Source organism: Amborella trichopoda, chromosome 13, assembly GCF_054954075.1.
Source record: "Amborella trichopoda isolate Santa Cruz 75 chromosome 13, AtrichopodaSantaCruz75HAP2 v2.0, whole genome shotgun sequence".
Lineage (NCBI taxonomy): Eukaryota > Viridiplantae > Streptophyta > Magnoliopsida > Amborellales > Amborellaceae > Amborella > Amborella trichopoda.
Window position 1 is genome coordinate 51,810,786 of NC_142348.1, and position 72,089 is coordinate 51,882,874.

The 72,089-nt window shown below is 32.5% G+C and overlaps 2 protein-coding genes and 1 long non-coding RNA gene across 3 annotated transcripts; 1 reads left to right on the forward strand and 2 right to left on the reverse strand.

The window, feature by feature from the left end:
* Positions 1 to 7,579: 7,579 nt before the first annotated feature.
* Positions 7,580 to 11,493, reverse strand: LOC110008244 (uncharacterized). The gene is made up of 3 exons (XR_002282941.2): positions 11,354 to 11,493; positions 9,519 to 9,732; positions 7,580 to 8,001 (listed from the first exon to the last, which is right to left on the reverse strand). It is a non-coding gene; the product is annotated as an uncharacterized LOC110008244 (long non-coding RNA).
* Positions 11,494 to 31,482: 19,989 nt separating this feature from the next.
* On the reverse strand, positions 31,483 to 36,242 carry LOC18445860 (BURP domain-containing protein 6). Its single transcript, XM_006855986.4, has 2 exons — positions 36,167 to 36,242; positions 31,483 to 32,754 (listed from the first exon to the last, which is right to left on the reverse strand). Exons 1-2 carry the CDS (start codon positions 36,212 to 36,214, stop codon positions 31,753 to 31,755), a joined length of 1,050 nt encoding a protein of 349 aa, XP_006856048.4. The 5' UTR covers positions 36,215 to 36,242; the 3' UTR covers positions 31,483 to 31,752.
* Positions 36,243 to 56,070: 19,828 nt separating this feature from the next.
* LOC110008253 (BURP domain-containing protein 6) lies at positions 56,071 to 65,663 on the forward strand. The gene is made up of 3 exons (XM_088856635.1): positions 56,071 to 56,139; positions 58,519 to 58,839; positions 65,121 to 65,663. The coding sequence occupies exons 1-3, from the start codon at positions 56,071 to 56,073 to the stop codon at positions 65,661 to 65,663; spliced, it is 933 nt and encodes a 310-aa protein (XP_088712761.1).
* Positions 65,664 to 72,089: the final 6,426 nt, after the last annotated feature.

Below are 72,089 nucleotides of genomic sequence, written 5' to 3' on the forward strand. Positions count from 1 at the left end.
AAAAATGAGAAAGTGGGACATACCCCTTTGGGCTTTCATGAGAGAGATATAAACTTTCTTAGGAGAGAGATATAAAAATAAGGTGTAGAGATTTTTGGTACAGACAATATATTTTTATAGGCTTTAAATAATATTAGAGTTTCTTAAGGTTTTTCTTGACTTACCTCTTTTTATGAGATTGAATATGAACCATTAATCTTGAGTAACTTATGGGATGAGCGATTTAAGCCCTCTATCCCATAGATGAGCCATTAACATTATAAAATGTGCTAAAACTTTTATCTCCTTTTTCTAAACCATTTTTCCATCAATATAAATTAAATAAAATAATTCTAACTATAATATTGTGCATACCAAAATAATGCACAAGCTTTTTCATACTTTTCAAAAATTTATTCAAAGTTTCCTCAAGCCAATACCTTTCCAAAACACATAGCAACCTAGCCGACAAACAAAAGTCACTTGTCACAAAAATAGAAAGCTTCTAAATGGGTGGGGTATGCCACCCATGAGACTATCTCATGGGGCCTACCATCTAGGCCATTGTGGGCCCATGTGCACAATGGGCCCCCATGCAATTTTAAATATTTTTAAAACTCAATAAAATAATTTTAGAATTTATTTGAATATTTAAATCAATGCAAAATCAATATATCTGATTTTATAAATTCAAATTTGATAAATAAAATATCCAAAGATCTAGAAAAATTCAAATAATAATTCTAAAATCATATATATATCATAAAACAAACATAATTAAATTCATTAGATTGGAAAATGATCCATATGGTTTAAGAATTAAATCAATAAAACATTGGGGCACTTCACTTTCAACTGTGGACGACATACCACACTTGCTTTATCAAATCGACACAGTGTTTTTCATGACCCACAATCCAAAAAGGGGCTCATTAGTGGGTCACCAAAGTCTGGCCGATGAGCCAAGGGGTCGCAATCCCTGTCTGTAGATTTCAGTTCTCCCTTAGAGACGTGCTAAAATCGACTAGACCTGATGTGACCAAACCTCCTTTGACGAATATGGGTATCTCTTGTACATGCATAAGCTTCACCTGAAAGGTGGTTTGTTTTCCCAAAATAGTCTATCATTATGCATGCCATGTGATGGTACATAGATGAGGCTTTAACCCCCGTTTCTGAAGGCCACCATCACACACAAGGGTCTCACAATCCCTCGGCTTACTGATCCGAGCATACTCCGACCTCATCAAAGGATGACCCATTAAAATCCTCATCGGTTAATTTTCTATCCCAAGGTAACATAGGTTTTTCTCAATCGACTGGCATCGACCGTCAAACACAGTTCAGTATCAACAAATATCGTTTGCTTAGTATGGACCACGAGGAACCACACTCCCACTGAATTCATGTTTCATTATATCATTTCATTTTACAAGCACTCATAGGACGCCACATTCACCCAACATCTCCTACTTGGACTTTGTAGGCCTTACATTATGTCTTCGTCACTTTCTTTCATCCCCAATTACAATCTCACTCTCACCTCATTCTTCAAGTGATAGAAATATGATTTTATATGCTTGGAGATCTTATGGAATCATGACTCCTTTGACACACAAATCACCATCATATTGTCACAGAAAATCCTTATTGCCTCACAATGCACGGGGTGAAAGTCAAGTCGATTAAAAAATTTCTTAATCCATACAACCTCCTTGCCCATCAAACAGCACGCGACATAGTTTACCGCCATGGTGGATAATGCCACCACATCCTGTTTCTTTCATTTCCAATAAACTTTACCCCTTTCAAGCATGAACACATATCTAGATGTAGATTTTACATCATCTGGATCCGTGAGATAGCTTGCACTTGTATATCTGAATATCCAAGCAACTAAAAAAAAACTATGAGACTGTAGTAGCTCTCACTCAATTATTACACATACAACATATACATTCTTAGCATTCTTATATAATAAGTAATTCAATGCCCATTGGTTTCACAATATGCAAAACTTTCATGAACCATAAAGGTCCAACCACACTAATCATCTTAGTAGTAAATCCATACAAACCAAGTTATCTTAATCAACACAACATGTGTCAAGGAAACCTTGCAAGATAACATTCCTACAATATTCCCTATAGTTCAAGGTCTTAGGTAATCGAGTATTCTAAATAACTAGAAACATGAGTCAAGGCATATGGGTATTTAAAAACCAGTGCATAATAGTTTTTCTCTTATTTTTATAAATACCTCCAAAACACAATGCTTTTCTCTTTAATAAAAAAAAAACTGTTGACTTGGTACATATATATGCATTCACAAGCAATAATTAGATAATAATATGATGGTTTAAAATTATTTTCATAAATAATTAGTGGACCTTGTAAGACTATGTGGTTTTCTCAAAACCATATTCATAGACTTAGGTTTTTCTCAAATCATCCAATTTTAAAATATATGCTTAGCCTGCTTAAATCATTTTTCCGTATTCACTTTTAATTTCCTACCAAGTCAAGTTCATAGTCACAAAAACAAATTATATATACCATCTTATAATTTTATCTAAAATAAAGCATTACTAAAGAATGATTATTAAAGCCTTGACAAAATACTTCATTTTTGGCAAATATGGTGGAGAATTTATCAAGAGATCAACATCACAAGCAGCACATCATATTATAGACATTATTGGAAGGATAGTCACTAATATTGAGTTCCATCAGAGCACTCCCTTCATGCTTACATATTTGAATGAGCCACACCCACCTCTCGTGTTTCATTCTTATTGCCCCTAATCAAATCACATCTCCATGTGTATTACTACCTCAAGTAGTTCATACTTAAGCACAAGGAGACATTAAAACAAAGGGTATTTATAAATCAGCTCTTTCAAATTTGTTAGCACCCATCACTTTATTTCCATACACTCCATACAGATTCATAAAACAATTAGCTAAAATATAACCAAAGCATATTAAACATAAAATAAAAAGTTATTAAGTCCTCTTTCCTTATATGACCTTACCATGTAATGTGGGATAAATTTCATGTTTCAAAATCATGTAGTGTGGTACATGGGCTTTATTGATTCATTGCTTTTATTTGTTTGACAAGCTTTTGTGATCTTGAAATAACGCACAACTTATGGAGAATATGTTGGTTAATGGTTTTACATGTCACGAAGTGTCTATCTCTTTGGCACTTAGATTTTCTCTATCTTACACCGTGAAGAAATTCTCTTCTTCATCCCATCATTTTAAATATCACAAATTTGATTCTCCCACTGATCTTTAGCGTTTTTTTGCTACCACAAAGTCTATCCATGTATCGCTTGATCTTGAAGAAACCAAGATGCTTTTATATGTATTCTGTTTTTTTTTCTTTCAGCTATTCCCTGATAAAATACTCTTCATATAGAGTATCATATGTCGCCAACTCTATATTACATCTCTATTAAGTTTTACTATAATAAATCATACTCATGGAACACTATAAAACATTTTTAAATGAGCCCTAAAAAAGTCTTCATTATGAAGAATCCAAAGATGGGCATTAACATGCCACATCTTTTAATTTACTAAAGAATCGAACATGAGCATCCCATGATAAAAATATGATATCTCTCAACTCATATAGAGTTTTTCTCTGAATCCTTTTGAGTATTGAAATAGATTAAAAAATATAAAATAGTGCTTAGTTTCATCCCTAAATCATATAATTTAATGAGTCTTCATTTTAGTGACATTTACGTCACAATACAATTTTCTCAACAGAAAATCAGGTTAAGCACCTCTCAATAAAAAAATGTTTCTCTCAATCCTCAAAGAATTTCTTCTTGAAATCTTTTATGTTGAAAATCTAGATTCAAACCAAATCGTAACATCATAGTGTGAATCCCAAATAATACTTTTATTCAGAGAAATAAATAAGTGACATTCATATCACAAAATAAATCATACTGTAGAATTACAGGATGAACAATATATAGTAAAATTATCTTTTCTCTCTACTCTCAAAGAGTTTCTCTTTCAAACCAATTTTTTTTGAAAGTGGACATATAATAGTAATATATATATTTTCACAAGCCTCATATCACTATGTTATATAGGCTTGATAAATATAGATATTTATGTCTTAATTAAAAACATACCAAATTGCAAAAATTTAGGATGACATCTCTTAAATCCAAAATTTTTATTCTCCCCTTTCCATAGATATTTCACTTTCAAGTAAATTTTATTAGAAAACAGACTCAAAATGAAAGTTAAAAACTTAGTTTAGACCATAAAACATTATATTAAGAATGAAAATAAACTTCTAACTTCCAAGTCATTGAAATAGTTTTCGTTACAGAAAATAACACGTGCCCACCCTTCAATAAATAGATGATATCTTTCAAACCACAAGAAATTTCTTGATTAAACTATTTTTGTTTGAAAGTGGACTCAATTTTATGAGTTACAGTCCAATTTTAGCTAGAAATAAAATCATATAGTTGGTGGGAAAAATTATGTAACTCAATGGACAATTCCTAGATTTTGCAGGTTCAGAAATGACACCATTCATTGATGAGTCAATAACTCTCAATTCCCTTAGGATCTTCGACTGAAATTTTGCAGATAGATCCTACTCCAAAAAACACACAATATCACTGAAGTATGAAATAAAAAAATACATCATTATCTTCTTCATATCACTGCTCCAAAATAACTCAGAATACCCATTATGCAGAGTGCATTTTTTGGTGTTTGAATATTCTAGTAATTCTTAACCGAAGGTGTATTACTTGACCACAAAGGTTATTACCTTTCTTATTCAGTATATGCAATCATTTCAATGGGACGCACTTGAAAAAAAATATCAAATAAATATTTTTCATATAAGAAATGATTAAAATATATTTGAAATTTTTAGGAGTATTTTTGTCATTTTATTTTATTGAGAATATTATTTTTATATTTTTTAAAGGTACGAGTTTAAGAGAGGTGTTGATGCCCAAATTTTGGTGTGCAAATATTTTTTAGAAAAAAAATAAAAAATAAAATAGTGCAGAGGAGTGACATTATGATTGAAGTCATCTCAGCCATCCTTTCAGAATGGATGGTTGGATAGGGATATATAGGTAATATACATAAGGAGAAGTATAAAAAGCTTGCAACAAGGGCCTAACTTCTATACAGTAGGAGAAGTATAGAAACCTTTTCGCTACGGGCAAGCTTTCTATATTCCCCTAATGTATAGTAGTTATATACTTCTATATATCTAGCCGTCAGATTTGAATGAGCAGCTGAGATGGATCTAATGCCAATGTCACACCTCTACACTATTTTATTTTCAAAAATTTTTCAAAACATTTTTACACCAATTTTGAGCTTCCACTCTTCTCTTAAATTCACACCTAAAAAAACTATAAAAACAATATTCTCGATAAAATAAAATAACCAAAATACCACTGAAAGTTTCAAAGGTATTTTGGTCATTTATTTTATTAGAAATATTTGTTTTATTTTTTTTAGGTTCTTCCCTTTGAGATGATAGCACATATTAAATCTTATATTTATATAATTTGTAGAATAAAAACTAAAATTAAAAATAAAATACTATGAGGCATCAGATCTAGATCAAACGGTCAATGACTTATTTGATCTAAATTGGATAGCTGGATTGGGGAGAAGTATAGAATTTCTATACAGTAGAAGTATAGAAGCCTTTCGCCCGACACAAACCATAGTTATCAAGACTGGACCGAACAGGTGGTCTGCCCGATTAGACTGCTGATTGGTACCTTGGTCAGGGTGACTCACGGTAAAAATAATATTTGGTTGAAAACTAGCTAAAGTCAATGTCTGACTAATTTTGGTTGAGAGGACCAGCAGGTTTGACAAGTTTCGATCAAATAAAGTTAAACTTTTAATACATTTTATATTTCTAAACTATTATATCAAACATTTTTTTCTTTTTTCTAAAGCTCTCAATTGTTTGGTGGCCGGCCCGATCCTGATAAAACTGACACAAACCTTTTTCTCATAGTCTTTTGAAAGAGAAATGTTCAACTTTCTATCTCTTCTCCTATGGCTTTTACACATTCTCTCTTCAAAATCTTAGATTTTTCTCTCTCCCCTTATAAACTAAGATTATCTCCCTACATAGGAGAGTTTTATTAAATAAATTCCCTTGAATACATGTGACAAAAAACAAAAATAAATATATATTTATTCATATAATATTTAATTAAACATAAAGATGATATATTTTAAAATTTTACTACCTATATTTATTTTTAAAAACGATTATATGTTTATATATGCATGAAGTGATTACAAAAGGCAATTTATCTTTGCAAAATGAAAAAGATTTACATGAGTTAGCTTACAAACGTCCAACTTTAAGATACACATTGCAAGGGCACCTACTAAAATTATATAAAAAATAATGACCTAAAAAAAGTAGATTTTAAATTTTAAGCTTTTTTATTTATTTGTTTTTAGTATTCATGATCACCTTGGCCAATCCCTGAAAATTTTGATAAAAAAATTCCATTTGAGGTATTTTATCTCAATAAAATAACAAAGAAAAACTTCTAAAGAAATAGGATTAAATAAAAAGCTACCAGAGTGAGGTGACATCAATGAAAACGGTTCCAGAATAACTTTAGTATTAGAATATGAAAGGTTTCTATACTTCTCTTATAACATAGAAGTTCTATCCTCCCCCGACCATCCAGCCGTCCAATTTTGATCAAGAGAGTCACTCACTATTTGATCTTAGATCTGACGTTTCAAAATATTTATTTTTAATTTTTTTATATAATTTGTATGAATCTAAAATTTGGTACGTACCATCTTCTTATTGGGGAGCACTTATAAAAAATATTAAAATAATATTTCAATAAAATATAATGACCAAAATACCCTGAAACTTTTAAGGGTATTTTGTTCATTTTATTTTATTTAAAATATTTTTTTATATATTTTTCGCTAGTGCGAGTTTAATAGAGGAATCGACATCCAAAATTTGGTGTCAAAATAGTTTATAGAAAAAAATTAAAAATAAAATAGAGTAGAGTCGTAACATTGTGATTGGGGCAATCTTAACCCTCGATACAGAATGGATAGTTGGATAAGGGGGAGTATATAAGTTTTATGTTGTAGGGGAAGCATAGAAAGCTTGCCCCTTAAAATATCCTCTCGTAACAATAAAAAAAAGCCTTCTTACAAAAATGAGGAACATTCGGCCTGACCATAGTTAGCAAGTCGGGGACTTTCAATAAATCGGCTTACCTTAAAATCGGGAAAAAATCGTTTTTATTTTAAAAAGTCAGATGGAAAATTCGAATAAAAAATATGGATCGGAAAAAATACTTCATGTAAAGATATCGCCAATATATCAGACTGGGCTCAAAAAATCGGAGTCAAAAAATCAGATAAGTTAAAATGTTAGAAATTTTGAAATTCTGAAAAATAAAAATTATGTCAAAGCCATCAATAACTAATCCATTCATAAAAACTTTACTAGACTGATATAATTAAGTCTATTAATTTAGATGACTCATGACTCTCATCCAGTTATCCCATATTCAAAACATAATTAACTAGAAATATTCAAAATTAAGCATAAGGTAGGGTAGAGTCAAAAGAAAAGTTAGGAGTTTGGGAATGTGTAATGCCCAAGTCATGTAGCCATGCATCATCACCATCATTATCCGGAGAGGTATCCTCATGTTCCACCTCTTCGGAAACCTCTTCCGACAATGAACCAAGTTGTTCTAGATTAATTGCATTACAATCTCGAATTTCATTTTCACGTGATGCAGCCATCATCTTCGAGTTCACTCGTTTGTAAACCAAGTCGGTTAACATAGTTAGTGCCAATCTGTTCTCTTTTTTGGTTTGAGTCGCCTCAAAAGCACTCCAATTTCTTTCGCACGCTGATGAGCTACATGGTTAGCTCAAAATCTTAATGGCAACCATTCGAACCAGTGGAATGCTTTCTTCGCATGCTTCGCACCAACTCCTGCATAATAATAATAATAATAATAATACAAGAAGATACAAAAATTTGATAATCAAGAGGATACTTACGAGGATGAGCTGTTGACAAGAAGATACAAAAATTTGATAATCAAGAGGATACTTACGAGGATGAGCTGTTGACAATAATCCCAATGCAACACTATCAAATATATTTGAATCCCGCGTATGGTACTTCAACAACTCTGAAAAGAATACAGTTTCTTGTTTTGTCTGGATAATTGAATTTGATATCAAGGTAAAATCAGCCTTCACTTCAGGATTATCAAGTTTAAGAAACCCACTGTACATTAAAGTTGGATTAAGAAATGAGGCAGCGGCATGAATGGGCTGAATTAGATTTTCCTTTCACCTCTTTTCGAATATCTTCACTAATTCAATATACCTAGATTCATTTCCATTACAATTTATCTTTAGTGCTCCCTTTGCCCTTTCCATTGCTTCATATAAATATTCCATGGTTGACCACTCACTATCACCCAAACGAAGCACCTTGATAAGATGCACTAATGTAGTGATTGTATCATTCTAAAATTTGGAGCTTTGAATTATTTCTGTGATTTTTGTATCATTTTTACTCTTGCTATAATTCATAGCTCTCCACTCAGAGGATGCAACCATCACTCTCAAACCCTCTTCTACATGCAATACAGATTGAGCCATCAAAAAGTTAGTGGCAAATCTAGTTTTACCATACTTTTTCAATTCCCTTCCATTAATGTTATTTCTCATTAAATCTAAAGCAATGGTATGGAGATACATTAAATCCACTATTAGCTTAGCATCCTTAGTGACATTTTGTACCCAAATAACCTTTTTATCAATGTCGTCTAGAAGCAAATTCAACCCCTGGGGTAGCACACTGTGTTTTATGAATATGAGAGAATCTCGATTATATTAGATCACCAGCAAGTATATAATTTGATTCATTGTCAGTCATAAGATGAACAGTATTTTGTAGTCCTAACTCCTCAATGACTTGAACAAGAATCTTTTTAAGAAATAATCCAGTTATGCTATGCTCAGATACCTCAAATGCATTTATAAAAACTGATCCCTTTGGACAAGATGCAACAACATTGAGGAATGACCGGTTTTTCATATTCAACCAAAGATCTGATATCAAAGTACATCCTGATTGAACCCATGACTCTTTTATTGAAGCTACATATGCATCGACATCTGTCTTAAGTTCTTATACCAATTTAGTGCGAACAGAAGAATAACTTGCCAATGTGTAGCTAGGACCAAAATTGATACATGCATTTATGATATTGACAAATGATCGTGCATTAATAACATTAAATGCAATATTATTCATAATAAACGCACGAGCAACTTCTTTGTCAACAAAACTTTATTTTTCTTATTCAACAATGAAGGTAAAGAACTTTTTTGCAAACGGGAACTGACAGTAGATGTACCTAAGTTTATCGAACATTGATAAACATTTTGAACATATGATATAATTTTGTTCTTCTTTGGAGGCTTAGAAGATACCTCGTGTGTCACAGAAACAGCTATAGCTTGTACATCATCTGGTACTTGAGGACCAACTTTTATATCATTCTCTTGTTCTCTTGACAAGTGATATTTAAATCTTGTTATCCCGACGGAAAATCCTTCACCGCAAAAATTGCAATACAATTTATGTCTTCTTTCTTCACAATAATCCCAAAATGGATCTTTTGACCTAACCATTGTATCTTCTTTCCTGTTTTTTAACAAATAAAAAATAATAATATATAAGTGTACACACGTTAGACGTTCATGCTCTTTATAAAAAAATAAAATAATAAGTTCATGATAAATACACCATATGAATATCTTCATTAGATGTTTTAACCAACATCACACCTACTTAGTACATACCAAAAAAAAAAAATGCACGATATAAATTTTCACATTAAATAATTTAACAAAGATCACACCTACTTAAAAAAAACCCAAAAAAAGTACACCATATAAAGTTTTACATTAAATACTTCAACAAATATCAAATCTTCTTAAATATCAACATACCCAAAAAAAAACACAATTTTTTTTTTACAAATATCAAATCTACTTTAATATCAACATACCCAACATACACCATATAATTTTCACTTTGAATACTTCAACAAATATCAAATATACTTAAATATCAACATACCCAACATACACCATATAAATTTTCACTTTGAATACTTTAACAAATATCAAATATACTTAAATATCAACATACCAAAAAAAAAGAAGATACAATTAAATATCAAATCTACTTAAATATCAACGTACCCAAAATCTACTTAATATCAACATACCCAAATCTACTTAAATGCTTCAGCAAGTATCAACATACCCAAAAAAAGGTACAATTTTTTTTTCATTAAATGCTTTAACCAAGGTTTAGTCATTTTGTAACTATGGTTAAAAATAAGGTTTTATACTTTATATTCTTGTTTTCATTGAAAACAAATATCGTTGAAAATAGGGATATGCCTGAAGACTATGGGTAATTTCTGTTTCCTTCAAAATAGCGAGAGGGCTGGAGCTGAAAGGGGAGGATAGGCTGGAGCTGAAAGGGAGAGTATGGGTAATCGTTGCTTCATTGAGAACAGAGAGAGGCCTGGAGCTGAATAGCTGCTCCATTGAAAGCAAGGAGATGCCTGGAGCTGAAAGGGGAGGATGGGCTGGAACTGAAAGGATTAGAAAATGAAAGGGGATTTCTATGTTAGAGAGAGATGGGGTTTCTATGTTAGAGAGAGAAATTGAAAGGGGGTTTTATCTGCGAGAGAAATTGAAAGGGGGTTTTCTATTAGAGAGAGAAAATGAAATAGAAATTGAAAGGGGGTTTTCTATTAGAGAGAAAAAAAGAAAAAGAAATTGAAAGGGGGTTTTTCTGTTAGAGAGAGAAAATGAAATGGGGTTTTTCTCTGTAATTGCAGGAGCAAGAAGACGGAGTTCTTTTTCTGAAATTTGCAGGAGCATGAAGATTATGAAATTTGCAAGAGCATAAAATTAGGTTTGCTGATTTTAAGATTTTTTTTTTCTTTTTAGTTATTTGTATGTATTTAGCGATGCCCTAAATATCGAAGGTTTAATCTGATTATATATATTTTTAATGTATATTTCTTTAATTTGCAGGAGTAAAAAAGTTTAATGCATGCATATATTATTCATCACAAAAATTTGGATTTTGGATCGATATGGTTTTCTTTACTCTGCATCTATATTATTTCTATACACAATAATTTCCTCTATAAATTTACAAGCAAACAATATTTCATTTGCAAAATAACTACTGAGCATTGACATGTTTAAGTTAAAAAGAAAAAAAAAAAAAAAAATCATACCTTCAATCTGTAAATGAGGTTTTGAAGAAGAGGAACGTGATTTTAGCATAACCCTAAGACAATAAACCCTAACACTACATAAATCAATTGGGGATAAAAATTTTCATTTTAGGATTTTTTTTTTTTTGGAAATAATATTGTTTTTTTTTTTTAAATTACACATAGCAAGAAAAAATTTGTTTCTCTTTTAAAAAAAAACACAAGCAAAAATATGTTTTTTTAGGCCCGTTTAATTCGTTCTCCAAAAAAACGTGTTTTAACGTTATTAGGAAAAAACAAGTTTTTTTAATGAAATTTTTTTAAAAAAAGCTCTTTTTAACGTTTTTTAAAAAATTCCGATTTTTAAAAAAAATCGACGATTAATAGCCAATTTCCTAACTATGGGCCTGACACCCTTATATCAATGATAAGATGGCTTGAAACTTTGCTCAAAACTATTTCCAAACCCTCCTTAGATATTACCCTCCTATCCCAGTAGGATTCTTTAGTGACCATGCTTTATTATCTTCATTATGACTTCCATACACCACGGCTTATAGACATGACTCCTCTAACATTGTCCTTTGTCACGTCATGTTTGACTAAGGTTGGCGACTGGGTTTGTTTGTTAGGCTGGCCGGATCAGATGGGCCAAAGGGCCCCTAACTGAATAGATATTTTAAATAAAAAAAAAAAAAAAGAAAAAAAAAAAAGAAAATACAAGGTTGGGCTAACATGGTTGTGGCCCTAGGCCGAGTGGCCGTTCATCCGGGCCCCAAGCCCAGGCACCGGTGTGCAACCCATAGGCCCTTGGCCCATGACCCAACTGGTTTTTCAGCCAAACCGAGCCTTGCGAATCATTGTCAACGCTAAGTTTACATTAGGCTCGCTTTCTTATTTTCGTGGCTATTACGTGATGCTTAACCAATGCCTGCTTCCCTCGGCCTCACGGCACTGACATGTGGCCAACTTACGAGTGACATGTGGCTACACGTGTAAACTCACATCAGGTTTGCTTCCCTCTCTTTTTCTATACGCGCAATGGAGTGTCTTCGCTACATGAATCTATAGGAAAACAAGCAACACTTATCCTTAGATGTGGGATAATTCCTACAAAAAATCATTAAAACAAGATGATTGATTATATATTATTATAGACGTTATAAATATCACATGTGGCGACGTAGCCGTGTTGGTGGACAACAGTGATTTTCAAGTGTATGTCTTGAGTTCAAACACCAAAAAATATTTTGACTTCGAACCCCTTAGCACATAACATTTTCTTTTTTTTTTTGAGTTCGAACCCCTTAGCGCACAACAAAAAACTACAAAAAAAATTTTGTTGTAAAAAAAAATAAACAAAGGCAGAAAATACTGTTGTAAGAAAATAGAAAAAATATAAAATAAAAAAATTTTCAAGATAAAGATAAAAAAGATAATACAACATTTTTTTACTTTTCTTGTAAAAAATACAATTTGTTGTCAAAAAATAAACAAAAGCAAAAAATACTGTTGTAAAAAATAGAAAAAATATAAAATAAAAGTCTTTTCAAGATAAAGATAAAAAAGATAATACAACATTTTTTTTTATTTTTCTTGTACAAAAAATACAAGGTAATATAACAAGGATTTCTTGCAAAAAAAATAAAACAAAAGGCATAAAAAAATAAAATGTACTTTGGCAGCATCATTTTTTATTTTTCTTGTAAATAAAAATAAAAAGTAATACAACAAGTAAAAAAAAATGTAGTATAACATCTCCTTCTTTTGTCAAAAAAAAAAGAAAAGATAATCAACAAGTATCATATTTTTCTTGTAAAAAAAAAAAGAAGATAACACAATAAGTATTTCTTGTTAAAAAATAAAAGGTATTTCTTCATACAACGTCGCAATAAAATGGTCTAATTATATTTTTTATTTTTATAACATAATGGTCTTTAACATAAATTTAGTAATATTAATTTAAAGATAGGATTCATACAATGAGGCCATTTGAAATCTCTCTCTTTCTACTAACAATCTCTTCCATTAATTTATTATAGAAACCTAAAAAATTAAAGAAAATTGGTACGCATTTTAATAATTTCTACATTAATAACCAAATCTTTTATTTTATTTATTAATTTTTTTTATTATAAATCATGTAGGTATTATTTTTCTTACAGCTGTCAATAATACATTTTATATTAGATGATATTATAAAATATTTTGGATTTGTTATTATTTATATGATAAAATAATTATACAATATTGTTGGCATGTAATATTATAGTTAGTTAGGTTGTAATAATTTAGGTTTTTTTAGCGGATTAGGGTTTTCCGCCAATTCGATATTTTAGTGACCAATTTTTCATCAATTTAGGTAACTCTTTATTGTAGTCCATATGTGATTATATAGTTAATCCACGATAATTCTATGATTTTTTTTGTGTGATGTAAATTTGATGGTCAACATAAGTTCATACAGGGAAAGAACATCTCAATATTCATAAACTGAAAAAAACAATGAAAGTTAATAATGTAGGACCCTCATTTCTTATTGGATTCATAAAAAACAACATTTATAATGAACTTTAATAATTTTTTTGAATTTTTTTAAGGCTTAATCAGAGCGATTTAGCCCGACTCCCGATCCGGATCACCAATTCGCCGATCCTGATCGGTTTTTGGGATTCCCGATCCAAATCACCGATCCGTTTTTTAAACCACTGCTCTATCTATATTCTAACCTAATTGGGTCGGTTAGGAAAAAGGATGGCCCAACCAAACATATATACATATAGAGACAAGGGAAAAATATATAATGGGACCATTTACCAATGGTACAAAGTAGTCACAATAAATCTTGACCATCGAATGTGAAATTGAGTGGTTGCATTTATTTCAATTAAATTTTTTTTTTCTATAAATCTAAATCACTTGAAATTTTGAGTGTGTGTTCATAAAAAATAGGAGAATATTTGAAAAATATCAAAAAAATATTTTACATGAAAAATATTGATTAATATACTCCCAAAATATTTCAGGGGGTATTTTAGTCATTTTATTTATGGATAATTTGTTTTATATTTTTATTAGGTGCGCCTGAGAAGAATACACACCTAAAATTTCAAATGATTTGGATTTGTAGAAAAATAAATAAAATTCAAGTACTACTGGACATCCGTGATCGTCAGATCGGTCCAGATTCAATGTAGGCTGTTGGATTCATATGTTCATATGAGCTAGAAGGCTAATATCATCTTTTCCTATATATATATATATATATATATATATATATATATATATATATATATATATATATATATATATGGTTTATCTAGAGTTATCAGCCCCACAAAGGTTCAAGTTAGAACAGGTTGTGATGGGTGTATTTATCAAAACAATCAATATTTTTTATTTAAATAGGTAACTTTATCATTAAGTAAGGACAAATTTGAAATTATTATAAAAGTATATTGCTATTTTGGAAGTTAGTGTCTTCTCCTTTAGTTAAAATATCAATTTTACCCCTTATGGGGATGACAAAAATACCCTTTGTCTTATAGAAATATATACAAAGTTGCTATACAAAAGTAACTTTTTTTAAAAAATAGACAACAAAATTAATAAACCCACTCTTCCCACATCTCTGTCTATGAACCTTTGTAATTTGAATATCCCATATATATATATATATATATATAAGAAAACAATATGCAATGCCCATCGGCAAAAATAGATAGTGATTCCGCCTATCCCCATCACCGTCCAAAATTCATCGCGTTTTCATGATTTTTTTGTAGTGTTTCATTTTTCAATTTTTTTTTACAAATCGAAATAACCTAAAATTTGGAATGTGTATTCATCAAAAATAGGGGAATTTTTGAAAAATATAAAAAAAAAATATTTTACATGAAAAAATTAGCGTTATTTTGGTCAATTTTTTTTGCGGATAATTTTTTTTTTAATATATTTTTATTAGATACACTCATTAAGATGTATATATCCTCCAAATTTCAGGTCATTTCGATTTATTAAAAAAAAAAAAAACAGTGCCGAAAAATCGTGACCGTACGATGAACTTTGGACGGTGATAAGAGTAGACGAAATCACTGTTCATATATATATATATATAATAATTATACTATGAGACCCTTTCACACCCATGTGAGTAGGACACCAAATTGCCACCATTAAATGTTGACACAGATCTCTAGAAAAGTTATCAATAAACCCATTCACCAAAGTCTAGCACCCATGTGATAACTTTCTAGAGATCTGCATCAAAATTTAATGGTGATCCTTTGGGGTCCTACTAACATGGGTGTGGGAGGGTCTCATAGTGTCAATACTTATATATATATATATATATATTAGGGATTTGATAATATAGAGAAAATTATGTACAAACACTATTTCTACCCCTTTCTTACCATATAGGACTATTTTTTGAGAAAGATGTCGCACATAGAATTAGAGTTAGGTGGTGAAGTGCAGATGTACAACTAAACTTTTATGTAATTGTCTCATACTAATGAAGCTGAAGGGCAAGTTCTATAGGATAATTATGAGATTAGTTTTATGCTATGAGACAAAATGTTGGCTGGTCAAAAAACAATATACCAATAGAATGAGTGTAGTATAGATGATGATGTTAAGATGGATGAATGATAAAATAAGAAAGGATAAAATTCGAAATGAATACATTTGAAAAATTTTAGGTGTGACAACAATTGGCGATAAGACTTAGATGAGCTAACAATGTATGGCGCCGACCCAGTACGACACCTATTACGAAGTATGAGTTAGTTCAAGTGGAAGGATACAAAAAGACAAGGGTAGACCCGAAAGGATATGGTTGGAAGTAGTGAGAAAAAATATAAGGGATTATGGCTTCATTGAGGGTATGACCCTTAATATGATAAAATGGTAGACCATACTTCATATGACCCCAACTAATTTGAAAAAAAAGCTTTGACGATGATGATGATCATGACTTGGTTGTGGAGGTTCCATTCCAAAATTTGAAATCCTAAAAAAATTACTAGTATATAGAGTTTTATTCTAGGAAGTAAATGTAGGATATACTCCCCCAATACAGAAATCCTGGGGTTTTTCTCAATACTTATTTCAGTTGATTCTAATATATATAAAAACTGGTTTTGAGCACAATGTTGGTTGAGTGGCTGCTAGAACCCAGTTTCTATAAAGTCTAGTATTTTACATTGTTTGGCACCATAAATATGAAAACTAGGTTTTGGTTGTTTACTATTAATGCAGTTTAGTCGTTGATCCTATAAGTTGATCATTTTGTACTAATACATGGCAAATAGAAAATGTTTTTTGAGAATAAGTTATCAATAATATAAGAAATAAATTACATGGTTCGGATCATATTTTCGGTATTTTATAGGTTAAATTATGATTATTTCTTTCGGTCTCAGTTTCTCTCTACGTACACATCGTGTATCACATCATATCCGTAAAATTGCATCTCATTACATAACAAAAATGTTTACGAAGTTAGATAACAAAAAGTAAAATAAAAATTCCCATAGAAGTCACAAAATACACTTCGCATATGTTCTTATCACTAGAACACAAATGATATTAGTAAAATAATTATTCCAATGTCTACGTTATGCCAATGCCCTCTGCGAAAGCTTGATCCATAAACTGCTGAGGAGGCAAAATAACGCTGAACGAGTTCCCATTAGCTTTGTTAGCCGATGTACATACAATTTGTAAATGTTAGTTGTCCCAGCATTGGGTTTTTTAAAATAAAAATTGCACCTATATTTAAAATTTACCTAAACATACTCATCCCAACCTGGCCCAGTTATTCTCCTAGTACCTTCATCAAAATGGAAACCAAATTTTTGAAGGAGCTCTTTAACATTCCTATACTTATACTTCAAACATTTGACTCTGTTTTTTAGCATATCTATGCAAAATACAGATCTATACTCCTCACACATGAAGCTGCATATTAATTTCCAATCCTTCTCCGCAAATTTGTTGCACCCATTTATACTATGCTCTCGAACAAAGTTTAGTCATGTTTGGGATTCTATATGACATACTTTATTTCTTCACCATTTAGAAGAGTAACATAAACGATAGCCATCGTGGTTTTTAAAACGATATACATGAAACTTGATGAGAGTACGGAAATTTATTAGCATTCGGTATAATGAAAGCATTAATATAGGGAACACACAACTATTTGAAGTAAAAGTTTTCTTGAGAAAAGTATTATAATAGATCAAAGTGCATACACATAGATGCAAAAGTTCATGTAACAATACAATTTATATTATCTCCACATTGCCTTAAGAAGAAAGAAGTGTTGGGTTTATGTAGCCTTTAAAGGCCTTATGAGTGCTTGTAAAATGAAATAATATAGTGGAACATGAATTCAGTGGGAGTGTGATCCCTCGTGGGCCATACTAAGCATACGATGTTTGCAGATACTGGACTGTGGTTGAGAAAAACGTATGTTACCTGGGCATAAAGAACAAACCGAGAAGGGTTTTAATGGGTTAGCCCTTGATGAGGTCGGAGAATATGCCCGGATGGTGAGCCGAGGGACTGTGTGACCCTTGTGTGTGATGGTGGCCTACAGAGACGGCGGTCAAAACCTCATCCATGTACCACCACACGGCATGCATATTGATAGATCGTTCGCGAAAGCCAGAAATCCAGCTTTTAGGGTGAAGCGTATGTATATGCGAGAGATACCCCTATGCGCCATACAGTTGTGGTCGCATAAGGTCTTGGTGACTTTGACTTATCTCTAGGGGAGGACCTTAAATCCACAGACTGGGATTGCAATCCCTTGGCTCATCAGCCGGACTTTGGTGACCCACTAATGAGCTCCTGCTTGGACTGTGGGTCATGAGAAACACTGGGTTGGTCTGATAAAGTAAGTGTGGTCTGTAGTCCATAGTTGCAGGTGGTCTACCCCATGATTGTTGATTCCTAAACCATATGGATCCTTTTCCCATCAAATTAATTTAATTATGCTTGTTTTATGATGAAAATTATTTTAAGATTATTATTTGAATTTTTATGAACCCCTGGATATTTTATTAAGAATTTTTGGATTTATAAAATTAAATATATTGATTTTACAATTGTTTAAATATTCAAATAATATTCTAAATTTTTTTTATTAATTTTATATAAATAAAAATATCATGAGGGTCCATTGTGCATATGGGCCTGCCATATTTTTAGAAGGTGGGGCCCATGAGTGCCTCCCTTGGGTGGCACGCCCCATCCTTATTCTCTTTCTTATTTTTTGGTGATATAGCATGTGGCCATATGGTTGGAAGATATTGACTAAATATTGACTTGATATATCTTTGAAATATTTTGTGGATAGAATGAGTAGACTTGTGCTATTTATGGTATGTACAATATTTTGATTATATTTAATTTATTTAATTTCTATTGATGAGGAAATAGTTTAGGAAAGTGAGATCATGGTTTATGCGCCTTCCATAATGTTGATGGCCCATATATGGAATGAATGGCTCAGATCTTTCACCCCACAAGTCACCCTTGATCGATGGTCTATCTTCAATCTCACAAGAAGAGGCAAGCCAAAAAAAACCCTAAGAAACCCTATAAAAAGATATTGTTTCTGCCAAAAAATCTTTATACCTTATCTTTTTATCTCTCTCTATTAAGAAAGTTTATCTCTCTCATGTTTGATCTCTCTCTCTCTCGCATTGTGAAAGAACCTAAAGATTTAAGTTATGGAGTTCTTCTCTCTTATCTCTCAAATATGGATTTATGACTACGGATTTAGCAAAAAAATAATCTATCTCTCTCAAACTAGGTTGCTAATAGAATTCACCTAGGGTTTGAGTTTGTAATCAAAGGGGTTCAAGTTCCATTGGTGTGGCGTGGCCGAAATTTGCTTTTTCAATTCGAGATGGAAGCTAGACCGTTGATCCCGTACGATCAGATAGTGGTGACTCAGATAAGTAGACTTAATTATCTTTTCTCTTTATTGAGTTTAAATCAAGCTTGGAAATAGGATATAAGAAGGCTATTGACCTTTGAGGTTAAGAAATACACTCACGGTTAAGAATTATTGAAATATTCCAACACTGAAAATGCACTCTGCATAATAAGTATTCTGGGCCATTTTGGAGTAGAGATATGAAGAATAAAATGAGGTATTTTTTTATTACATACTTCAGTGATATTTTGTGCATTAAAAAATAGGATTTATTTGTAAAATTTCAGTGGGAGATCCTATAGAAATTAAGAGTTCCATGATTTTTCTCACGATTCATATGATTTTATTTCTAGCTGAAATTGGAATGTGAAGCATAAAATTGAGTCTACTTTCAAACAAAAAAATTTTCATTAAGAAATTCCTTGTGGTTTGAAAGATATGATCAATTTATTGAAGGATGCGCAAGTGCTATTTTCTTCAACGAAATTTATTTTCATGACTTAGAAGTTGAGATTTAATTTCTATTCTTAACGGAATGTTTATGGTTCACACCAAGTTTTTAAACTTCCATTTTGAGTTTAATTTGTAATAAAATTTATTTGAGAGAGAAATATCTATGAGAAGATAGGAATAAAAATTTTAGATTGAAAAGAGGTCATCCTGAATTTTCTGTAATTTGGTATGTCTTTCATTGAAGACATGAATATCTATATTTATCAAGCCAACTTAAAATAGTGATATAAGGCTTGTGAAAATATATGTGTTACTATTATGTGTCTAATTTCAAACAAAATTGGTTTGAAAGGGAAACTCCATGATGGTAGAGAGAAAATATAATTTTACTCGATAGTGTTCATCCTGAAATTCTGCAGTATGATTTATTTTGTGACGTGAATGTCACTTATTTATTTCTATGAAGAAAAATATTACTTGAGATTCAAACTATGATGTTATTATTTGGTTTTTAGTCTAGTTTTCAACACAAAAGATTTCAAGAAAAAATTCTTTGAGGATTGAGAGAAACAAATTTTTTATTGAGAGGTGCTCAACCTGACTTTCAAACAAATTTTTTTTTATTAGGAGCTGAGAAAAGAATCACCGCAAACATGCTGCCATGTATTAGGGCTAGCAATTTTACAGAAAGACTATTATCATTCCACCCTATTCACTTGTAATACTCCATACTACATTGCATGCTAGAGAACAAACATACCATTCAAGGCACATTGTTTTTCATTTTTCTCTTTTTATTTCATATTTCTTAAAACCCATTCATTAGGCATGCCATTCACTAGGCGAGAAACCAACCATAAACTCACTAGCTATGCCATTCATTACTGCATAAAATTTCAGGAATATGAGAAGGAATCTCATCAGTGAATTATATCACAAACATGAGCATGGAAACACAATTGTGAGTAATCAGCAAAAAAAAGGTTGCATAACATGTGTTTTTATATCAGCTTGATCTAAATCAGTCAAAAAATATCAAAAGAAGGAGATCCAAAACTAGATGAAAGTTCCAGCTCATAAATATCAATATCGAACTATCAAAATATTACTTCATCATTTTTTTTTTCTAGAAAGTTTTGGCATTCACTTATAGAAGGTTTTGACATTCAGTTAAGATTGATTATGCATTTATCCTATAGAGTTGTCTTTGTACAGGAAATATAAGATACATGGGCACTTCTCATGAAAGAATGTATTTTATGAATAGTAAAACATCTAATGACAATTTATTGGTAAGCTAAAAAATAGTATTAATTGAATATTGGTTAAATAAATAAAAGATTTGACATTTTGAGTGGGATAACAGAAAAATAAATATGTTTCTATCCACTTGTAAAAAAGGCTTTTTGCATTTACGGGCAACAATAAATTGCTGCTATATTTTTAATTATAAATAGCTGAATTTTATCCACAACTCCCACATAACCATATTTATATTCTAAATTAGTAATGGAAGTTTTTATTGGATTTGTGAATCTCTTACTTTTGGCGTGGGTACGTCTCTCTCTCTCCATGTTTTATTGTTAGTACTGTTTTTGTTTTTTAGTACTCTCTCTTTCATAAGGTTACTCTCTCTCTCATGTATTTTGTGCTTTTGACTAGTAGTATACTCTCTCTCACACACAAATTCATATCAGTGTTGTGAAATTCGCTTCGTTTCGACTGAAAAGGCCGAAGCCTTTGGATTTTAGGCCTAGACCTACCGGAAGCGAAGCCAGATGTTGCCGCTTCGATTAGATTTGGGCTGCTTCAGTCAAATTCGGGTCTACTTCGAGATGACTTGGCTTATTCTGTTGAAGCAAAGAAATATCTATATAAAAGTATGTTTTGTTTATTTTAAAACGTATTTTTAATATTTTTCATTAGTTTTATACAATGGTTTAAAAACCGGATCGGTGACCCGGATCGGTGACCCGGATCCGGATCGGAATCGGGTGAATCGGACAGAATAAAGCTTCAAAAAAATCCGAAAAAATTATTAAAATTCATTATAAATATTGTTTTTTAGGAATTCAATAAAAAATGAGGGTACTCCATTAAGAATTTTCATGTTTTTGAATGAATATGCGAATATTGATATGTTCTTCCCCTGCATGAACCGCCATTCAACATTTAATTTACATCACACAAAAGGATAAACATAGAATTATCATGGAATAAGTATATCAACATACATGGACTACAATAAAGCATAAAATTAGTAACATACGATCTAAAAATAAAATGATAGACGACGTTGTTGTTCTTCTTGGTCACGCTGGTGCCATTGATTGAATTCGTTTGACAATTCATTGATTCGATCTAAAAACGAATCATCAATATTAGCGGGCGTCTGACTATTCCCAAATCCCTGAGTGTTAGTGTTTTGTTGTGTTCCCAATCCAAAATCCCCGAAGCTTGTCCATCCTTCATGCTCACCTGCACTGTCGTGCTCATCCCTACACTGTTGCTGTTGGGACTCGATATGTGAATAATATGGTTGGGATAGGGTGGCCTCAGAATCATCATCTCTCTCATTTTCTCTTAGACCCCCTTCCCACTCTCCCTCATTAGGTGCAATATCATCGACATATTGTGGATACATTGGCTGGCTGCTTCCTCTTTCATGCCGCTCATCACTTTCTTCAATATCTTCATCACCGATAGCCTCAAGGAACGCTCTCTTGTGCAACACTGGCTCCTCCTCTTCTACTACCCATCGGTCTGCTGTGTCTGTGACAAATATTGTGTCTAAGTCTATCGGCCCATAGTCTTCAAGCTTCCTTCTTATTTGTCGCTCTCTGAGGTTTAAATTATAATGAACGTAGACTAGTTTATGAAGCTTCTCAGAAGCGAGTCGATTCCTCCTAGTAGTGTGCAACCATTGGAACGTACTCCAGTTGCGCTCACAGCCAGTAGCAGAACATGTCTGGGAGAGCACCTTGATTGCTATTCTCTTTAGGTGAGGTGCATCAGTACCATATATCTCCCACCATTCAGCTGGATTAAAATGTAAAAAGCATTGTAAGGGCAAGAACAATTCATAAGATTAAATATATGAATAAACAAAATATTAGCGAGGGGATAACTTGGATCCATCATAGTTCGAGAATTTCTGGCAAGTCTAGTCCCGAAGGATCCTATAGCATCCCTATACATAGCAAGCTAAAACAAATATATTACGTTTTAGTGCATTATTCCTCACAAATATAACAACTCAATGAAGTTCTTACCCAAACATTAAATAATACCTCTTGTATTGCTGCTACTTGGTTTCGATGGCTTCTCTCCAACCTTGCAATAATGTATCTGACCCCTTCCATAATCTTGTGGGGTTGATCAGGTGTCAAATAGAAAAATTTTGGGTTGAAGTAGTAACCTAAAAAATATATAGGTAGAAAAATGTCATTTACAATTTCATAAAAAAATGATTTAAACTGAAACATTGTAATGATATAAATATATATTTACCAGCATAATGAATTGGACGTCCGAATTTGGTGTTCCACCTCTTTTCTATAATCTCGATCACTTTGCTAGCAAAATTACACTTCTCCCCAATAGCTAATTTCGCCCTCTCAATACCTTCATAAAGGATACCCATGGTAGCTTTCTTATCAGCATCCACCATTCTTAACACCGTGACCAAAGGGGCAGTGGCCTCTACAACACTGGAACATCGAGACCAGAACAACCTATTTGAGATTATGTTATCCACTTTTATACCGGTACTGGACTTCGAGAGGCGGTCATTTAACCACTCTTCACAAGTAAATAATCTCTTTAATGCACCTTCAGATTGTCGAATGGAGTCCACAGCTAAGTAATCGGTCGCAAAGCGGGTTATGGCAGGCCTGATTATCTCTTTTTTCTTAGAGTGTTCTCTAAACAGAAATAATATTTTAGAGTGGTTGTATATAAATCTCGACACCAACCTTGCTTCATCAAGAGTCTCCTTCACAATTTTGATCTCACCGATTTCCTCTAACATAAGATCGATGCTGTGTGCAGCACACGGGGTCCATACTAGATGCTTCCTCTTATCCATCAACTTGCTGCCTGCAGAAACACATGCACGCGCATTGTCCGTAATAAACTGGACTACATGCTTATCTCCCACCTCCTCCACTATCTGATCATATAGTCGTACGTAGAAGTTTGCATCCTTCTTCGTCCCTGATACGTCTTTGCTAGACAAAAAAGCTGTACGTTTTGGGGAATAGGCCAAGAAGTTTAAAAACTCCTTTTTGCTAACTTTATTCAACCAACCATCACTCATGAGAGTAATTCCTGTCCTTGGCCAACTTTGTTTATATTCTTCAATCCACTTTTTAACTTCCTCTACCTCTTTATCTAATATTGGCCCACTGAGCTCATATGCCATCGGGGGTTTTACCCCGGGCCCGGCTCTCTGGATTGCACTAGCCATAGGTGGAAAATATGGGCTATTGGCTGCATCAAAGGGAATCCCTTTATCGTAGAACCATTTACCAACATATCTCCCTAACATGTTTCTTGTACCTTTAACCATGCCTTTTAGGGTCATCTGTTGTGACTTAGGCTTTGAGAGAAATGAGTCTTTACGATCATGACCTGCAATACTGGCACTCCTAGGTAACTTAGAAACAATTTCTTCAAGAACTGATTCTCCTTGATACATATTGCCACCAACCCCTCCATACATATTTGAGCTGGGCCCGCCATACATGCTCGAGCTGGACCCGCCATGCATATCTGAACTAGGCCCACCATGCATATCGGAGCTAGGCCCACCATGCATGTCTGAGCTAGACCCACCAGGTATTCTAAACCCACATTCCCTCTGATATTGTTCATGTAAACTCAATCTTGTGGCCATGTCCAGCTCATTATTATATTGCTCTTCTAGGTCATAATTATATTGCTCTTCTGTATCATTCCTGCTTGATGGTGTATATAAACTAGCTATCTCCTCATTCATCCTATGTTTGGCAATTTTTTTACCTTTGCTAGCATTAAGAATTGCCACCATCTGTTTTTTTACATCACTAGGGACACTAGTGCATGCAGAAACTTCTCCCTTAACCCCTGCCAAGTGTTGCTTGAACCTATGTACCCCACTACTTATCACTCTTTGACAGTAATTACAAATAATTTTGTCTTTCTTGTTGGGATCAAGTCTGACCCCATGTTGCCATGCAGGGTCTTCTGTAGATCTTGACATGATTAAACTGTTTTAAGATGTAAAAAGTTTAAATTAACCTGACAGTTCAAAAAGAAAAATAATCACCATATGTAGTGATAATATGTTGCGGTAGTTCATGTAGTCATATTCGTTGTTATTTGTTATTGCAAAATACCTTTTTTGACAATAATATTTTCGTACATATCAATTACAAACATTTAGAATAATACAAAATGCAAGCTCCAAACATGGCTACAACTCAATTATCAAGAACATACATTTTTTGCATTAAAAAATTAATAATAAAAACAATTCTTCAAAGAGCCGGCTAACATCAGTCATTGCAACTAAAAAATCCATGAACAACAGATAAAAAAAATACAGTTTTGTATTGAAAATATAATAACATGCATTTTTTTGCATAAATAATCCATCAACATACAATTTTTTCAACAAAAACTTTAACAATAAAAATTTAAAATATGGTTTAATACCTCATGATAATTAAAACCTTGTCACGATTTTCACATCTTTTCGAAAAATCATCATTTTTCAAAAAATTCGATCATGGAAAAAAAAAAAAAAAAATTACAGCAAACTCAAACAATAAAAATTAAAAATTGGGTTTAAATGTTTAATACATCATGATAATCAAAACTTTATCACGATTTTCACATCTTTTCGAAAAATCATCATTTTTAAAAAAATTCGATCATGGATAAAAAGAAATAATAAAAAAAAGTACAACAAATTTTCAAAAAATTCGATCATGGATTAAAAAAAAAATTAACAAATTTTCAAAAAGTTCGATCATGGATTAAAAAAAAAAAAATCATAAATTTTCTAAAAAATCGATCATGGATTACAAAAAATTCGATCATGGATTACAAAAAATTCGATCATGGATTACAAAAAATTCGATCATGGATTACAAAAAATTCGATCATGGATTACAAAAAATTCGATCATGGATTACATAAAATTCGACCATGGATTACATAAAATTCGATCATGGATTACAAAAAAAAAAAAAAAACATAAAAAAACAAAAAATTCGATTGTGGATTACAAGAACAGAAAAAAACAATTCGATCATGGATTACAAAAAATTCAATCATGGGTTACAAAAAAAAAAAAAAACAAAAAATTCGATCATGGATTACAAGTAAAAAAAACAAACATTTCGATCATAGATTACAAAAAAGTCGATCATGGATTACAGAAAATTCTATCATGGATTACAAAAAATTCGATCATGGATTACATAAAATTCGATCATGGATTACAAAAAAGAAGAAAACAAAAAATTCGATCGTGGATTACAAAAAAAGAAAAAAACATTTACATCATGGATAACAAAAAATTCAATCATAGATTACAAAAAACTCTATCATGGGTTACATAAAAAACAAAAAACAAAAAATTCGATCATGGATTACAAAAAAAAACAAACATTTCGATCATGGATTACAAAACATTCGATCATGGATTACAAAAAATTCTATCATGGGTTACAAAAATAAAAAATAAAAAATAAAATTCGATCATGGATTACAAGAAAAAAAAACAAACATTTCGATCATGGATTACAAAAAATTCGATCATGGATTACAAACAATTCTATCATGGGCTACAAAAAAAAAAAAAAAAAATTGTTCTTCACAGAGTCGTTTTACATAAGTGATTTTAACTCAAAAATTCACCACTAAGTGAATAAATTACATCCAATTGAGTATATTTTTTGATAAACAACAATATAAGGAATCAAAAACCTAAATTTTTAACACATTATTTCTAATATATCATGAAAACAAAATCAAAAGGCGGAAAAAAAAAAAAAAAACAGCGGAATTTGGTTCCGCAGACATCTCACTGTTCATATCAAATTTCTTGCTGTAATTGACCAGATTACGTAAAATTGAAAATTTTAAATCATACTAGACACAATAAAGATTAAAAACCCTAATTATTGAACTCATTTTGTTCAAAATATGCCGTGAAATAAATCAAATGGCGGAAAAAAAAAAAAACCCAAAGTTCTTACCTGTTTTTGTGAACCGAAGCCTTCAATCTCCAAAAAACTCTGTTTTTCTCAACGATTATCACAAATTAGTAACAAAAGGTTTTGATTCACAGCTTTAAGATCAAAATGCCTACAAATTTTGAAAGATTCATGCCCTATTTGGCATGAAATTTCAGAAAAGGCGGAAACCCTAAACCCCGAATTTTTCGTGATCCAAAAACAACCAATTTTTCCACCATTTAATCCTTGAAAAAGCTGAATAAAGCTGTTTACAGCCTGCAAATCAGATCACATGCCAAAAAAAACAAAAAAAATGATAAAAAAATGACAAATTTGAAAGAATCCGTGAAGAACACTGTGCAACCCGTGTTCTTCACGGACTCGCCGATTCCGCACAGTGAATCGGCGAGTCACTGTGCGGAATCGTCCGGTTCTCTCGATTTTTAAACCGATCCGGTCCATTTTCATGAATTCCGAGTCGAACCGGGCGAGTCCGGTTCGACTCAGCGATTTTTAAAACGCTGGTTTTATATATTTTGTATAAATATCTAATCTATTTATATTAAATTAAAAAAATTCTAAAGTCTTCCTTTGAATCAGCCAAAATACCGAATTGCTTCATTTTTCTCGTCAAACCAAAAAAGACTCTAAAGCGAATCTAACAACATTGATTCATACACTCCATTGGTTCCAACTAACTTTGACAGTTGCGTTGGATTGGATTGTAACTTGTTAAAAAATGGGGATTCATGTATCAGCAAATGAACAAACTTCATAAATGAAGAGGCCTTTATTATTCAATATTTGCTAGCCAGTAAATTGGCCTTTGCATCGATATGTAGCTGTCGTTATACTTGAAAATATTGCTGATATTTGACCATCATTGGTACATAACATATAAGGCGATATTATTTTTTGAGATTATATACCATGAAAAGAGATATGAGGAGTTATAGCCTCACCGAGGGTATGACTTTGAAGCGAATCTAACAATATTGATTCATATTTCTTCATGTTATTGCACTCCTTTGGTCCCATCTAACTTCGGTCGTTGCATTGGATTTGATTGTAAGTTAGGTTAAAAAATGGGGATTCATAAATATGAGCAAATGAACTAACTTAAAAAATGAATAGGCCTTTATTATTCAATCTTTGCTTGGCAGTAAATTTACCTTTGCATCAATATGTAGTTGTCGTTATACTTGAAAATATTGCTGATATTTGACCATCATTGGTACATAATTATTTTTTGGGATTATATACCATGAAAAAAGATATGGGGACTTATAATCTCATTGAGGGTATGACCCTTAATAGAGCATACTGGCAAACCAAGTTTTGTGTAGCCAGCCCCAATTAGATGGAAAAAAGCATTGACGATGATGATGATGATATACTACGAGATTATTTTTGTACGAGGAGGTCATAATCACGTTTAGTAATTGGATGTGAAATCCAAATGATGAAAATGTGTCACAACATTTAAAAAATTTTATTTTGGACCTTGTGCTCAAATAATTGCACATCTACAACGACTCAATTTCAAATCTAGCGATCAGTGATATTTGTGACCTCCTTGTATCAAAAGTAAATAGTCTTATTGTATACGTTTCCTTACTTTATTTTGGGTGGTTTGCATATGGTACCCACCTTAACAATAAATATCAAGCACACTCAGCAATGTGCTAGAAAGTCTTGCGTTAATATTGATAATATGTATACACCCATAATTGTGAATTTTTACAACTTAAAAAATGATGTAGATGGACCAAATCTATAAACACTTAAAATTTTAAAAAATGGATGTTCCAAATAATAGTTACAAGATACATTGTTTTTAGGAAAAGTATAGAATGAGACCATTTACCTATGGTACAAGGTGGTCACAATCAATTTTGACCATTGGATGTGAAATTGGGTGGCTGCATTTATTCCTTTGAACAAGCTCAAGTTTCAAAAGAAATTTTTTTGAACTTTGTAGCATATCCAAGCTATCAAATTTCACATCATATGGTTGTAAGTAATTGTGACCGCCTTTTATCAAAATTAAATGATCTTATTGTATACAATTCCTAGTTTTAATGATTTCAAATCCTCTTTTTCTTCTTTTTGTCTTTTTTTTTAACGTGCACGGTATTATAGGTTTTAAGAAATGCTTTATCGCAAAAAAAACAACATTACAAAAACATAGATTGGTTAACTACAATGACACTGCTAATAAAAGCACCACATGATAAGAGGAGGGACATGGTTGAAACAACATTACAAAAACATAGACTGGTTTACTACAATAACACTGCTGATAAAAGCACCACATGATTAGAGGACGTACATGGTTGAAAATCACCTTATTTAAAACTACAGAATGCGTTCGTTACTAACACACAAAACACAATTACACGTAAACACAATGGCATGCAGATTATCCAACATGGTTCAGGATCATGATCACATGGCTGCTCCGAGAGAAGTCGAAATGAAAGCCAAGTGAGTCTCTGGAAGGAAATGGCAAACAGGTTCAGTGCCTGGCTTGATGCCGAGCACCTTGAAAGAAACATGGTCGGGTCCCAGTCAGAGGTGTCCAAGTGACAAGCTGCTGCAGCATCCATCTTGCTTCCATCCTCACCTTCTAGCTTCACCATGAAAGCCCGTGGTTTTAACCACGACATGGCAATGAAACACAGTATACGGGTAAGTCATTGGATGAAAAACTGGCAGATATGGTGGTGTTAATCGAAGGAGAAAAGCATTGACGATGATGATGATGATATACTATGAGATTATTTTTGTACGAGGAGGTAACAATCATTTTTAGTATTTGGATGAAAAATCCAATAGATGAAAATGTGTTACAACATTCGAGAAATTTTATTTTGGACCGTGTGCTCAAATAATGGCACATTTGCTACGACTCAATTTCAAATCTAGCTGTCAATGATATTTGTGACCTCCATGTATCAAAAGTAAATAGTCTTATTGTATACATTTCCTTTCTTTATTTTGAGTGGTTTGTGTAAGGTGCCCCCCTTAAACAATAAATATCAAGCACACTATCATGCCAAAGAATGCAGCAATGTGCTAGAAAGCCTTGTGTTAATATTGATAATATGTATACATCCATAATTTTGAAATTTGACGACTTAAAAAATGATGTAGATGGACCAAATCTATAAACAGTAAAAATTTTAAAAAATGGATGTTCCAAATAATAGTTACAAGATATATTGTTTTTAGGAAAAGTATAGAATGAGACCATTTACCTATGGTACAAGGTGGTCACAATCAATTTTGACCATTGGATGTGAAATTGGGTGGCTCCATTTATTCCATTGACCAAGATCAAACTTTAAAAGAAATTTTTTTGAACTTTGTAGCATACCCAAGCTATCAAATTTCACATCATATGGTTGTAAGTAATTGTGACCACCTTGTATCAAAAATAAATGGTCTTATTGTATACAATTCCTAGTTTTTATGATTTCAAATCCTTTTTTTTTTACATTCATAAATTTCGAGGTTAAGATAATCGATTTTAATGCCAAAGTTTCCATTTTAATGGCCCGAATTAAAGTTGTGCATTTTAGAGGGCTCTTTTTTTTTGCTGGGAAAGGGAAGTGCCTATTTGATTGAAGCCTTTTAGGTGTATATCTCAAAATAAAATAAGGAAAATTTAAAATAATGTGTATATTAAGCATGTTTAAATACATTAAACATGTGACACTTGAGTACAAACATATGGAAGGAGTTTTAATTTCTTAATATCACCAATGTAGTTCCTAAATAAGTTCCCATAGTTGTAGAGGTATTTCTACCAAATTTTTAAAATGTTAGGTGCATTTTTGAAATTAATATGAATTTATTTTGAAAATACGATATTTATAAAAATACACAATGACTGAAAATAGGAGATTTATGAAAAGGGATTGTATACAATGAGACCATTTACCTTTGGTACAGGGAGGTCACAATTACCTGCAATCATCCGATGTGAAATCTGATACCTTGAGTGTGTCACAAAGTTCGAGAAACTTTCTTTTCAACTTTGACCTTGATGAATGAAATAAATACAACCATCCAATTTCACATCTAATGGACAAGATTAATTGTGAACATTTTATACCAAAAGTAAATGGTCTCATTATATACCTTCCCTTATAAAAATACACCTCATTTTTCAACTATTTAACTATTTACCTTTTTTCAACAATTCCAAGTCAAAATCATGTTTATTTTCATGGGAATTTTGAAATTAAGTAAAAATATATTGTTAAAATGTTAAATAGTCGAAATCTTGTTTTAACAACTTCCCTTGAAAATATATTGGGAAGTGATTCGAGTTCGATTCAATTTAGATTTTTACTGAGGTTTTTCAATACTTAAATTGTAATTTTTAATGAATCATGAGATGAGGCTTTCCTTATTTTGATAGGGCTGCAACCCTATCGAACCATTTTCCTTTTTTTAATGTGCACGGTATTATAGGTTTTAAGAAATGCTTTATCGCAAAAAAAACAACATTACAAAAACATAGATTGGTTTACTACAATGACACTGCTAACAAAAGCACCACATGATAAGAGGAGGGACATGGTTGAAACAACATTACAAAAACATAGACTGGTTTACTACAATGACACTGCTGATAAAAGCACCACATGATAAGAGGACGGACATGGTTGAAAATTACCTTATTTATAACTACAGAATGCCTTTGTTACTAACACACAAACCCAATTACATGCAAACGCAATGGCATTCTGACCATCCAACATGGTTCAGGATCATGATCACACGGCTGCCTCGAGAGAAGTCGTAATGAAAGCCAAGTGAGTCTCTGGAAAGAAATGGCAAACAGGTTCAGTGCCTGGCTTGATGCCAAGCACCTTGAAAGAAACATGGTCGGGGTCCCAGTCAGAGGTGTCCAAGTGACAAGCTGCTGCAGCATCCATTTTGCTTCCATCCTCATCTTCTAGCTTCACCATCAAGGCCGTGGTTTTAACCACGACATGGCAATAAAACACAGTATACGGGTAAGTCATTGGATGACAAACGGGCAGATATGGTGGTGTTAATCGAAGCATAATCTCTTTCACAATGTAAGATTGCACAAGGGGAGGACGATTCTCTTCGTTGTGCAAGGTAGTTGCCAGCACTTGGGGTTTAGCTTTAGGCCCCAAGATCGATAAGACAAAGTCATGCAGGGACTCGAGGCTTGTGGCGCAAAACTTGCGTTCGCCCATTAATGGGGGAGACTCACATATGTGAAGGTTCCTTGCTACTTTCTTAGCTAGAGGTGAGTCCGGAGGGATCGAGAAGCGATGCAAGATATCAGGGAGTGAAGCAGATGCAAAGGGAATGGAATCGGCTTCTTGGCGTGGTAGAGGGGAGGTGGCTGCCAAGGTTTTGTCAACCATATTGTAGAGGTCAAGTTTGTTTCCAACCTTGAGATCCTTCATGTGGAAGAAAACATTTTCGGATCCTGGAGCACGATCATGGCTGGTTATATGAGAATGTGAGTCCATTTCTTTGACACTGCTTTCAGGTTCAAAATCCTTTGTGGATGCTGTTTGAGATGAGCTTAGGGGATGGTGAGATATAGTGTTGCTATCTTCATCTTTTTTTGCATAATTATGGTACCAGATAATATTTTCAGGATCAAAGCCCTCTGTAGATGGGGTCTTTTGTTTGGCATAATTATAGTAAAGGAAGTTTTTCTCAGGATCAAAGTCGTTTGTAGATGGGGTTTCTTGGTTTTGCTCTTCCAAAACCCTTGCATCACCGCAAATAAGCTGCACCAATATGAGCGTAAAAAGTAAGTGTGTCAGCACAAGTAGAATGGATTTTAACATACTTGGTAAAATTACCAAATTTACTCTTTAGTCATTAAGTTCTGTAATTTTATGACGAAGTCCTACTCCCTTCCATTTTTATTATTGTTTTTCTATTTTTCCCCCAACTGATCATTTTTTATTTTTTATTTTTACATTAGTAGGTTGGTCCGATATGAAATATTTAGAACTGCCCCATCTGAAGGGCAGTCATAAGTGCAATATTGGACCACCTTATGTTTTTTACCTAACGTTGTCTGTGGGGTAGTCCAATATTTCAAATATCATATTTCATTTTTTCTTATCATTTTATTTTTCAGTGATCCAAGCTTTTGAACATCGGACTCATTTTTAACTACATTTTTGTTGTAAGCTTGGACTACTAGAACATAACAAACTATGAAAAATGGTGGTCCGATGTTTGTAATATTAGACTGCCGTATAAAGAAAGATGGCCCAAAAATATATGGTAGTCCAATGTTGTTGTTATCTGACTGTCCTACAAATGGGGCAGTTCAATATATATATCAGACCCCTAACAAATGTTAAAAATAAAAAATAAGCGGTTTGATGTTTGAAAGATTGAACCGAGATAAAATTTGGAAAATATAATAACAATGGGGGAATAGGACCTCACGATAAAGTTACAAAATTTATGAAATAAAGAGTAAATTTTGGTAATTTACCTAGTCCGTACATAAAAATCTAAAAGTAGAAAGGAAAGCACAAAAAAAAAAAAAAACAAAAGAAAAGAGGGAGAAAAAGAAAAAAATATATATAAAAGGAAGAAGCATCAAGGATTATGGAAAGGAAAATTGTTTCATGCGGGCAACCGCATGACAGCATAGGCGGTCCAAAAAAGTATAAAGCATCTTTCTTAAAGATGGATGCAAGTAGGTGTTCCATCTAAAAATAATGGAAATTAACTGCTCAAATGTTTTCTTACTAGAATTATTATTTCTAGTTTTAAAAATTTATTTATTTATTCATATTCATGATCTCCATGTTAGAGATTACATATTCTTAAATATTAAGTCCAAAAATCCATCTCAAAAATATATTTATTAAAAAGCCCACATTTCTACGTATGCGGGTTTGGCCGCATAGAAACCAAGTCCTTAGAGGAATTATCAACATACTGAAAAGATAATCGACAAGGTAACTAAGACTTCAAAATTTTCAATTAAATGAAGGGCATCAAAGCCTCATGGGCCTAAAAATTTGGCCTATAGCTGTGGGCTTAAGTCCTGTGAGTGTCCAATGGACAACCAAAAACATTAATAGTTCTGTAGCAAAAAAAGTGATGGAAGCATTTCTATGTATGTTGTCCCCGAGGTATTAAGATGGCTACAAATAGGTGGTCCATCTAAAAACAATTGAAACTAACGGTCCAAATATTTGTTAATAGAATTATTATTTTAAATTTTCAAAATTTATTAATTTTTTCATATTCATGATCTCCATGTTAGAAATTACATGTCTTTAAAAATTAGATCCAAACATTCATCTCGAAAATAAATTTTTAATAGGTGACTCATTTTTACATGGACTCGTACAAACCGTTTCCTATATATTTTTCTTTTATCCCCCATTTCCTAGCCATTTGATCTAAATAGATGACTGGGATGGTTTCAGCCATAATGTCACAAGTGAATAGCTTATTGTCTAATTTAGATCTGACATCTCAGAGTATTTTATTTTTAATTTTTTTCTATAAATCATATGAATATGAACTTTTTGGGGCGCACTTGAAAATATACTAAAAAATATTTTCAAAATATAAAATGACCAAAATACTCCTAAAAATTTCAAGGGTTTTTTTGTCATTTTATTTTAGCATGAATTTTTCATAACTTATTTTTGGCAGGTGCGAGTTTAAGAGAGGAGTTGATCCCCCAAATTTTGTGTCAAAATATTGTGCAAAAAATAATAAAATAAAACAATGTATAGGCATGACATTGTGTTTAGGACCATCCTAACCATCTCTCAATTCATCCTAACCATCCATTCAAATTGAGAGATGGGGATGTAGGAAAGAAATATATATGGGTGGAGAAGTATAATGAGTTTACCGTATAGCTTGTTGTCATATGAGCATATTGTACAAAAATTCCCTCAGGTAAAAAAAAGTAACATACCTAAGATGGATTATCCCAAAAGCGATTTTTTATTAAAAAATATCTAACATGGATTATTTCACATTTTACCCATACTTTTTTATGTAATTTTAAAAGCCCATCATGATCATGAGCTCAAACTAGAAAAATGGAGAAAATACTAGAATCCCCCCACCCCACCTCTCCAAAAAAATAAATAAACACCCGCATGAGCCAACCTCAATGGACAATTTAAATTTTAGTACTAAAGTGATAAGAACTCAGGTAGTAAAACTCTTCACATAAGGGGAGTGATTTCATCTTCACATAAGGGGAATGATTTCATGCAACGGTTATATTTTAATATAATGTAACAACATTTTTAGAAAATCATATTTAATACATTTGTATCACCCCAAAATTTGCACACCCACTCCCTTCATCCTAATAATCAATACTAAAAAAATAAAATTTAATTTTCACTCAAGATATAATCAAAATGAGTACCCTCCAACAATGAATTTCGACCATCTATTTGGTGAATTTTAAGATCTTGACCTTTACAAATTCAAAATCAAATTTTTTTTTTTTAGCATTGTTAATCTAATGATACTAAAGCAATCTAAAAATTTTGGAAATAAAAAAAATCCTTCTAAAGCCTTGATCTAAGCATCTCATTAAAATGGACGACCTATATTAGTTGGCCTCAAAAAACATATTTTGGGGCGTATTTTCAAAATGTTCTTTTTTGTGATCATTCGTTAGATTGAAAACAATCGTATATTTAAAAATTGGAGTTAAACAAATGGGTTTAACATGGCTTTTGAAGGTTGTTGCAGTATATTACTACGCAAGAGTTGCATTGAAACACTCCCCTCTTAATAAATACGATAAACGATAAGCTCTTCATATACACTATGTATGTGAGACAAAGCGACAATCTCAATGGACATGACTTTCTTTTTTCTTTTTTTCACTGCTATTCTCTCTTTACAAATGCACGGCGAGCCCATGTAAAAGATAGCCATTGCTTGTTGCTTTCGAGCTAGTGAAGAAAAGCAACAAAATGGATGCGCATTAGCGCGATGGCTTTCACGCTAACAGTTGCTTCTTGCCAAAAAAATAAATAAATGGGAGAGACCGAAAGGGGCTGCGCAACAACATGAAGAAGCAGTTAAATGTTATTACTAGAAAGAGAAAAGAAGTGCACTAAAATAATTAGTTCTTTTATGTGCTTAAAGAGGGAGGGAGAGGCACACCAAGAGAGAGAGACTCACCAACACGAAGAAGAAGAAGGAGAAGAGGCTCTGAATGGGGATTGCCATTGTACATGAGATGCAATGGCCATGCGACATGGTGCCCATATTTATAGGCTATATTTTCATTTCGGGCAACATTTTAAAAGAACAATTATATCATGTGGGCTGGACCGCATTTGTACAATATACGGTTAAGAGCGGTTAAGAGGTCTAAAGCATTCATGTTAAAAATGAATGCAAATAGGTGATCCATCAAAAAACAACTTAAACTAATGGTCTAAATATATTCTTAATACACTTATTATTTCAAGTTTGTAAATTTTATTTATTTTTCAACTTGATGATCTTAATGCTAAAGATTGTATATTTTTTAAAAATTAGGATCAAATTTTACGTCAAAAATATATTTATTAAAGGGCCCGCATGTGCGGAATTGGGCATGCTAAGGGCGTCCTTTAAAAGAAAATTAAAATTCGATTTCGGACAATGGGATTGGGAATACTTGAATTATTGTTGTTGCGTGTGGAAATGGGACGGCCTTCGATAAACGCAATTGGACCTTTGCCCTTAATAAAACAAAAATTCTATTTCAGACAATGGGATTGGAAGCACTTGAATTATTGTTGTTGCGTGGAAATGGGGACGCCTTAGATAAACGCAATTAGACATTTTCCCTTAATAAAACAAGGGAAAAGTTTATATAAGGTTGCAACCTTCAAAATGTAGAATTACATGTGCACTTCAAAATCTATAGGAAAGATTATTTTTAATGAGATTGGAAGCACTTGAATTATTGTTGTTGCGTGAAAATGGAACCGCCTTCGATAAACGCAATTGGACCTTTCCCCTTAATAAAACAAGGGAAAAATTTATGTAAGGTTTCACCCTTCATATGTTGAATTACATGTGTACTTCAAAATATATCGGAAAGGTTATTTTAATGTTGAAAAACCTTCTATTTGATCATCTCGACATCGAGATATATGAATATATATATAAAAAAGGTTTTTGAGTCTGCATCTTGCAACACATTATCTAGACCGTCCATTTTGAAGATTTTCATATGTTTACAAATCTTCTATTTTAATCATTTTTGGAGTTTAAAATTTTTTAATTAGATGTGAAAATAGATTTTAAGATAATCCTAAAAAAATTTTACAACAAAATTATATGTTATGATACAATTTGGAAGTACGACTTTATTGGATTGTTCAAGATTGCACCCTTATACAAATCGCACCCATAAAAAATCAATAGCAGTAAGTAAATCCCACCCCTAAAACAATCAATAGTAGTAAGTAACACCCACCCCACCAACTGTAAAGAGGCACTTGGACCTGTCTCCTCAATAATATAATCCCTACTTATTGAAAAAACATCGACCCCACCAACTTTAAAAAATCTATTAATGATTGCACGGATAGTGAGTCGCCCTTTTTTGGACATAAGGAAGATCATGAATATGAAAAAATAAATAAATTTTAAAAATTATTTATATCGAAAAGGTTATTTTAATGTTGAAAAACTTTTTATTTGATCATCTCGACATCGAGATATATGAATATATATATATATAAGGTTTTTGAGTCTGCATCTTGCAACACATTATCTAGACCGTCCATTTTGAAGATTTTCATATGTTTATAAATCTTCTATTTTAATCATTTTTGGAGTTTAAAATTTTTTAATTAGATGTGAAAATAGATTTTAAGATAATCCTAAAAAAAATTTACAACAAAATTATATGTTACGATACAATTTGGAAGTGCGCCTTTATTGGATTGTTCAAGATTGCACCCTTATACAAATCGCACCCATAAAAAATCAATAGCAGTAAGTAAATCCCACCCCTAAAACAATCAATAGTAGTAAGTAACAAGATGCAGGTAATCCCTCTTTACAGATAAAAGTTCAAGCTCATAAATATCAATATCGAATTATCAAAATCTTCCTTCATCATTTATTATTTCTGAAAGGTTTTGGCATTCACTTATATAAGGTTTTGACATTAAGTTAAGATTGATTACGCATTTAACCTATAGAGTTGTCTTTGTGCAGGAATATAAGATACATGGGCACTTCTCATGAAAGATTGCGTTTTATAGATAGTAAAACATCTAATGGCAATTTATTGGTAAGTTAAAAAATAGTATTAATTTGATTTTAGATAAATAAATAAAAGATTTGACTTTTTTGAGTGGTATAACAGCAAAATAAGCATGTTTCTATCCATTTGTAAAAAAGGCTTTGTGCATTTACGAGCAACAATAAATTGCTGCTATATTTTTAACCATAAATAGCTGAATTTTATCCACAACTCCCACATAACCATATTTAAATTCTGAGTTAGCAATGGAAGTTTTTATTGGATTTACGAGTCTCTTACTTTTAGTGTGGGTACGTCTCTCTCTCTTGTTAGTACTCATTTTGTCTATTATTACTCTCTCTTTCACAAGGTTACTCTTTCTCTTATGTATTTTGTACTTTTGACTAGTACTATACTCTCTCTCACACAGACATCCATATCAGTGTTGTGAAATGCACTTCGCTTCAGCTGAAAAGCCCGAATCTTTTGGATTTTAGGCCTAGACCTACATGAAGCGAATCTTGATGTTGCTGTTTCAGTCAGATTTGGGCCGCTTTAGTCAAATTCGGGTCTACTTCAAGATGACTTGGCCTCTTCGTCCGAAGCAAAGAAATATTTATATAAAAGTTTTTTTTTTTAAAAAAAGTATTTTTAATATTTTTCATTAGTTTTATATATTTTATATAAATATCTAATTTATTTATTTTAAATTCAAAAAATTTCGAAGTCTTCATTTGAATCGGCCGAAGTACCAAATTGCTTCATTTTTCTCATCAAACCGAAAAGACTCTGAAACGAATCTAACAATATTGGTTTGAAAAAGACTATGAAGCCAATCTAACAATATTGATTCATATTTCTTCTTGTTATTGCACTCCTTCGGTCTCAACTAACTTTGACAGTTACATTGGATTGGATTGTAACTTGTTAAACAATGGGGATTCATATATATCAGCAAATTAACTAACTTCATAAATGAAGAGGCCTTTATTATTCAATCTTTGCTAGCCAATAAATTCGCCTTTGCATCGATATGATGTCGTTATACTTGAAAATATTGTTGATATTTGACCATCATTGGCACACAATGTATAAGGCAATATTACTTTTTGGGATTATATACTATGAAAAGAGATATGAGGACTTATAACCTGACTAAGGGTATAGCTCTGAAGCGAATGTAACGATATTGATTCATATTTCTTCAAGTTATTGCACTCCTTTGGTCCCAACTTTGACAGTTGCATTGGATTGGATTGTAACTTGAGTTAAAAAATGAGGATTCATATATATCAACAAATGAACTAACTTCAGAAATAAAGAAGCCTTTATTATTCAATCTTTGCTAGCCAAAAAATTTTCCTTTGCATTAATATGTAGCAGTCATTATACTTGAAAATACTACTGATATTTGACCATCATTGATACACAAAGTATAAGACGATATTATTTTTCGGAATTATATACCATGAGAAAAGATCTGATTTATGGCCTCACTGAGCGTATGACTTTTAATAGAGCATACTGGTATAACAGGATTTATGTAGCCAACCCCAATTATATGGAAAAAGACCATTGGCGATGATGATGATGATGATGATGATGATGATGATATACTATGAGATTATTTTTTGTACGAGGAGGTCATATTCACTTTTAGTAATTGGATATGAAATCCAATAGATGAAAATATATCACAACCACCCAATTTCAAATCTAGCTGTCAATGATATTTGTGACCTCCTTATATCAAAAGTCAATAGTCTTATTGTATACATTTCCTTACTTTATTTTGGGTGGTTTGCATAAGGTGCCCACCTTGCGCAATAAATGTCAAGCACACTTCCAAATCATGCCAAAGAATGCAACAATGTGCTAGAAAGCCTTGCATTAATATTGAAAATATGTATACACCCATAATTGTGAAATTTTAGAACTAAAAAATGACGGACCAGATCTATAAACACTTAAAAATTTTAAAAATGGATTTTCCAGATAATAGTTACCAGATGCATTGTTTTTAGGAAAAGTATAGAATAAGACCTTTTACCTATAGTACAAGGTGGTCACAATCACTCTTGACCATTGGATGTGAAATTGGGTGATAGCATTTATTCCATTGACCAAGATCAAACTTTAAAAGAAACTTTCTTAAACTTTGTAACATACCCAAGCTATCGAATTTTACATCAGATAGTTATAAGTAATTGCGACCACTTTGTATCAAAGGTAAATGGTTTCATTGTATGCAATCCCTTGTTTTTATGAATTCAAATATTTTTTATTTTTATTTTTATTTTTATATATTCATAAATCTCGAAATTAGGATGATCGATTTTAATGCCAGAGTTTCCATTTTAATGGGCCAAATTAAAGTTGTGCATTTTAGAGGGCTTTCGTTTTTTGCTGTCAAAGGGAAGTGCCTATTTGACAAAAGCCTTTTAGGTGTATATCTAGAAATAAAATAAGTAAAATTTAAAATAATGTGTATATTAGGCATGTTTAGATACATTAAATATGTGACACATGTGTACAAACATATGGAACGCATATTTTTTAATTTCTTAATATCACAAATGTAGTTCCTAAATAAGTTCCCATAGTTGTGGAGGCATTTCTACCTAATTTTGAAAATGTTCGGTGCACTTTAGAAATTAATACAGATTTATTTTGAAAATAGGACATTTATGAAAATACACAATGACTGAAAATAAGAGATTTATGAAAACGGATTTGTATACAATGATACTATTTATCTTTGGTACAAGAAGATCACAATACTTACAACCATCTAATGTGAAATCTGATAGCATGGGTATGTCACAAAGTTCGAAAAAATTCTTTTAAACTTTGAGCTTAGTCAATGAAATAAATGCAGCCACCCAATTTCACATCTAATGGTCAATATTAATTGTGACCACCTTATACCAAAGGTAAATAGTCTCATTATATACTTTCCCTTATGAAAATACACCTCATTGTTTAACTATTTAACTATTTACCTTTTTTTTCAACCATTCGAAGTCGAAATCATGTTTATTTTCATGGGAATTTTGAAATTAAGTAAAAATATATGGCTAAAATGTTAAATAGTTGATATCTTAAGTACAAAAATATATTGGGAAGTGATTCAAGTTCAATTTAATTTAGATTTTTACTCAATACTTCGGCCAGGAAAGCCAAGCAAAGCAAATCTAACAACACTTTATCAAACTTAATAATGTTTTGAAATCAATGCATTTCCCATGCCATTTTAAAAATGGATGCAGATAGGTGGTCCATCAAAAAACAACTGAAACTAACGGTCCAAATATTTTCTTAATACACATATTATTTCTAGTTTGTAAAATTTATTTATTTTTCATATTGATGATCTTCATGCTAAAGATTATATATTCTTTAAAAATTAGGACCAATTCTATTTCAAAAATAAATTTATTAAGGGGCCCACATTTCTACATGTGCAGACTGGCCGCATGCTAACCGCGTCCTTTAAAATAAAAATAAAATTCCATTTTACACAAGGGAAAAGTCCATATAGAGTCGAGGCTCTAAAAATTCAAATTTGAGCTTACCTCAAAAATTTCACTAGAAGAGGTTGTATTGATGCTCAAATATCCTCAAGTTGATCATCTCGACATCAAGATACATGGACATGAGAAAAAAATGGATTTCAAGTTGTGGAAATAGTATATTTTGTAATGCATTTTTTGACAATCAATTTTAAAGATTTTCAACTTTTCATAGATTTGCTGGTCGATACTATTTTTTAAGCTTTAAACTTTATAAATAAAAATAAAAATATATATATTAAGACTATCAGAAAAATTTTCGGTATTGAAATCACATTTCTCGACATTATTTAAAAGTAGGATGTAATTTGATTGTTTAAAGCAGTGATTTAAAAAACGGATCGTTGCCCCGGATCGGGCACTTCAAAAACTCATCCTGATCGATGAATAGGCGATCTGGATCGGGAATCGGCCGACTTGGTTGGATTAAGCTCTAAAAAAATCCAATTTTTTTTTAAAAAATTAATTATAAATGTTTTATTTTAGGAATCCAATAAGAAATGAAGGTACTCCATTGTTAACTTTCACTTTTTTCATCAATTTGTGAATATTGATATTCTTTTTTTTCTGTATAAACTTATGTGAACCATTAAATTTACATCACACATAAGATAAATCATATAATTATCATGGATAAAATATATAATCATACATGGACTACTATAAATAGTAGATTTAATCGATAAAAAATAGCCAGCAAAATCTCAAATTGGCAGGAAGCCCTAATCCCCTAAAAATACCCAAATTATTACAAACTAACTAACTACAGTCCAAATTCATTACAACCTAACTAACTATAATGTTATATGCTGAAATTAAAATTATTGGTTTAAATTTTATAATTATTTTATTATACAAATAATAACAAATCTAAAATATTTTGTAATATGATCTAATTTAAAATGTATTATTGAGAACTGTAAGAAAGATAATAAATTACATGATTTATAATGCAAAAATTAATAAATAAAATAAAATTTTGGTTAGAAATTATTAGAATGCATACCAATTTTCGAAATAACACTTTAATTTTAAAAAAAAATTATTTTTTTTTATTTCTATCATAAATTTAGTAAAAGAGATTGTTAATAGCAAGAGAGAGATTTCAAATGAAATAAATTTCTTTAAAAAAAAAATAAATTAGATTTATAAGATAAATTATTTAAAAAATTTATTTTATGGTTATTTTTATTGTCAAATAAAATAAAATAAAATGTGTCCAGGCAGAATCGAACTTGAGACGTGAAAGCTCACTTGTGGAAGTGATAACCACTCCACCACATCAACGCAACTATGATTGTTTTCTACATTAATAATACTTATCCAAATTCCATAGTAATTTAATGCACCGTGGAAATTATCTCACATTATAGAAGTAATTTCGCTTCTATAAATTACTTTGTAAGTTTTTCAAGGTTTGCGAGTATGTGCCTGAGGTTGCCATCCACGTGCGGCCGGTGGGTGACAGTAGTCTTCCACATGTGAACTACGTCATACGGGTGATTTTCACCTATGTATGACGTCATACAAACGGTTCACTATGCAGAACCGGCCGGTTCGTCATAGAACCAAGCGGTTCCCAGTTTTACACTGGCGAATCGAGATTTTCCTATAGGTCCAGGTCATTAGAACCGGGTGGTTCACCCGTGTATGACGTCATACAAGCGCTTCACTGTGCAGAACTAAAGCAATTCACCGTGCAAAACCGACCGGTTCGTTCTAGAACCGGGCGGTTGGTTCCCGATTTTACACTAGTGAATTGAGATTTCTTTATCGGTCCAAGTCATTAGAACCGGGCGATTCCCAGTTTTACACTGGTGAATTGAGATTTTCCTATCGGTCCAGGTCATTAGAATTGGGAGGTTCCCGGTTTTACACTGGTGAATCGAGATATCCCTATCGGGTCATTTCGGGGCAAGCAGATCATTTCTCATAAAGATGATGAGCTTTAATAGAATGATTTGGAGTTCTTGTAGACTGAAAATGAGGATGAGCTTCAAGAGAATGATTTGGAGTTCTTACAGACTGGAAGAATGATTTGGAGTTCTTACAGACTAAAATAATGCGGTAACAGACACAAGATAGATCCTCTAAAAAACAAAGGTTTTTTAAAATAAGCCAATTTATTTGAGACCCCGCATATCTATTCTTTTTCCTATTCAAAAATTATTTTCCTATTCAAAATTCAGTCCTTTGTCTCTGTCTTTATAAATGAAGAGATATCAAATAAGTTTACTACTTCTCATACCGATTCTCATACCGACTCGAAAGAATATGTTGCGACCGACCAATTTTTAAATCACTAATTATGAGCCTCGGCTCTATACATACCGACAATGGGAGGCTCTATACAAACCGACAATGGGATTCGGAAGATTGTTGTTCGGTGGAAATGGGACCGCCTTCAATGAAGGCAATTGGACCTTTCCCTTTAATAAACAATTTGCCCGCACCAACTGTAAAGAGGTACTTGGATCTGTCCCCTCACTAATACTAAGTAGTATGTGATCCGTAAAAATTGAAAAGACATTGAACCAACAATATTGACGAATCCAAAATATACTTGCTTTAAATTTTGTACGGATATCACTGTTATATTATTTTGTACGGATATCAATGACATCGATATCATGAACATAAAAAAAAATTAAAAATTAAAATAATAATTTTATTAAAAAAATATGCTCGTCAGTTTTAATTATTTTTAGATGAGCCATTTACATCCATCTTTGCTTCATGCCTTGGGACCGTATGTTGTAGAAATGCGGCTTGGCCGCATCAAAAAATTAGGAATCTCAAAACCTAAAAAAGTATAATTTTAATATGGCATATCGTAAATTGATAATGCCACAACCCTTTCTATTTCTCAGCTTTTGGGTTCGTACCTTATCATCTTCTTGGTACTTACACAAAAGAATGCCCCTTTTGTATTTTAAAGGTCATAATAAAATGGATTAGTGAGTCACTAATGAAATTTAAAAACTAGAATTTATAATTTAAAATTAATTCACATATTAAAATTATAATCAGAATAGCTTTTAAAATACTGGAAAATGTAAAAATTATCAAATTTGAAATATTAAAAATTCATAATTTATAATTTTCTTCTTCATAAACCAATTTTTTGAAGTGTAAATATTTATACTTAGATTTATAAATTTTTTAAAATCAAAGAAACAAAGCTAGTTTCTTATTTATTTTGGTTAAGACAACATAATTTTTCAAACATTGGATGGTGGTAACAAATAATTGACCTTTGAACTATCAACTCTTAACCAAAAAAAAAAAGGAAAAAAAAATTTTATCAGAATACTTATGTGAGATAAACTATTTAACGTTCTATCCATTTACAACTGTTCCAATTAATAACCATATGTTTTCTATGGGTATTTTGAAATCAAATCAAAATATATGTGTAAGGTGTTAAATTGTTGATCTATCATGGGTGATAAATAAAAATAAAAAATTCAAAAACGTTAGTAGGACAAAATGTTTGATTTCCTACTTAATATCTTCCATTCAGATTTTAGGTTTCTAGATCAGGAAATTTTCTTGTAGGGCACCATCCACATAATATATATGACTGCCACTCTTAGCCATCCGATCTAAATAGACAGCTTTAGTTATAATGCATAATCTAATATTATTTTATTTTTAATTTTTTTATAAATCATTTTGAAATAAAATTTAGGGTATGCTCACTCCTTTAAAAGATATAAATAATAAAAATAAAAAAGTTATTTATGATAAAATAAAGTGACGTGAATGCCTTCATAAGTTGCAAAAGTATTTTTTGTCAAATTTTTATTATATTTTTAAAATTTTAATTGGTGTGTGCCATGTATGAATATGACATTTTTTTTTATCAAAATGACTTGTGAAATAACAATCCAAAATAAGAACTTAGTTGTGACATTATCATTAAAGTTAATGTAGCCGTCCATTCAGATCAGATTGAGAATAACAGTTGCATGCGCCGCATGTGAAGATTTGAAAGGGGCTTCTTGAGTTCAAATAGCTCAAACGTTGATGGTCTAAAAAAGCCCATTTTCATTGTTAAGGGAAGAACAAAGAGCTTTTGAAAAATAGAAGAGAGTGAGAGAAACTTGTAAAACAATGCAGGTAGATGAGAGAGAGAGAGAGAGAAACTTGTAAAACCATGCAGGTAGATGAGAGAGAGAAACTTGTAAAACCATGCAGGTAGATGAGAGAGAGAAACTTGTAAAACCATGAGGGTAGATGAGAGAGAGAAACTTGTAAAACCATGCAGGTAGATGAGAGAGAGAAACTTGTGAAGCCATGCAGGTTGATGATCAACTGTGAACAGCCATACACGTAGCTTGTTATTGGCAAACTTTTAAAAACTTCTAGGGTTTAATATACTAAACTGCCAATACTTTCATGCACTAGCCTTTACTTCGCTTAGATTGAGATACTAAATAAGTGGGTTCTGGTCATTTTTACATGAGGACAGGAATCACTATTATTAAGATTGGATCTGATTGGACTGTATTGATAGGTAAATTTTTAATATGTCATTAAAATTTTAATTCATTTTTCAAAATTAAGTACAAACAAGTAAACATATAGATTTTGATTAGACTAAATCCCTCACCAATTTTACCGCAAGATCGATCCCGGGATTTTTTTTTTTTTTATACTGTCATCAAGCTGAAAAGTTATAGTCAAGTACTCATAAGAGGGCCCAATACCCTCAAAGGTTCGTCTATTGCGTTCTTTCCTATGCTCCAAACATACAGCTCTCCTAATTATATGCCAGATTCTTGCCCCTACTTTTGGTGTGGCCACAAAAACAAGCTGAGAAATAGTACCCAAAACACTATGAGGAAGGGCCGTATAGAAGCCAAGCCTCTTGAAAAAATAATTCCAAAGGCATGTAGCATATTGACAATAAATAAGTAAATGTGAAATGGACTCACCATCCTCCTTACACATTAGACAAACATTCGGTAAAATCTTTCCTCTTTTAATAAGATTATCAACAGTGAGAACCTTATTTTGCCCAGCCAGCCACGTAAAACATTGTACTTTATAAGGGATGGGTCACTTCCAAATTTGAGAAAATTAAGGAGGCAACGATCTATAGCGGTCATGGAACAAAATAGAATACATAGCTTTAACCGAGAACAAGTCGTTCTTACTATACTCCCATATCACCTCATCATCAATTTTATCACAAAGAACCACTTTATTTAGCTGAGAAAACAGCCTTGAAACCTGTTCCACAAATTGATCAATAACACGATTATATGGAAAATGAATATCTCACACCACCTATGCACCATCTACCTGATAGGATTGGCAAAGCAAAGCGCTTGGATTAGAGGTTTTTGCGAATAAATCAAGGAAAGAAGACTTCAAGGAGCAATCCCCTAATACTTATGATGCCAAAAAGGAATTTTAGCACCATTTCTCACACACTACCTAATATCTCTATGGATATAGATATAGGCTTTGAAGCGGACAATATCCTTCCAAAAGACTGATCTAGATGCGTTTCTTCTACCACCACCAATCCACAGTCCAAACCTATCACTACCATATTTAGCAGTTAGAACCTTACACCTATGATGCGCACTTCATGCTTGCCAACGTAAAACACTTGGGGTTATGCACATAGGGGAACGTTTCGATATATCCCCGACCGTATGGAAGATGTGTCTTTTTTTCTCATCCAGCCATCCAATTTTGATCAAGTGTATCATTGACCGTTTGATTTAGATCCACTTCAAAGTATTTTATTTTTAAATTTTCATTCTATAAATTATATGAATATGAAATTTAGTACGTGCAATGGGGTGCACTGAAAAAAAATATCAAACAAATATTTTTCATAAAATAAATGATTAAAATATCATTGAAACTTTTAGATTGAGAATATTGTTTTTATACTTTTTAAAAGTACCAGTTTATTTTGGTGTCAAAATATTTTTTAGAAAAAATATTAAAAATAAAATAGTGCAGAGGAATGACTTTATGATTGGGGTCATCTCAGCCATCCTTTTAGAATGGATGGTTACATAGGGGTATATAAGTATTATACATCAGAAGAAGTATAAAAAGCTTGCCTTCTACAACAAGTGCCTATCTTCTATACGATAGGGGAAGTATAGAAACTTTTCTCCTACATACAAGCTTTTTATATTTTCCCTAATGTATAGTAGTTATATACTTCCATTTATCTAGCCTTCAGAATTGAATGAGCGGCTGAGATGAATCTAATTCCAATGTCATGCCTCTACACGGTTTTATTTTCAAAACTTTTTCTATAAAACACTTTTACACCAAAGTTTGAGCGTCCACTCTTCTCTTAAATTCGCACTTGAAAAAACTATAAAAACAATATTTCCGATAAAATAAAATTATCAAAATACCCCTGAAAGTTTCATACGTATTTTGGTCATTTACTTTATTGGAAAATTTAGTTTTATTTTTTTTTAGGTTCATCCCATTGAGATGATAGCACGTACTAAACTTTATATTCATATGATTTGCAAAACTAAAACTAAAACTAAAAATAAAATACTATGAGGCATCAGATCTACATCAAACGGTCAATGACTTATTTGATCTAAATTGGATGGTTGGATTGAGGGGAAATATAGAACTTCTATACAGTAAGAGAAGTATAGAAAACTTTCGGCCTACAAAAACCATAGTTATCAAGATTGGACCGAACAGGTGGTCTGCCCAATCATACTGCTGACTAGAGCCTTGGTCAGTGTGATTCACGGTAAAAATAATATTTGATGGAAGACTAGTTAAAATCACTATCTAACCAATTTTTGTCGATCGGACCAGCTGGTTTTGACTAGTTTCGGTAAAAAAAAGTTAATTTTTTAATATATTTTATATTTCTAAACTATTATATCAATTTTCTTTCTTTTTTCTAAAGCTCTTAGTCGGTCGGTAACCGGTCCGACACTGATAAAACTGACACAAAACTCTTTCTCCGAGTCTTTTGAAAGAGAAATGTACAACTTTCTATCTCTTCTCCAACATGGCTTTTACACATATTCTCTCTTCAACAACATCTTAGATTTTTCTCTCTCCGCTTGTAAACTAAGATTATCGCCTTACATAGGAGAATTTTATTAAATAAATTCCGTGGAATACTTGTAACAAATATATATATATATTTATTCATATCCATAATCTTTAAGTAAAATAAAGATGATATATTTTAAAATTTTACTACCTATATTTATTTTTAGAAACGATTATATTTATTTATGCACGAAGAGATTACAAAAGATAAATTATCTTTACAAAATGAAAAGATTTACATTAGTCAGCTTACAAACGTCCAACTTTAAGATACACATTGCAAGGGCACCTATTAAAATTATTAAAAAACACCATCAAAAAAGTAGATTTTAAATTTTAAGATTTTTTATTTATTTGTTTTTAATATTCATGATCACCTTGGCCAATCCCTTTAAATTTTGCTAAAAAACTCCATTTGAGGTATTTTATCTCAATAAAATAACAAAAAAAAACTTTTCAAAAAATAGTATTAAATAAAAGCCACCAAGTGCGGTGACCTCAATGAAAGAGGTTTCAGAATTAATTTAGTATTAGAATATCCCCTCGTAATAATAAAAAATAGCCTTCCTACAAAGATGAGGAACATTCGGTCTGGCGCCCTTAGATCAATGATGAGATGGCTTAAAATACAGAATAGTGAAACTTTGCTCAAATCTATTTGAAAATCCCCTTTAGATATGGGAATGGTTTCCATACTTTCCCTACAACATAAAAGATCTATGCTTCCCCTACCAGTCAGGTTCAATTTTGATAAAGAGAGTCTTTTACCGTTTGATCTTAGATTTGATGTCTCAAAGTAGTTTATTTTTAGTCTTTTTATGCAAATTGTATGAATATAATGACCAAAATTCCCTTTGAAACTTTCAAAAGTATTTTGGTCATTTTATTTTATTGAAAATATTTTTTTTATATTTTTCGTTAGTGCGAGTTTAATAGAGGATTGAACTTACAAAAGTCGGTTTCAAATTATTTTATAGAAAAAAAAATTAAAAATCAAATAGTGTAGAGACCTGACATTGTGATTGGGGCAATCTTAACCCTCCATTCAAAATGGATGGTTGGATAAGGGGAAATATATAAGTTTTATGTTGTAGGGAAAGCATATAAACTTTGCCCCTTAGATATTACCCTCCCTTCGCAGTAGGATTCTTTAGTGACCATGCTTTATTGTCTTCATTATGACTTCTATAAACCAAGGTTTATAGACATGGCTCCTCTAACATTGACCTTTTTGATGTAATGTTTAACTATGGTTGGTAATAGGCTGGGCTTATTTGTTAGGCTGGCCCGAGCTTAGCTCGATTCCCTATAGGGCCGGCCCAGGCTTAGATTAGGCCGAAGGCCTCTAACCTTATAGATATTAAAAAAATAAAAATAAATTAAAAAAAAAAGAAAAGAGGAAACACAAGGTTGGACCTGCATGGCTGTGGCCCTGGGCCAGTGTGGTTCATCCCGGCCGCAAGCCCAGGATCCGGTGTGCTGCCCATAGGACCTTGGCCCATGACCCAACTAGTTTTTCTGCCAAACCGGGCCTTTCGATTCATCGTCAACCCTACATTTACGCGACATTGAACAAATATATGATCTTTTTAGTAGTCGTTCTCTAAACAAAGTGCAAAAAGTACATTAGGATAATGCCTGCCTGCCTTTCTCTCTCTCCATTCTAACCAAAGCCTCTCTCTCCATATTCTAACCTAATTGGGTCGGTTATGAAAAGGGTTGGCCCCACCAAACGCCATATATATATATATATATATTATTTTTATTTTATTTTTTTTTATTTTATTTTTTTTTTATTTTTTTTTAGAGGGAAAAAATATATAATGAAACTATTTACCTTTGGTACAAAGTGGTTACAATAAATCTTGACCATTAAATATAAAATTAGGTGGCTGTATTTATTTCAATGATCAAGCTCAAATTTCAAAAGAATTTTTTTCGAACTTTATGACACACACAAGCTATTAAGATTTCACATCGGATGGTTGTAAGTAATTATGTCCTCCCTATTTCAAAGATAATGGCCTTGTTGTATACAATCCCATATATATAAAGTCGTTTATACTCATCATCGTCCAAAGTTCATTGTACGATCACGATTGTCCGCTAGTGTTTTATTTTTTATTTTATTTTTATAAATCGGAATGATCTGCAATTTGGTGTGTGTGTGTACCTCTTACTGAGGTGCACCTAATAAAAATATGAAAATAATATTTTACAAAATATAAAGCAACGAAAATACCTCCGTAAAGTTTTAGGGGTATTTTGGTCAATTTATTTTTTATTAATTATTTTTTTTATATTTTTATTAGATTCTATTACTTTTGTTAAAGACACGCTCCAAATTTCAGATTATTCTGATTTGTAAAAAAAAAAAAAAAAAATTGAATCACTATCAGACAACTGTGACCGTGTGATGATTTTTTTTTGCTACTTCCCATCTATCCAGCAATGACAACACTATACAGTAGAGAAACCACTCATATTTTAAATTTTTTTATAGGTCACATACAGTGCACTCCCACATGAGCATATTGTGCATCTACTCCTTCAAACAAAACACCTAGCTCCATTGATTTTTTATTCTAAATTTGGGAACCATAAAGAAATTACTAGATGATTATTTTATAAATAACAATATGAATTTTTTCTGACACTTAGATCTAGCCATTGAAAAGTTGGACAATCTGTATTCAATCTCAAAACATTATTTTTATTGCATGGAGATTTTATTTATTTATTTATTTTGTTGAGATTCTTATATGGGATGTAGAGATTATATCCTCAGAATATGAGATCTAAAGAGTAATATTTTGCCCGAGGGAGTAAATAGATAGAATACTTCCGCGAGAGTAAATAGTTATTCTTTCTCTTCTCCAGTTCCTCTCCCTCCTATCTGCTATTGTCATTGACGGATAGGTGGACAGTTCTGAGAGAAAAAAAAAAAGGGGTCGTTGAGTGTTTTTTTTTTTTGTTGGGTCTTGGGGGGAGGGGTACTCGTTAGAATTTTGACAAAAAATATTCCCATACGATAATAAAGGGGTGGAAATAGTGTTCGTTTATAATTTTTTTATAGTATATAACTAGTAATATGCATGTGCATTGCATACGTTATTAAGTATTAATCATTGAATATATTTTGAGATTTGAAATGATATTTTCAAATAGCTACATTCGGTTATATAGAGAATCAATGAACCCATCTTCAACTGTAGAATTCTATTAAAAACTAATCATCTAAATATAGAGAGAGAGAGAGAGAGACGTTTTAAAAAAAGTAAAGAGACAGGACTTATGAGATATATAGAGATAGAGGGAGGGAGGGAAAGAGAAAGAGGAAGAGGAAGAGATGGGAGTTAAGAGAAATTTATTACATGAGGGCGGGGTATGTTAAGACTGTTTAATTAATGTTAAGAAATTCATAAAACATGCATGTTCACATAAGAACATAAGGATTTTTCTTATACTTGTATTTTACTTAATAACAAATCCTAACTCTGTATTCACTTACATTCTAATCGAGGATTTCTAATTTCAAGAATAAATTTAAAATAATTTAATCGCCCCGTATAGCACACATGGAGAGAAGAAATAACAAGTTTTATGGTGCATATACATTACAACCATAGTACAACAAAAAAAAAATCTATTATAAAAATTTTATTTTCTTGAATATAATTTATGGGATTGTCTACAAAGAGAATTTATCATTTGTACATAGATGTCATAAAGAGCGCACTGTCAATAACTTGAGTTGATAATCCAGCAAAATGAAGATATTGGAAAAGATGTCACACATAAAATTAGAGTTAGGTAGGCGAAGTGCAGATGTACAATTAAACTTTTATGTGATTGCCTCATATCAATGATGTTGAATGGCAAGTTCTATAAGACAGTTATGAGACCAGTTTTGCACTATGAGATGAAATGTTAGCCGGTCAAAAAACAATATACCTATAGAATGAGTGTAGCGCAGATGAGGATGTTGAGATGGATGAGTGACAAAATAAAAAGGGATAAAATTCAAATTGAATACATTTGAAAAATTATACGTGTAACACCAATAGGTGATAAGACTTAGGTGAGCAACAATGTATGGCGTTGACCCAGTACAACACCTATTAGGAGGTGCGAGTTAGTTCAAGTGGAATGCTAAAAAAAGCAAAGGGTAAACCCAAAAGGATATAGTTGAAAGTAGTGAGAAAAGATATAGGGGCTTATGGCCTCACTGAAGGTGTGGCCCTTAATATGGTAGATTGAGGGACTAAGATTCGTATAGTCGACTCCAACTAATTTCAAAAAAATGCTTTGACGATGACGATGATGATGACTTGGTTATGGAGGCTCCAATCCAAAATTTGAAATCCTAAAAAAGTACAATTAGATAGAGTTTTATCCTAGGAAGTAAATTTAGGATATACTCCCTCAGGAGCATTAATGGGTCCTTTGGGAGTTTGTATACATAAACCTGGGTTTTCTCAATACTTCATTTCTTTAATTCTAGTATATATAAATGCTGGTTTTGAGCACAATGTTGGTTGGCTGGCTGCTGGTAGAACCCAGTATATATAAAGGCTGGTATTTTACCCTCTTCGGCACCATGAAGATGAAAACTAAGTTTTGGTTGTTTGCTGTTAATGCAGTTTAGCCATTGATCTTATAAGTTAATCATTTTGTACTGATGCATGGTAAATAGAAAATAAATTTTGGGAATAATTTATCAATAATATAAGAAATAAATTAGATGGTTCTGAAGCGAATCTAACAACATTGACTCATATTTCTTCGTGTTATTGCATTCCTTTGGTCTCAACTAACTTTGACAGTTGCATCGGATTGGATTGTAACTTGTTAAAAAATGGGGATTCATATATATCAACAAATGAACTAACTTCATAAATGAAGAGGCTTTTATTATTCAATCTTTGCTAGGCAATAAATTGCCCTTTGCACCGATATGTAGTTATAGTTAAACATGAAAATATTGTTGATATTTGACCATCATTGGTCAATCATGTATAAGGTGATATTATTTTTTGAGATTATATATCATGAAAAGAGATATGAGGACTTACAGGCTCACTGAAGGTACGACTCTGAAGCAAATCTAACAATATTGATTCATATTTCTTCATGTCATTGCACTCCTTTGGTCCCAACTAACTTTGACCATTGCATTGGATTGGATTGTAACTTAGGTTAAAAAATGGGGATTCATATATATCTTCAAATGAACCAACTTCAAAAATGAAGAGGCCTTTATTATGCAATCTTTGCTAGCCAATAAGTTGGCTTTTGCGTCGATATGTAATTGTCATTATACTTGAAAATATTGCAGATATTTGACCATCATTGGTACATAATGTTTAAGGCAATATTATTTTTTGGGATTATATGACAGAAGAAAAAATATAGGAACTTAAAGCCTCACTGAAAGTATGACCCTTATAGAACATATTAGCGAATCAGGAATTATGTAGCCAACCCCAATTAGATAGAAAAAGGCATTGACGATGATGACGATGATATACTATGAGATTATTTTTTGTACGAGGAGGTCATAATCACTTTTAGTAATTGGATGCGAAATCCAATAGATGAAATGTGTCAAAACAGTCGAGAAATTTTATTTTGGGCCTTATGCTCAAATAATGGTACATCCGCAATTACTCAATTTCAAATTTGACGGTCAATGATATTTATGACCTCCTTGTATAAAAAGTAAATAGTTTTATTGTAAATATATCCTTACTTTATTACTTTATTTTGGTGGTTTGCATACCCAGCTTAAGCAATAAATATCAAGCACACTTCCAAGTCATGCCGTTGAATGCAGCAATATGCTAGAAAGCATTGCGTTAATATTGAAAATATGTATACACCCATAATTGTGAAATTTTAGAACTTAAAAAGTAATGCAGATGAACCAAATCTATAAACACTTCAAATTTTTAAAGCTAGATGTTCCAAATAATAGTTATAAGATGCGTTGTTTTTAGGGAAAGTATAGAATGAGACCATTTACCTATAGTACAAGGTGGTCACAATCAATTTTGACCATTGGATGTGAAATTGGGTGGCTGCATTTATATCATTGACCAAGCTCAAACTTCAAAAGAAATTTTCCTGAACTTTGTAACATACTCAAGCCATCAAATTTCACATTAGATGGTTGTAAGTAATTGTGACCGCCTTGTATCGAAAGTAAATGGTCAAATTGTATACAATCCCTAGTTTTTACGACTTCAAATCCTTTTTTTTTTCTTTTTCCTTTTTTTACATTCATAAATCTTGAGGTTAAGATTATCGATTTTAATGCCAGAGTTTCCATTTTAGAGGGCTCTCTTTTTTTGTTGGGAAAGTGAAGTGCCTATGCGACAGAAGCCTTTTAGGTGTATATCTAGAAATAAAATAAGGAAATTTTAAAATAATGTGTATATTAGGCATGTTTAAATACATTAAATATGTGACACATATGGAGGGCATATTTTTTAATTTCTTAATATCACAAATGTAGTTCCTAAATAAGTTCCTATAGTTGTAGAGGTATTTCTACGAAATTTTGAAAATGTTAGGTGCACTTTTGAAATTAATACAAATTTATTTTGAAAATAGGAGATCTATAAAAATACACAACGACCGAAAATAGGAGATTTATGAAAAGGGGTTGTATACAATGAGACCATTTACTTTTGGTATAGGGAGGTCACAATTACTTGCAACCATCCGATATGAAATCTGATACTTTGGGTGTGTCATAAAGTTCGAGAAATTTTTTCTTCAACTTTGAGCTTGTTGAATGAAATAAATGCAACAACCCAATTTCACATCTAATGGTCAAGATTAATTGTGACCACCTTGTACCAATGGTAAATGATCTAATTATATAACTTCCCTTATGAAAATACACCTCATTTGTTCAACTATTTAACTATTTACCTTTTTTCAACAATTCCAAGTCAAAATCATGTTTATTTTCATGGGAATTTTGAAATTAAGTAAAAATATATGGTTAAAATGTTAAATAGTTGACATCGTAAGTGCATTTTAACAATTTCCCTTGAAAATATATTGGGAAGTGATTCGAGTTCGATTCAATTTAGATTTTTACTCAAATACTTAAGCCGAGAAAGCCAAGCAAAGCGAATCTAACAAGACCAGCTGACTTTATCAAACTTAATAGTGTTTCGAAATCAATGCAGTTCCCTTGCCAAAGTGATGCTGCAAGAGTCTTGGAGGAGTACCACAATGATGAAGCAGCAGTAGTAAAGGATTTCAACTCTTATTTCGACTCGGAAGATCTGCAAAAGCTAAAAAAATGATAGTCCCTCTCTGTCAACATTGGCAAAGGATTTTGACTCTGGGCGCAACCTACAGATCCACGTATATAGAAATGAGTTTCATATAAAGCATTCTCTTATTAGACATTATCATCATCATCCGGGCTTCATCCCAGTTATTTGGGATCGGCACATGCCTTTTATAAGAAATGAGTTTCCCAAGTATATGGTATATCTAGCGCCTTGTCTTCAGTTTGTACTCCACTGGGAGCATACTGTGCAGTCAGGCAAAAGATCTCCTTAGGGGAATTTTATCAATTGAAATTGTGGACCCACTTTATAATCATCAATTGAGTATTTGAAGAAGAAAATAAAAGATTTTCAGTTCCTTAACACTAGAATTCATAGAGTTCCAAATTGGATGGTCTCTGTTCAGTCTCAAGATTAGATGTTTTTTACAATCACATACAAAATGCAAATCTCTATTTTCGTTTTTTTTTGACAGAGATTACTTGGTTGAGGGGGTCTCATTCCAAAGTTTGAAATCCTTAAAAAAACTTTAGAGTTTTATCATATAGGAAGTAAATGTAGAATATGCTTCCGCAGGAACACATAAGTGTGTGGCAAGATATATAAGATGTATGGGCACCTTTCTTGAAAGAATTGGCTTCATATACATAGCAAAATATGTGATGGCAATTTAGTGGTAAACCAAAAAATAAAATTAAAATAGTATTAATTCAGTTTAAATTAATATATAGAAGTATTGACTTTTATGAGTGGGATAAAAAAAAATTTCTATACCACTTGTGGAAAAAACTTTGTGCATGTATCAGTAACTATAAATGGCTATATTTTTAATTATAAATGACTATCTCTATGCCCCTTCCATTTCCTCCATATCTCAATTCTCAATTAGTTATGGAAGCTTTTATTATCTATGTAAGTCTCTTATTTTTGGTGTTGGTATCTCTCTCTCTCTCTTACGCTATTCCTTCATGTTGTATCAGTAGTTCTCTCATCTCTAGTATATTTCCCTTTCATATTATTACTGGTTATTGCACTCCTTTTTACCATCATAAATCCCTTTCATATAATTACAGGTTATTGCAGTCCTTTTATCCATTGTAAATCTTGAAGTGCAACTTTGGTTGGAAAAAACAGGAGTCATCCAGATATTTTTATAGCACATGGCAAATAAACTAACAGAATAAGTTTATATAAGGGTGAGGCCTAAACAATCAAGCAATCCGGATCTCGGTGGATCTTGACCTAATCCGATCCATTCTCAGTCCTATCTAGAAAGTGCAAATTGAGATCTTGTAGAGAGAGAGATATATATATATTTGGGGTTCGTGGAGAAAGAACAAAAAAGAATTTTGGGTAGAGAGGAATTGGGAGCCGGTAGAAGGAGAACAAATTAAGATTTTCTAAAATAAATGATAAAAGGAACTCTTTACATGATAAAAGGAACTCTTTAGGTATTTAAAATACACATGATTATTCCTCATATGATAATACTAGTTTAAACAACATGTTCTATTTCTGTGGGAAAATATCAAATAAGGGTTTTTGTATTTCTTTAGGAAAATATCAATTAACGGTCTTTGTATTTCTTTACGAAAATATCAATTAAGGGTTTTTGTATTTCTTTGGGAAAATATCAATTAAGGAGTTAAAACCCTATATAAAATCACTAAATGGGTCAAATCAAATGATGACAATTTTTACCACAGGATTTTCTTTTTAGTTTCTATTTCAATTAGGTATATCCTCAAAAAGGATTAGAAAATTTATGAAAATATACAATAGATCAATTATTTAACATTTTACTTGTCTTTTGATTTGATTTCAAAGTACCCATCAAAATATACATGACTACGAGCTGGAATAGTTTGAACAATTCTCAAATTACCCCTATTCAAGTTTGGTAAGCCCAAACAATTAGGAGTATTTTAGTAATTTTATGCCCCAAAGTGGCCTTAATAGATTAAAAATCCCCTAAAATTCCTACAACATCTTAATTGTTCAAGCTTCCTAACCCTAAACTAGAGCAATTTAAAAATATGTCGAGTTTTTCTTTAGGATGTATCTAATTGAAATAGAAATTTAAAAGCAACTTCTCAAATGTAAACGTGATCATCTAACCCCCCTAATGATTTTGTAAAGGATTTCAACCCCTTAATTAGAAATTTCCCTATATCTTTTTACTTTTACAAACTTATTATTCTTTTGACACTAAATGCAACTCACTAGCCATTGTGATGCAAGTATCTTGGACGAATATAAAAAAGATTATGCAAAACCGCAAAAGAATTCTAGTCTTATTTCAACTTCAAACGAAATGAGTTTTTCTATTTGCAGGAGCAAGAAAATGATATTGCTCCTCAGAAAACATTTGCAAAGGATTTTGCTGATACGAAAATTTTCTTTCACGAGAAGGATCTCACGGTTGGAAACAAAATTGAGGCCTATTTAGGTGTTAACATCTCTCGGGCCCCACATCCTCTACCCCAAGATGAAGCTGACTCCATTACCTTTGCATTTGCCTCGCTTGCAGACATATTCTGCCGCGTCACCATTGATCCCGACTCGCCTCAAGGCAAAGCAATGGAAGACACCCTTCAATTGTGTGAGGAACCCCCAGCACAGGGCGAACACAAGCAATGGTGTTACGAGCTTCGAGTCTATGCATGACTTTGTCTCATCAATCAATGGTTTAGGGACTAAACTCCAAGTGTTGGCCACTATTCTACATAATACAGAGATTCATTCTCCCCTTGTTCAAGCTTACACTATGCATGGGATTCCTTTTCGATCGGGGCCTATACTATTAGTTGCTTGTCACACAATTCCTCACCCATACACTCTGTTTTATTGCCATGACTTTTAAGCCAAGGCATTCAGGCAAAGCTCAAAGGTGAGGATGGAAAGAAGGTTGATGCAGTTGCAATTTTGTCACTTAAGACACATCAGATTGGGACCCAACCATGCCTCCTTCTAGGTGCTCGGGACCAATCCTGGTGTTGAACCCATTTGCCAATTTTTACCGGAAGACAACTTAGTTTGGTTTTCAACTCCAATTTAAGTGGAATGTGATCAAAGTGGTGTCAAATGTTTTGCGAGTCATTGACGAACATAGGTTGATGAATCATTCAAGTTGACAGTTAATCCCACAATTAGCATTGATGTATTCATTCCAAAAGTGCAAAATCTTCTTTATAACATGGCTTATTTTCAATAATCCAAAAATAATCAAATATGAGGACTAACTATCAAATGATTTACCCAATGAGAAGCAATAATTCATGTCATTTATGCAAAAACAGAAGCATCTGAAACTATTTCCTACGGTTCTTTGAAGAGACCCAACTCCACATACCGAAAATGTAATAGAATCAATGAATAGATAAACCAAAGATTTTAAGTAGTTCTATAAATGGGTTGAGTCGGCCCTACCTCCGGGTTGATCACGTCTGAGTCATATATATGTCAACCTTGATCTAACCAATCGAGGTCCAAACAGGAGCGAACGGGTCCAGGTCAAATGGACGTCGACCCGATCGATTAGGTTCAGACCCAGGTTGGCTGGTCGATCAGACTCATTTAGGAATCAAACCTAAGATGTAGCATTGCCAAGTCAACTATTAACTACTCAAGTCCAAGCCCACCTCCTAATCCTAACCTCTTTGAATTCCCATACTTTTTATTCTTTATATATTTAAATTTTGAAGTCCAAGCTGCATCCATGATGTCTTAAATTTTGAACTCAAATGATTTTGGACCGAAAGACGCCAGTTCGAGAAATTTGGATGTGAAAGAAGATCAAAATGTCTCAGTTAACATCTGGAAAGGATTTCGACCTTTCGACAAAGAATGTCAACATCAAGTACAAATTTAGACAAATGGATTAGCAATCCCATCACTCTAGACATCAAGGTATTGTGCATATCATAGGATATGTCCTTGTTTTCCTCCATGAGAGCGATCTGAAACTCATAAACAAACTTAATAGCTACTCTTTGAGTGTTAACATGTCTCGTGTTGGATATATGGCTTTTCAAGGCATGAATACCAATAGTGTCTCATTAAGTGGGAGTGATTGAGAGATAGAATCTGGGTGCTTTGTGAAATGTGGCCCAGATTCTTCTAATACCCCGAGTACTTGAGGCTATGAGAGTTTTACGTTTGAGAAAGCAATTTCTCAAGGAGGTGTGAGGGTCACCTCCTAGTCAGGATCCTGTTATATTAGTCTCATAATTGTTGTGATTAGCTAGGGCTTACAGTATCCAATCTAGTACAATAAAACCTGAGTATTTTTATGAATAATGGCCCTGTATGGGAAGGTCAGGACTTATAAGACATAAGTCTATATCCTGACACGAGATTATTCCATGGCATGTGTACTAACGTTCACATGAGAAGCACTCCTTCAAATTCATTATCCAAGTTTGGAAGAGCCAATGCATATGTGCTTTGAGAGGACCCATGTACTTGTATTGAAATATGTCACACAGGTACACATGTAATCCATTGAGAGTCGAATGATGGAAAGCACTGGCTCAGTGACTTTGATATAACCAATTATGTGTCTCTGTCATAGACTGTAGAGTATGGGTCTATTGGGTCAGCTTGAGACACCGATCGAACATCATTTGGGACTAGCCCAATGGTGTATTCTGATACCTAGGGTCTAAGGCATGAGATCTCACTTACCTTTTGTCCAATTCAGTATGATGAATAAATGCTTATAAATATTTTAAATATTTGTTGTAAATTTTATAGAAATTTTTGAAATTTTTTTATCGACAGAAAGGTACTTTTAGTATTTGTTTAGACCCACTTGAGGACTGCCATATAACACACCTGAGTGGCCATAAGGTGGCCACGTGGCACCCTTGGCCCCACCATAAGATCAATGCCCAATGGGGCACTAATCCCAAGGTGTGGAACGTGGATCGCATATATATTATTTTGTTATGTTGTTATATATTGTTATTTGACTTGTTATATTATGTTATAACTTAAGGTACAGTTTTGTCACATGTTTATTTAAATCACACAAGTACCTTTGTTGGCATCCGTGAGGTCCATTTTAATTTAATTTAAATATTGAATCTAAAGTAAAATTGAAATTTGAATTTGAATTTCAAAAAACATATTCACACATGTGTGAAGGGGACATTACACTCAGTGCCGTTGGTTTGAAATATTAGATCTATAGAGTAATTGCCTTTGGTGTGCTTTTCTACATGTGTGAGTTTTACCATTTACATTATTGCCCATTGCACTTGATGGATCTCCACACTGTTTGATTATTTAAAACTAAGGCCTTTTGTGTAAGGGTAAGTTGGATTGACTAGGAATAAAAATATGGACCTAAAGACAAAAGGGTAAAGTGGCCTTATTTAGGGTTTAATGTTGGTGATCAGGGTGTTAAATCTCATCCATTCATCATAGTGGTTGGATGGGGATGCGTAGCTATGGTATATTAGCCTCTCATGAGCCTTTGGATAGATGCATCAAGAGTGTTGTTGATATTTAATCTTACATACTATGTATATTTTTTGTTTTAAGTCCCAAACCCTACCCACTTGGAAAGTTTGATCTTGCTTGAATTGTGTAGAGAGAGAAAGAGAGAGAGCAAACCTCGAGACCTCTACATACCACACATTTCCATTTGAGAGTTCTCATCTTCTATTGATGATATTTGAAGCTTGATGATGGTCCTTCACTCTATAAGATCAAGCTTATCTCATACCATAATTAAGGTATTATCTCTCTAAGTTGTTTTATGTCAAATATGGTTTTATCCTTGATCAAAGGTTCTTAGAAAATTCATTTACAAACATGTTTTAGCTTCCTTACACCTCCATTTTGATATTTTCTTCATGTCATTCTTACATAACGTGACTCTCACTTGCTTATGTGTTTTATGTATTGATAAACCTTTGATCAAGTATAGTTTCCTTTGATCTACCTTGTACAAATTCTCTTGAGAATTTCTAAGTCTTGCTATTCCAATTCAAAAGATATTAAGATCTTCTTAGAAGTGTATTTGGTCATTTAGAGTATGAACTTTTGTATGAAAAGTTGTGGTGGACCGGTGGACCTCCACAAGTAGTTTTGCTCTATCTTGTTCCATATTCATCTTATTTGCTCTATTCTTCTTGCAAACATTTCTAAATCTATTTTGTGGACTCTAAGAAGTATTTTAAAAATTGTAAGAGCTTCCTAATTGGATTAGACAACTTTGAGATTATAAACCACACTTGCACTATTCATTGGGACAAAATTAAGTCCTTAAAGGGCTCGAATTTGTGGCCCGGATACAAGGGGTTCTAACCTTGGCTTCTCACATATTTATAGGCATGTTTATTTACTGTATTTATAGTTATTAAACGATTCATGATTGAAGAAATTGCGTATGTTAAGTGAAAAATAGAATTTGTATGCTTTAATGTTATAATTTATTATTTATGTAAATTGAAATCTCATTGGATTATTATAACCAAGTATATAATATGTATGAGACATTGTGATATATGATGAGGATGAAGAATGAAGATAGATTTATCATATAATTTTGATGTAATGAGGAATTTTAAGTGCACGTCATGTAATATGTCGTCTAGATCTATATTGTGAGTATTTGGGCATTGTATTGAGTTAAATTGTATTTTTTAGTAAAGGATTTGTAAGGGACCACCAGAAAACAGTTTGGTTTGGCTTTCAACACCAATTTAACAGGTTGTGTGATCCAAATCATATTACTAGTTGCATATTTGTAACTAGTGTAGCAAAAATACCAGTTGAATATTTTGAATGTTGTTTTGTTTGGGGGAGGTTACATCTTTAATTTTGGGTCCTAAAAATACTCCTTTTACTTGAGGGAGGACATAATCTTTTGACAAGAGCATGTGGTCAACATTTATTCTTATCCCGTCCCAAGTCCAGGTAAAAGAGGTTGATTATATGAGGTAGGTAAGCCCAGGTAAAAGAGGTCGGTTAGGCAGCTAACCTTGCTAAAACTTTACTTTCCATGTGGTAAGCACAGCTTTAGCAATGTATGTGTTGTATTTTCCTTACAACAAATAAAAAGCAATAGATATAACTAGCATAAATGTGTATATTTCCAATAGAAACCAAGCATTATTTGTATGAAATTAGTGCCATGTCTATGCCAGTGTTTTAAAAACCGAATCAAGCGTCAGAACTAGTCCATTGCTGTACAAAATCGGATTACCTATTACCGATCAAGGCAATCCAATCATATAATTTAAAATAAAAAATAAGAAAAAGCAAAAAACATATTCAAACCTTTTTCTAAAAAAAGAAGATACACTTAAATTGAAGATCCCTTTTAAATAATTGTTCTTTTTTTTTAATTTAGAGTTTGTTTGTTTCTTAGAACAACTAAGAAAAGGCGATCAATCAATTCTAACTAATTGCTTTTTCTTCAATCAATTTAATAGGATTTGAGCCAGTGTTTAAATCATGTGATTCTATTCTTGTATCAAAGACACATTCAAAATATATGTTTTCAAATAAATTCAAATAAAAAGCATAGGAATTTTTGAAAGATACTTTTTGACATTGGATTAATTAGAAAAAATATTACAGTCAGTGAAAGCCACTTGATAAGTCAAAAGGTTATACGCTCCCGGCAACATATCCTCCATTCACCCCCTCAAGGAAAATCCAATGTAGGAGATTTTTAGGACCCCAAATATTGTAGATGTAATTTCATTAATCTCAAAATATAAATAAATAAATAAATAAGACAATATTCAATATGTTATTAGGTTGAAACCATGGTGCTTTCTTTTTCTTCTTCTTCTTCTTTTTTCTTTTTCTTTTTTTTTTTCTTTTTCATTTTCTTGTTTTCTTTTTCCAATTTTTCCCTACTTAGGTTCAAGGTTAGAATATTGCAACGAACAATAAAAAAGGCAAGCTCATCCAAAAAAAAAAAAAAGGCCAAAAAAAGGGTGGACTAGCTGAGATGAGATAAAATAATGTTATGATTAAGCTTGCCTCCTCTTCTTACTGTCAGATGTGAATGAACGGCTGAGATGGATCTAATTACAATGTCCCACATCTACAATATTTTATTTTAAATTTTTTATACAAAACATTTTGACACCAAACTTTGGGCATCCACTCCTCTCTTAAGCTTCTGCAAAAAATATATAAAAAACGTATTCCCAATCAAATAAAATGACCAAAATACCTTTGAAAGTTTCATGGATATTTTGATCATTTTATTTTATTGAAAGTATTTCTTTCATATGTTTTTTAGGTGCGACCCATTGACATCATGACACATACCAAATTTCATATTCATCTAATTTATTGAATAAAAATTAAAAATAAAATACTATGAGATGTCGGATCTAGATCAAAAGATCAATTGCTCATTTGATCTAAATATAAGGGCTGGATAGGGAGAAGTATAAAACTTCTATACAGTATATTTAATAGCACATAATATTTGTTTGGTGGTTTTTTTTTCCCTCTCTTAGGGGGGCTTACTTTTGCCCTTTTAATTGTGCAGCTTACTTGTATTCATGCAAGGGTTTTGGAAGAGCAAGTAGGAGGTCACAAAGATGACAGATCTCACCTTTCATTGAGTTCTTGATCTCAAACTACAATTGTAAAGGATTATGACTGTAGGAGGAACTTTATCTACTACCTCTATCATCTCCCAAAAGATGCCATTGCATTTAAAGAAACGTCTACAAAGGCTTTTGACCATGAGCACAACGTCAAAAAAATAGATCCCCATGTAATGAAACAGGACCATTCTACCTCCCATATAGATCATATTCCAGCAGGCGCTGCTTACTTTCAACTATTGACTTCTCTGAAGCCCCCCCCCCCTTTTACCATCCGATGAAGCCGGCTCCATTCCCTTTGCATCTACTTCGCTCATCAAAATCTTACAACACTTCTCAATTACCTTGCAGTCGCCTCAATCTAAAGAACTCGAGGAAACCCTTATGATATGCGAGGAAGCTACAATAACAGGCAGACGCAAGCTTTGTGCCACAAGCATCAAGTCTATGCAGGACTTTGTATCATCAGTCCTTGGCCCTAAGGCCAACCTTCAAAAGCTCACCACTACCATACACAATAGGCCGCTTCATCCTTCCCTTCAGGCTTACACCGTGCAAGAGATTCATGTTCAACTGCCACTGTCATCTATAACAGCGTGTCATACTATGCCTTACCCATATGCTGCGTTTTATTGCCATGATGTGCCTAAAACCAGAGTATTCAAGGTGACACTTGAAGGTGAGGATGGAAATAAAATTGATGCAGCAGCAGGTTGTCACTTGGATAGCTCTCACTGGGACACTGACCATGCTGCTTTCAAGGTGCTTGGCACCAAGCCGGGCAGCGAACCTGTCTGTCACTTCCTTACCAAAGACACCATGGCTTGGGTTTCGACTTCTCTCGTCGAGGCAGCCATGGAAATCATTGATCTCAAACCTTGTCGGGTAGTTTGAATGCCACTATGTTTGTGTGGTTGTGTTTGTAATAAAGACATTCATCAGTAAGGAATATGGTGACTTTTCACCTACGTTCCTTTTCTTATCACTTGGTGCTTGTGTGAACATTGTGACCGCAGTAAACTATGTATCCTTTATGAATAATTTGTTGGCTGAATCAATGGGGAGAGTACCGCTACTTTTAGTAGGAATTGAGCTTAGGACTTAGCATACAAATCGTCAAGCCCTTACCAATTAAGCCTTAGTTGGAAAAAATGTGGTGTGCTGAGAATAGCCCATGTTTTTTGCGTGGCTCTTATGTCATAACTAAAGGATTCCACTATTTAATTGATATCAACCTAAGATTAACACCATAAAGTACAAATGTTCTAAATTTTTTATATCAACCTAGGATTAACACCATAAAGTACAAATGTTCTTAATTTTTAGGAACAATTACTCTTGTACCGTATTTAAATACGGTAATTATGAATTGATACAATTTTATGCAAATATTATGCGGAGGTCTATTTATTCTTTTCAAATTTTGCCCCTCAGTGTGATGTTGGAAACATTAGACTATTTTTTATTTTATTTTTTAATTTTTGTAATAAAAAAAACAAATAGTGCGTCCATTATCACTAATATCAAACCGCCCTACTACCAACTAACTCTTCCACTATTACCAAGTTCTAGGTAATCCGATGGACAACAAATTTCTTTTCAATTTTTTAATGTGTTATTGATCCCATGAGCATTTTTTAACGTTTCTAAAACGGTGAGTCTAACTTTGCAAAATTTTAAAGTTTTGTGTGATAGGCCTGACCACTTAGGACATAAATGGTTGGAAAAGTTTTTGGAATTTCGGTTCCATATACCTTAAAACAAGTGAGGTTTTGGCCGGTCTGACGTTTCCAACATTGAACTGCTCCATATACTTATAAAAAATTAAAAAAATAATATAACTAAAGGAAAAAATTGGTAAAACAAAAATAAAAAATGACTAAAAATAGTGATTTTGTAAATATCGGACTACTATATCTCAGCATAATTTTCCCATAAATTTGGATCAATTCATATTTACCATATTTAAATATCAGACTGATGTATTTTTATGTAAATATTTGCTGGGTTCTATTAATAGACTCCTAGTGAATTGATATAAGCCTAACTTTAGATGATAAGTTACCCATGTTCTTAATTTTTTGATGTAAATATAGGTGAAGTTATTTAAAGGAAAAAACTTACATAAGGTTGTAACATTATACTATACAAGTAAGATGTACATCAAAAGTCAAGTAGAAAAGACTAATCCAGAGTTGACAAACTTTTCAATATTGACCTCCAGATATATGGTTATAAAGAAAAAAATGATTTTTAAGCTTTAAAAATAATGTATCTCGTAACAAGGGTTTTGGACCATCTATTTTTAAGATTTTTAATTATTTATTTATTTGATCGATATGCACTGTTTTTAAAATTTTAAATTTCATAATTAGGTTTGGACATAGATTTTCAAGCCATCAGAAGGTTTCCTACAATGGAACTACATCTTCAGGTAAAATTTATGACAAGTAGTATATAACTTGTAAGGGGAGTGGATTGTATAAAGTTGAGGCCCTAAACAACCAAAGTATAGCGTAACCGTTATAGTGTTGAAAAATGCGTTTTCAATAGCCAAAACTTTTGTGATAGCCTAAAGTGTTGAAAAATGCCTTTTCAGTAGCCAAAACTTTTGTGATAGCCTAAAAATTTATTTTCAACTCTGATTATAAAATTTAAAGCTGAAAAAACCTATAGATTGAGCGAATCTATGAACACTAGAAAATATTAAAAATTGACAGCCCAGATAATACATTACAAAATACACTATTCCCAAGACTTGAAATCCATTTCTTTCCTTATCTATACATCTCACTATTGAGATCAACAATTTGATGGCTTTTTTATATCGAAACATCATTTCTAGTGAATTTTTGAGTTGCGCCTTAATTGATTGTTTAAGGCCTCAACCTTATATAAACATTTTTTGTATGTAAAATATGTCAGAAATTTACCAAAATCCTCATTAGAGATAATCTATTTATCATTTTACCCATTTGCAACTACTCCAACGCTTGTTTCTTTGTCTTTTGATGGGTGTCTTGAAATAAGAATAGAATGTTAAGTAGCTCATCTCTCGTGGGTGTTTAGACAAATATTTTGAAATATATTTTATATTTTTATCGTCTATTGCTAATGTATATTGTTTTATTATTATAGAGAAAATTATGCATAAATACTGTTTCCACCCCTTTATTACCATATGGAAGCATTTTTTGCCACATTAAGACAAGCACTCACACCTTTACTACCCTAATAAAAAAATTAAATAAATAAAATAAAATCAATTGCCTTTTTTTTTCAAAACTGCTCTCGTGTCCGGCAATTACAACACCCGACAGGAGGGAGAGGAGCTAGAATCAGAGAAGAGAGAGGATAATTATTTAGAGAATAATTATTTACTCCTGCATGGGCATACTATCTATTTACTCCCTCAAGCAAAATATATGTTCGGCATATTTTTTAGATATCAAATTTTGGAAATATAATCTCTACAAAACATAGAATAATCTCAGCAAATAAATTAAATAAAATCCCTATATACTAGGAAAAATAATGCCTCAAGATTGAATCGAGACCGTCTAATTTTTTGAATGGCTAGATCTTAAGTGTCACAAAACTAAAAAATCAAACTGTAGTTTTTAAAATTAATCATCTAATAATTGCTATATGGTTCCCAAAATTTTAGACCGGAAAAATCAGCGTAGCTAGGTATTTTAACCAAGGGAGTAGATACACAGTATGCTTCTACGAGACCACATTGTATGCAAAATTTTGAAATCATGAGTGACCAGTATTGTAATTCCCAAATAGGTGGGCAGTTGCGGGGGAAAAAGGACCGCTGAAGAGGGGGTGCTCGTCGTAAATTTGACAAAAATTATTCCTAAATGTTACCAAAAGGGTGGAAATAGTAACCGTACGTAATTTTCTATATATTATATAATCTGTAATTGTTGTAATATCTCTCACACACACCCATATATCTAGGCGGGCGGGCGGGCGGGCGGGCGGGCGGGCGGGCGGGCGGGGGGGGGGGGGGGGGGTGATTTCTATAAGGTTGCAACCGTAAACAATCCATTTAAGGTGCACCTCCAAATTTGATCATCATCTATAATTTTGGTGTAAAAATTTCTTAGGATTATCTTAAAATCTCTTTTCATCTGTAATTATAAAATTTGAATTTCCAAAAATGGATAAAATCAAGTAGATTTATAAGCATATGAAAATCTCGAAAATGAACAGTCTAGATAATGTGTTGCAAGATGCATTATTTTTAGGACTCAAAATATTTTCTTTTTCATTGTCCTACATCTCGATGTCGAGATGATCAATTAGAGGGTTTTTCAACATTTAAACAACCTTTTTCGATGGATTTTTGAGGTGCATCTGTAATTCTACATTTTAAAGTTGCAAACTTGCAACCTTATATAAACTTTTTCCTATATATATATATATATATATATATATATATATATATATATATATATGGGATATTCTAAACGTTAGAACCCTTTAAATTATAAAAGTTCAAGATAGAGAGAGTTATGAATGGTGGATTTCTTAATTTGCAGTCTATTTTTTAAAAAAAGTTATTTTTGTAGGGCGCATTTGTACATATTATTACAAGACAAATGGTATTTTTGTCATCTCTATAAGGGATAAAATTGAAATTTTAACTAAAAGACAAGGGCACTCTACAAATAAAGTTTCAGATACTAACATCCAAAATACTATTGTACTTTTGTGAAAATTTCAAATTTAAATAATTTTTTAATAAAAAAATAATGATTGTTTTGATAAATACTTCTTTTGACTTGAACCTTTATTTTATATATATATATAACAGGTCTGGTTGGGCCAACCCTTTTCTTAACCGAGATATATATATATATATATATATATATATATATATATATATATATATATAAAAGAGGTCTGGTTGGGCCAACCCTTTTCCTAACTGATCCAATTAGGTTAGACTATGGAGAGAGAGAGAGACAGAGAGGGTTGGTTAGAATAGAGGGAGGAAGCTATAGCCAAGAAAATAAGAAAGTGATCTCAATGTACTATCGCACTTTGTTTAGTGATTGACGGCCAAAAACATCATACATTAGGGCTAGCAATGAATAGAAGACCCAGTTCTAGCAATGAGTAGGAGACCCAATTCGGCTCGAAAAAACTAGTTGGGTCATGGCCCGAGAGCCAAGCCCTGGGAAGGATATTAAAACCTGGCAACGGGATGAACGACAACTGGGCCAAGACTACATCCATGCTAGCCCAGCCTTGTGTTTCTTTTTTTTTTCTTTTTTTTTGATCTATTAGGACTGGACAGGCTAAGATTGAGTCTGGATTAGAGGCCCTCTGACCCAATCCAACCGGGGCCGGCCCTATAGGGAATTGAGCTAAGCTCGGGACAGCCTAGCAAGCAAGCCCGGCCCATTGCCAACCTTGGTCAAACGTTATGTCAAAAAGGTGAATGTCAGAAAAGGCATGTCTGAAAAAAAGACCTACATGATCTTTTACCGGAGAATACAATTTTTTTTTTTCTTCACCCCTTTATTTTGGCAAACGATAACTTACAGATAATCTTTATTACAATAAGATAAATTTCAAAATAAAATCAACATGACAATAAAACCAAGATCTTAACAACTTGATGTCATTGAAACAACTATGCACTATGCTTGAGAATAAAAGATAAGATTGCAAGAAAAAAAAAGAAGAGTGCCGGATATTACCTCAAACGAGCATGTCACATCGCACACCAGTCACTACCATCCGATGGCTAGGGATCAATGATCAACCTTCAATCTCAACTGAGGCTTTCCTTGAGAGATAGAGAGAAATTCTAAGTGGGGCGTATCCCTTTGTGGGATATGAGAGAGAAAGATGGAAATTAGGTACAAGAGATAAGGTGTAGAGATAGAGAAATTCTAAGTGGGTATGCCCGTTGGTGGGATATGAGAGAGAAAGATGGGAATTAGGTACAAGAGATAAGGTGTAGAGATTTTTGGGTAGAGACAATCTCTTTTTATAGGCTTTAAATAAGATTAGGGTTTTTTAGGGTTTTCCTGGCTTGCCTCTTCATATTGAATATGAACTATTGATCTTTGGTGACTTGTGGGATGAGAGATTTAAGCCATCCATTCAATAGATGTGTCATCAACATTATGGAAGGTGCATGAATCATTATCCCCCTTTCCTAAATCATTTTTTCATTAATAGAAATTAAATAAATTAAATCTAATTAAAATATTACGTATACCATAAAATAACACAAGTCAATCTTTCCACAAAATCTTTCAAAGATATATCAAGTCAATATCTTCCAACCATATGGCCACATGCCATATCACCAAAAAATAAGAAAGAGAATAAGGGTGGGGCGTGGCACTCATGGGCCCCACCTTCTAGAAATATGGTGGGCCTATGTGCACAATGGGCTCTCATGATATTTTTATACATTAAAAATTAATAAAATGATTTCACAATATTATTTGAATATTTAAACCATTGTAAAATCAATATCTTTAATTTTATAAATCTAAAAATTATAAATAAAATTTCAGGGGTTCATAAAAATTCAAATAATAATCCTAAAATAATTTCCATATAAAACAAACACAATTAAATTAACTTGATAGGAAAAAGATCTATATGGTTTAGGAATCATCAATCATGGGGCACTCCACCTTCAACTGTGGACTACAGACCACACTTGCTTTATTAGACCGACCCAATATTTCCCATGACCCACAGTCCAAGCAGGGGCTCATTAGCGAGTCATCAAAGTCAGGCCGATGAGCCAAAGGGTCGCAATCCCAGTCTGTGAATTTCAGGTCCTTCCCTAGAGACGAGTCAAGGTCACCTTGAGTACGCTTCACCTTAAAATGTGGATTTCTGGCTTTTTCGAACTATCTATCGATATGCATACCGTATGATGGCACATGGATGAGGCTTTGACCCCCGTCTCTGTAGACCATCATCAAACACAAGGGTCACAAAACCCCTCGGCTCACTCATCCAGGCATATTCTCCGACCTCATCAAGGGCTAACCCATTAGAACCCTTCTCGGTTTGTTTGTTATGCCTAGGTAACATGGGTTTTTTCTAACCGACTGGCCTAGATCGTCAAGCACAGTCTGGTATCAGCAAACATCGTTTGCTTAGTATGGTCAACGAGGGACTACACTCCCACTGAATTCATGTTCCACTATATCATTTCATTTTACAAATACTCATAAGGCCTTTAAAGACCACATAAACCCAACAATGTCCATAAACCTTGAAGTATAGAAGTCATAATGAGAACAACAAAGGATGGCCACTAAAAAATCCTAC

Coding starts and splice junctions, on each gene's coding strand:
- LOC18445860 (XM_006855986.4), bottom strand. CDS start 36,214: ATGGCAATCCCCATTCAGAGCCTCTTCTCCTTCTTCTTCTTCGTGTTG. Junction 32,755..36,166: donor CCTTCTTCTTCTTCGTGTTG/GTGAGTCTCTCT, acceptor ATATTGGTGCAG/CTTATTTGCGGTGATGCAAG.
- LOC110008253 (XM_088856635.1), top strand. CDS start 56,071: ATGCAGTTCCCTTGCCAAAGTGATGCTGCAAGAGTCTTGGAGGAGTAC. Junction 56,140..58,518: donor ACAATGATGAAGCAGCAGTA/GTAAAGGATTTC, acceptor TTCTATTTGCAG/GAGCAAGAAAATGATATTGC. Junction 58,840..65,120: donor AATGGTGTTACGAGCTTCGA/GTCTATGCATGA, acceptor ATTACCTTGCAG/TCGCCTCAATCTAAAGAACT.